The sequence below is a fragment of the Myotis yumanensis genome, unplaced genomic scaffold (assembly GCF_028538775.1).
Source record: "Myotis yumanensis isolate MYYU_CA2020_CCGP unplaced genomic scaffold, mMyoYum1.0.hap1 SCAF_5, whole genome shotgun sequence".
NCBI lineage: Eukaryota > Metazoa > Chordata > Mammalia > Chiroptera > Vespertilionidae > Myotis > Myotis yumanensis.
In genome coordinates, this window is record NW_027223756.1 from 58,279,956 (window position 1) to 58,352,044 (window position 72,089).

At 37.9% G+C, this 72,089-nt stretch overlaps 1 protein-coding gene, 2 non-coding genes and 1 pseudogene across 3 annotated transcripts; 3 read left to right on the plus strand and 1 right to left on the minus strand.

The window, feature by feature from the left end:
- The first annotated feature begins 2,217 nt into the window (after positions 1-2,217).
- RBM46 (RNA binding motif protein 46) lies at positions 2,218-26,792 on the plus strand. The gene is made up of 4 exons (XM_070417232.1): positions 2,218-2,380; positions 4,100-4,567; positions 5,044-5,826; positions 26,589-26,792. The coding sequence occupies exons 1-4, from the start codon at positions 2,230-2,232 to the stop codon at positions 26,786-26,788; spliced, it is 1,602 nt and encodes a 533-aa protein (XP_070273333.1). The 5' UTR covers positions 2,218-2,229; the 3' UTR covers positions 26,789-26,792.
- LOC139011960 (small nucleolar RNA U13) lies at positions 6,598-6,701 on the plus strand. Its single transcript, XR_011471759.1, has one exon. It is a non-coding gene; the product is annotated as a small nucleolar RNA U13 (small nucleolar RNA).
- Positions 26,793-60,337: 33,545 nt separating the features above from the next.
- LOC139011743 (nucleophosmin pseudogene) lies at positions 60,338-61,040 on the minus strand (annotated as a pseudogene).
- Positions 61,041-61,950: 910 nt separating this feature from the next.
- Positions 61,951-62,077, plus strand: LOC139011946 (small nucleolar RNA SNORA11). The gene has a single exon (XR_011471749.1). It is a non-coding gene; the product is annotated as a small nucleolar RNA SNORA11 (small nucleolar RNA).
- The last annotated feature ends 10,012 nt before the right edge of the window (positions 62,078-72,089 follow it).

Consider the following 72,089-nt stretch of genomic DNA (forward strand, 5'->3'; position numbering starts at 1 on the left):
TGGATACTCAAACTTAATGTGTCCAAAACTGAGTTCTGATCTTACCTCTAAAATCTGCCCCATTTCAACCTTCCTCACTTCTCTGCTTTTCATTGCTCAGGCCAGAACTTTGGTGTTATCCTTGACTTAATTATTTATCTCAAAATCCGTATCCATTCTATTAGGAAATTCTATTGGGTATACCTTCAAAATACCTCTCATATCAGAAACTACTTTTTCCCTCCACCACAATATCCCTGGTCCATGCCACCATCATCTCTCACCTGAATTTTAGTCATAGTCTTCTAATTGATCTCTGCGTCCACCTTTACTTTACTACTGATTTCTCAGTACAATAGCCAGATGATTTCTTTTAAAATGAAAGATCATATTATTCCTGTGCTCAAAATCCATAGTGGCTCCTCATTTAACTTAGAATAAAAGCTGAAGTTTGTGTCATGTGGTAGCTTGTTACCTCACTGAATTCGTCTTTTACTATTCTCCCCCTGGCTGTACCATACTGTTCCCCTTGCTATACTTTATATGTGCAATGCACACTTCCATTTTTGGGTCTTTTATTCTCATTTTTCCATTTGTGTGGAATTCTTTCCCCAAATAATGGTATGGCTAGGTTCCCTAATTTTTTACTCAAATGTTACTTTTTTAGTGAAGCCTGTATTGGTTATATTTTTTTTAAATTGCACCCTTTTCCTACCAACCTCCCTCTCTCACCCTATGTGTGCTATCCCTGTTCTTCCCCCAACCTCCCTACTATTTAACTAATTTTAACATATATTATTTATTGCTTTTATTATCATTTGCTTTTTCCACTGGAGTAGAAGTTATATAAGGGAAGAATTTTGGTCTTTTATTTACTGATGTATCCTAGATAAAAGAATAGTTCCTGGCATACAGTAGATGCTTAATAAACATTTGTTGAACAAGTGAATGAATTTGAGTTCCCTCAGGCCCTGGCTTTGTCAGGAAGGACAGCTTCAGCTTCGTCAGGAAGGAAGTCTGAAATGACATCCAGAAGACGTCCGGTCTAATTAGCATATTACTCTTTTATTATGGATTGGACAATATTATTTTATCAGAAGTTAATATTATATATTGTTTTATTATATATTAGTACATTTATAATGCTTATATGCAAAATACTATTATTTAAAAATATGTCTTTATTGATTTTTGAGAGAGAGAGGAAGGGGAGGGATAGAGAGATAGAAACATCTATGTGAGAGAAACATCAATCAGTTGTCTCCTGCATGCTCCCTACTGGGGATTGAGCCTGCAACCCAGGCATGTGCCCTGACTGGGAATCGCACTGGTGTCCTCTTGGTTCATGGGTTGATGCTCAGCCGCTGAGCAATATTGGCCAGGTGCAAAATACTATTTTAAGCCCTTTATGCACAATCCTGACAACAATCCCGTGAGATAGAAACCATTATTATCCACTTGTTAGAGGCAAGTATACTAAGGCAGACTTGCCCAGAGTCACAGCTAGTAAGGGGAAGAACCAGGATTCACATTTAAGCAATCATTTAGTAACCTGAGTTTGCTCTTAATTATACCATATCCTCCTTTTTTTTAATTTTTGGAAATAAGCCTTCTATTACACGTATTGCAGATCATTTTGCTCTGTTTGTAATTTTCTTAGATTTGTGGGAGGGTTTTTGTGTGTGTGTGCGCGCGCGTGTTTTCTTTTGTTTGTTTGTTTTTGCCTTCCAGGTCTTTTCCTTTGAAGTTTTTCTGTTTATTTTTTAGAAGAGTCTTCTTGATTCTAAGATTTAAAAACTAAATTTACTGATTTCCCCCATTAGTTTTGATTTGTAGTAGAAGCTTAAGATAATGGGACAAGACGTAAACCTTGCGCTGTATAGGTAGATCATATATTCATTGACAGCAGTATTTTTATTTTGTTACTCCTACTGCTTTCTTTTTCCTTTTCCAAATCTCACTTATTTGTTCCCCCATTCTTGTTTTTGTTGCTCCTTTTATTGTTCTCTTTTTCACTTTCACCTACCTTTCTTGTAGCAAAGACCTTGTAAAGGTACTGCTTAATTGACATTAAAAGAAGTTTCCAGTATCCATTGTAGAGAACTTTGGGGGGTAGGACTACAGTGGTCACTAAATGTAGCAGCCATAACTATCCTTGACTTCTTGCATCCCAAAGTAATGCTTCATAGATTCCTGATGCTCCATGTCATAATCACTGTTTTTTAATACTTTGTTTTAGGAACTGCAGCCATGAATGAAGAAAATATAGATGGAACAAATGGATGCAGTAAAGTCCGAACTGGTACGCAGAATGAAGCAGCATTACTTGCTCTGATGGAAAAGACTGGTTACAACATGGTTCAAGAAAATGGGCAAAGGAAATTTGGTGGTCCTCCTCCAGGTGTGGTTTTGTTTATGTTAAAAAAAGTCGAAGTTTTAGTGTAGTCATTTTCATTATGTATCTATCTTTACAAGTATCCCAAACAGTAGCTCTATTTTTTGTAACTGCTTTTAGACTTTAGCAATAATTTTTTGTTAATCCTCACCCGAGGATATTTTTCCAATGATTTTTTAGAGAGAGTGGAAGGGAGGGGAAGAGACACACAGAGAGAAATGACGATTGGTTAACTCCTGCATGTGCCCTGACCAGGGCTGGGGATGGAGCCTGCAATCAAGTTATGCACCCTTCACCCTTCAGTCCATGGGCTGTTGCTCTATCCATTGAGCCAAACTGGCTAGGGCAGCAATAATTTTTAATGTTAGGGAAAAGGTATATTTTATAATGTTAGGCATGTTTTACCATTACAGTTTTCAATTCTTTTGGATTAAGAAGCAGTTGAGCCCTAACTGGTTTGACTCAGTGGATAGAGTGTCAGCCTGTGGACCCAGGTTCGATTCCAGTCAAGGGCATGTACCTTGGTTTCAGGCACATCCCCAGTGGGGAGTGTGCAGGAGGCAGCTGATCGATGTTTCTCTCTCATTGATGTTTCTAACTCTCTATCCCTGTCCCTTCCTCTCTGTAAAAATTCAATAATATATACATAAAAAGAAGCAGTTGAGAAAGAATAGGTTGGTTTAGAAAGAAGTCAGGATTGAGTCAGTGCAGAAAAGGATACTCTAGAAATTAAAGGGGAGGTCTTTGAGAGGAATTTAGAAAGACCAGTGAATAGAGGGAGGAGTGGTGTCTACACTAGATGCAAATCAGATGCAAACATAATCCTCCTATATAATAAAAAGCTAATATGCAAATCGACTGAACAGTGGAATGACCGGTTGCTATGATGCACACTGACCACCAGGGGGCAGATGCTCAACGCATGAGCTGCCCCCCTGGTGGTCAGTGCACTCCCACAGGGCGAGTGCCGCTCAGCCAGAGCTGGGTTTATGGCTGGTGAGTGCAGTGGCGGTGGTGGGAACCTCTCCCGCCCTCCCCAGCAGCGCTAAGGATATCTGACTGTAGGGAGCGGGCCTAAGCTGTCAGTCAAACATCCCCCGAGGGCTCCCGGACTTCAAGAGGATGCAGGCTGGGCTGATAGACCCCTCCTCCCCCCAGTGAACGAATTTTGTGCACTGAGCCTCTAGTTAGATATAATGTTTTGTTTTTCTACTAATAGCCAATGCATTTTCTTTGCTCAAAACCCTCCAATTAACTTCCTATCAGACGTAATATGAAATCTTGGCCTCTAGTTACATTGATGACCACATTACTTACCACTTTACTCCTCCCTCAAGTACATGTTAGCCATATAGCTTGTGTGTTCTGAGTTCTAATATACAAAGCACTTGCTTTTTCTTCTTCCTGATATATCCTCAGAGCTCATCCCCTCATTTCATTGAGGTGTCTGCTCAGACTTCATATTATCAGACAAGATTTACCTGACTACAAAAACTAACCCTTCTGTGGCTGTATTTTTATAGCACTTACTTCTCAGTCTTCTTTCTGTATTGAATATATGCTTCGCGAGGGAAGGTGTTTCGGTTTTTTTCAGTCTTGGATCCCCCAGTGCCTAGAATAGTGCATGATACAAAGAAGGCTCTCTGTGCATTCGTGCAATGAATGAATGAATAGTGAATATAAATATCTTATTAAAATTTATCTGTATTGATTTTTGTCTTTCAGGTTGGGAAGGTCCACCTCCACCTAGAGGCTGTGAAGTTTTTGTAGGAAAAATACCTCGTGATATGTATGAAGATGAGTTAGTCCCTGTATTTGAAAGAGCTGGGAAGATATATGAATTTCGACTTATGATGGAATTTAGTGGTGAAAATCGAGGTTACGCTTTTGTGATGTACACTACAAAAGAAGAAGCCCAGTTAGCCATCAGAATTCTTAATAATTATGAGATTCGACCAGGGAAGTTTATTGGTGTATGTGTAAGCTTGGATAATTGCAGATTATTTATTGGAGCTATTCCCAAGGAAAAGAAGAAAGAAGAAATTTTGGATGAAATGAAGAAAGTTACAGAAGGAGTTGTAGATGTCATTGTTTATCCAAGTGCGACTGATAAGACTAAAAATCGTGGTTTTGCATTTGTTGAATATGAATCTCACAGAGCTGCTGCTATGGCCCGGAGAAAACTAATTCCAGGTAAGCCTATCCTTTTAAAGGTTATTTTTCCATATTCCCTCTATTGTAAATATTAAAAATGACAGTACCTTATAGATCAATATTACGAAAATACATAATGCCTTTAGAGGAATAAGGATTAAGTTAGTAAGTAAATGAAGAAGTTGTTTATATGAAATAATTATTTATAATTTACTGATTCATGGATGATATATTTATAAGTTAATTGTTGCTTATTAAAAATTCAAAAGACAATGACTAATTCTTCTAATGATCTTTCTTTGAAGTATATTTGTTTGTTTAGTCTTAAAATTAATTTCACCGTAAGTTCTGATTAGGTTTGCCCTAGTAAATTTTCATGTGAGTGGGAAACTATAATACTTAACCAAATATATTGATATGTATTTGAGTTTGCGCTTCTTTGGAGTAACAGATTTACTTAACAGTATTTGACTTGCGTTTTAATTGTCTTCAGATTAACTTATTCTTTTTTGTAGGAACATTCCAACTATGGGGCCATACCATTCAAGTAGATTGGGCTGACCCAGAGAAAGAGGTTGATGAGGAAACCATGCAGAGAGTTAAAGTTCTCTATGTTAGAAATTTAATGATCTCAACTGCAGAGGAAACAATTAAAGCAGAATTCAATAAATTCAAACCTGGTGCAGTTGAAAGAGTAAAGAAACTTAGAGATTACGCTTTTGTTCATTTTTTCAACCGAGAAGATGCAGTGGCTGCTATGTCTGTTATGAATGGAAAGTGCATTGATGGAGCAAGTATTGAGGTAACACTGGCAAAACCAGTAAATAAAGAAAATACTTGGAGACAGCATCTTAATGGTCAGATTAGCCCCAATTCTGAAAACTTGATTGTGTTTGCCAACAAAGAAGAGAACCATCCAAAAACTCTAGGCAAGCCACCAGCTCTTCCAGCTCGTCTCAATGGTCAGCATAGCCCAGGCCCCTCTGAAATTGATAGATGCACTTACCCATTTTTTCCTGGAACAAAGCTTACTCCAATTAGCATGTATTCTTTAAAATCAAATCATTTCAATTCTGCAGTAATGCATTTGGATTATTACTGCAACAAAAATAATTGGGCACCACCAGAATATTATTTATATTCAACAACAAGTCAAGATGGCAAAGTACTCTTGGTATATAAAATCGTTATTCCTGCTATTGCAAATGGATCCCAGAGCTACTTCATGCCAGACAAACTCTGTACTACGTTAGAAGATGCAAAGGAACTGGCAGCCCAGTTTACATTACTTCATTTGGGTAAGTTTAAAAATACTTTAAATAATATTGTAGAATATGGAATATTATAGATTATTTATAAATTCATTTATTTAGAATTCAACATTAGGGGTGAGTATTTAACATAAATTTTACCTCAGTTTTATGAATTTGTGGTAAATTTCATTGAGACTTTCCTCCTATAGAGACTTCTATGTTTAGCTTATTTATTTTTTAAAATATGTTTTTATTGATTTTAGAGAGAGAGGAAGTGAGAGGGAGAGAGAGAAACATTGGTGTGAGAGAGAAACATCCATTGGTTGTCTTCTGCACACCCTTTACCGAGAATCAAGCCAGCAACCCTGGCATGTGCCCTGACCGGGAATGGAAATGGAGACCTGTTGGTGCATGGGAGGATGCTCAACCAACTGAGTGAGCCACACCGGCCAGGGCTATTTAGTTTTTTAAAACATTACGTATTTACTTTAGAGTTTATGATTCTGTTTCATTAGTTTGTTTTGCAATGACTGATCCTAATTTGAAATAATTTCTATATAAGTTACAGGGTTTGTTACTTAAACCACTTTCTTTGGTAAAGCCTACCCAGTAATCTTTTTTGAGGGTAGGGGTAGGAAGTTGGTAAAATCAGGCATTTCAGATGGGTCATTTGTAGACACAGCCTTACGCTCACCAATCTGGAAATTACTCATGAAAGACAAAAAGCATTAAAAGATGTTTATGACCATTCATTTCAGGCTTTGAAAAAAGTAACTTTCTCTAAAACATTTGAGGCATAGTTAAGAAAGGCTTTGGATCCTTTTGTAGTTCATAAGTGTGATGATTGGGTGTTCACACTCTTATGTGGGATGTGCCTCCCACAAGCCGTGTTACATCTTCAGCACACTTTCCCTTTGACATAAAAAAAAAAGAAAGACTTTGGGCCATATGCTAACTAAATATTTGGCATTGTGAAGGAAAAGATGTAATACTGCTCTGGTATTTTCCTACTTTCTGTTTTTTGGTGTTTTGTTAGCTACCCCCTTCCCATCAGTTTGTCTCATTTTTTAAATTGCAGCTATATATTTCAGTTGGTGATGACTTTGTGCCCCAAATAATATTTATTAGAAGAATAGTAGTTTCTTGAAAATCAACTATAAAAAGGAAAGATTACAAACTAAGGATTATAATTGTGTTTTTTTATTGCAGTAGTCAAACTCGCTAAGCTTAAAATTGATTTGTTAATATGATTGCAGAATTATACTACTGACGCTTATATCCATTTAAAATTGATATTCTTAAAATTGTTAAGATAATAAAAGAAAAACATTACCAAAAGAGAAAGTAATTTTTACATGTTATTTAGATTTGCTTATCCATTATAGCCACTCCCATGGTATTATGAATATTTTTAGGAGATTCTGATTTGGAGATCTGGTCATAACTTTAGGACTGAAGGTTGAGTTCCCTTCAAAGAAACTTTTCAGTACTGTCCTTATTTTGGAAATATTTGGTAATTTTAGTCATTTAAGTTAATAAATTATTAGGTATGGTTTCCATCAAAGTACATAATAGAAACCTTCCATTTTTCTTTTAATAAAGACAAAGTTAAATATAAAATTAGGTGGGTAGCAAATAATTCAAATTAGGGTTTTTAGAGAAAAATGGATCAAATTATTCTTTTGGAGTAAATATAGATAATTAGTTGCTGGGCAAGATTTTCCCAGGATACTTGTATCTGATCCAACATGGTAATGCTGAAATATAATTTATTTCTATCTTTACTTATTTCCCTTACAAATTTAACTTAAATATGATTCTTAAAACGTAGTCTTCTTAGTTTATTTTATGTTAGATTTTTCTGTTTAAACATGGTTTCTCCATCTGGTTCTCCCATAAAGAAGATCAGATGTTAAATGAAACCGGAGGTTTTTCATCAGCTTTTAATTTAATATTAAAATGATTTTTTTTTTTTTTACTTGAGTACTAGGGCCATAGTTAACTTGTTATAGCTTTTAGTTCCCAAAGAAAACCCCTGTTCAGGTACAGTATTCCCTGCTTGATTATGTTAATCAGGAATAAAATAAACTTCAATAAATGAAATCCTTAAGAGGGCACAGGCAGTTTGCTTTATAGCCATCTATTTCAGATTTTATTACCTTCATATTAAAGCTTCTTTCAATAAAAACTGGAAAAATTTGTGTTTTATATATTTTTTCAGTTTCTATTCACCATCAGAAAAAAGAGCTAAGCCAAATATAAGCCAAAACTTTCAATTAAACTCTACGGGCTTGCTTGGATGCAGTATACAAGGCCTGAGGCCTTGTCTACAGACAGTAACAGAAAAATCCTTATTGTAATTGTCTAGAAATATGAGTGAAGGTTGAGTTAGAGGCAACTTAGGAGAAGGAGAGAGGGAATTCAGGATGTGGAAGAGTCAGAAATCAGGGGTCTAGGAATTTATGATCGAAAAACAAATGTCAGCCTTTCAGTTGTCATTTAAGTCATGTCAGGTGCTGTAGACAGCCAGGAGATTATGTGATGCCACATGGCAGGTTAAGGATAGAGTTAATGTCATTGTGGTGATGATCTGATGTGATTTTACCTTCTATTAATTGAGTGTCTGGACTTTTAAAAAATTGATGTGTTTTTACATGAAGTTTCCTTTAGATAAAGTTTGCAGGGTTTAATTGGATGGTTCAGGGTTGAGATCATGGTGGTAGTGTTGTGTTCTTAGAGGGGAAGGGGTGTTGTGTTTGTTACTGTTATCCTGCTAAATATTTACATGTTTCAAGCCTTAGATTTTTCTAAGATCTTGAGAGGTTATTGATTTGCTGTGGAGACCCTCAAATAGAGTTCGTCAAGTATTAAATAACCTTTGGCTCTATTTTATTAAATAATTTGAATATAATTTTCTAATTAGTGAATTTAACTATTATTTTAAGACTAGAGGCCTGGTGCACAAATTTGTGCATGGGTGGGGTCCAGCCGGCCACCCCAGTGGGGGGGGAGGGTGGCCAGGGGGAGGAGCCATGGGCGGTTGGTGGGCCAGCCCCACCCCCTGGTTGAACTCCGGTCAAACTCCTGGTCAAGGGGACAATTTGCATATTAGCCTTTTATTATATAGGATGATCTCTTTGAGTGTAGTAATTACTTTAATATACTTCTATTAATTCAACTTGATATTTTTTCTAGTTTGATGCTATTTTGAACATTATTATTTAATCTTACCTTGATCTTTGTTAATTTAGTTTTTTATTTCAGAGCTCTTTAAGACTATACTTCTAATTTCCACTTTGTTTTGGCATTACCATGTTCACTTTTCAAGTTTGAAAAAAAAGTAGACTTTATTTAGTTAAATTAAGACTCTCATTAGTGTTATGAGGAAAATAGAAGTTTTTTAAAGGGGCACTAGGCATCTAAATGAGTACTAGAAATCTGAGAGTTTACTTTTAGTGACCATTTAGTGCTTTTACCAGAATCCCAGAAACACTTGTTATATAGTCCCTTAACATTAATTTTTAAAATATTTTGGGGTTTTTTTTTGTTCCCATTTAAAGTGAGCTCTATTTTAAGCAAAATGCTCTTAAATAGGAGGAAAGCTGGAATTAATGCCAAAATTGAACCCTCATTTTTCTTTTACTTCAAAGTTAGAGACTGTCTTCATCCTCATAATGTCAGAGAATAACCTCCCTAACCTCAATCCATGGGATAAGAAGTTGTGTTACCTGGTTATATTTAGGAACTTGTAATAAGTGTGAGGGATACTCATTGAATTTAATGGGTGGAATACAGAGTTGGGGCATAGGAGATAGATAGCTCTATACCAAATATTTGATGTATGGAGACTTCTTAGGTCATTTAATATCATCTTTTTAAATAAGACTTCTGTTTCAAAATACTGTATCTTTAATAATAGATCAGACTATGAGTGTGAATAATTCTGCTATTCTTAAAATTTTGCCTCTGTTTTGAATTGGGGCCTTCCATTATTGCCACTACTTTCTCCTGGAGGATTATTCATCATCTAGGACTGGAATAAGCAAAATCAAGGAGGTAAAGAAAAGCTCTGGAGAGTTATAATTTTGAAGAAGAAAGTCTTGGAGAATACTGGAAGGAGGGAGGTCACCTCAGTGTGTATTGATAATTCACCTTGAGAGATATTTATTAACAACTCATTCAGGCAAGGCATTTATTTTCTTGTTTCTATGTTTGTAATGCTGATGAAGAGGTTTCTTTTGTTGTTGTTGTTTTGTTTTTTTACTTGGATGACCACCTAAAGTTTTAAGACAGGAATGAAGAGCCTCTTGTTACAAACCAGCTTATGCCATTGATTTAATTTAATCTGAGTATTCTATTGCTTTGGCCATGACTGATGAAGTTCAATTAAAGAACAAATCTTTTTTGAATGCCTTTCCTGTGCTAAGTGTACTTCTTAAGCAATCTGTAGCTAAAGATAAATAAAACATTGTTTTTGCTCTTACGGAGTCACAGTCTACTGAAGAAGGCAAGCATAGGGTATCTTGGGAGTACAAAGAAAGGGCACACCTCACACCTGATCTGTGTTGTAAATGGTAAGAAGAGTTTATGGTCAGAGGGGGACACCACATAAGCGAACATTTAGAAAAACAGCATGGTGGTGGGTTAATGGCAGAGTTCTATATAATGTTTGTTTTGGTAATTTTAGTTAGATTTTAATAATTGGAAATTGAAAGTAAGTAGACTTTAGTTAATTAAAATTTCAGCAGTTCTGCTTTTTAAAACTTTGCAAGTACTGTATTTTTTTTATTACGACTATGTTGATATTACTTGCTTTTCCTCTGAGCAAGTACTTTTTTTTCTAGATTAATCTATTCTGGTTTGTGTGGACCATTTTATGTGTGAATATTCATCTTTTAAATATTTTCCTGTATTTTTTCAATATTCATTTTATGGCTGACGTGCATATTGCTTCTCATATTTGACTTTGTAATTACATACATTATTAGAATCTTTACTTTTTTCTGGACAGTGAGTGGTAAAGTATTTACCAAGTATGATAATCACTATTTGTTCTATTTTTTAATATTTAAATTCGATTTTGATTTCTGTTATCACTTATAACTTCGTTGAAAGTTACAAAATAGAAGACAGCAGAATGAAGGAATCGTATTCTGAGAAGTTTTAATGTGAAAAATAAGGTGCTTTTTTCTTATGAGCTGTCATTATTTCCAGATTGATGGGCAGAAATACAAAAAATCAAATTTTGATTTTAGAAATTTGCCAATAAATTGCTTTGAAACAAAGAGAAACTTTCAGTGTTTGGTTTTTTTTTAAATTTAAGAAATAAATTTAGGAGACTCTTAAGCTAGGTACCATATATGGTACTGTATTATAATGAAAAAATTAATTACAAATTATTAGAAGAAAAATGATAGTTTTAGAAAGTTATTCTTTCCTTTCCAGTTTTAATTACAGATTTGACTATCATGATAGTATTTCAGACTGATATATTAAAGAACAAAATTTGCTAAGTCTGCTTTAAAATTCACTTAGATAAATAAAAAGTAGCATCAGCATCAACATTTTATACTTTAGTTTGTTTTCATATGATCAAGTGGTGAGACGAAATTTCCATTAACTCAACTATGTGTCTTTGACCCTCCATGAGGGCCCAATATTTGTGAAAATATACTTCTATTCCTCTTGAAATTTAAATATTTTTTCTAACAGGCCATCATGTGGTATTCCTTATAATTTTTATCCTACTAACACTTGTATTAACAGACCATAGTTACTATGGAACTAGAGGCCCGATGCACAAAATTTGTGCAAGAGTAGGCCTTCCTTCCCTGGGCTTCCCTCTGGCCTCGACTTTATCCAGCAGGATGTCTGGAATGACGTCCGGTCTAATTAGCATATTACCCTTTTATTATTACAGATTAGTACTGTGAGAGAAGCAGCTTATTTAATACTAGAAACCTGGTGCACGAAATTTGTGTGCTTCGGGGAGGGGGACCCTCAGCCTGGCCTGCACACTCTTGCAGTCTGGGAACCCTTGGGCGATGTCCGACTGATGGCTTAGGCCCACTCCCGACAGCAGTTAGACATCCTTAGCGCTGCCGTGGAGGTGGGAGAGGCTCCCGCCACTGAGCCTGGCTTCTGGCTGAGCGGTGCTCCCGCTGTGGGAGCTCACTGACCACCAGGGGGCATCTCCTGCTTTGAGCAACTGCCCCCTGATGATCATTGCACATCATAGCAACTGGTTGTTCCACCGTTCGGTTGATTTGCATACTAGCCTTTTATTATATAGGATATTAATGAGTAATCAAGTAGAAGTACAATAACTTGTAGTCTCAGCCACCAACAAACTGTGACCTTGGAATGGCAAATGAATCATTTACTCTTTGTGGACCTTAGTGCCTTCAAATATGAGGGTTTTATTTGGTGAACTTAAGTACTCTCTTATCCTCCCAATTAATGGTTTTGTTTAAAATATGTTTAAAAATCTTATGAAGGACCAAAAATAATACTTGAATTTTTTTTGTCTACCAAGATACATACTTACGTTCAAATAGTTGAAAATTAAGAGCTACTTCTGCATGAATTAACTCTCAATTTACTATTCCTTACTTTATACAATTCAAAGCTCATATTTGTCTACTTTACAGCAGAACAACTGGATTAAAAATAAAAGGTTCAGTCAGTCACCTGTTTTATTTGTATGAACATGTAATTGCTTTTTGGTTATTTTCTTACCTGAATTTGTTAATTGTAATCAAAACCAAGATTTTATAAAACTTAATTACTTAAAAGTCTTGAAATTAATTTTCTTTTTATAACAGAGAATCTAGGAAAATGATGTATATTAAAACATATCATCTGACCAGTATTTTTCCATAGCTGTTATTAACTGGCTCAAGTGATCATGTGATTTCATTTACTTATATGCATTTGTTTAATCATGCTTGATTCTCTATTATCTTATAATTTTTTCAACATCTTTAGCTAATACTTTCCTAAAATACTTTTCTAAAATACTTGTTCTTATTAATACAACAGTTTTAACAATTGCTACTGCTTTATTAATTTATAAATATAACATCTGATTTTGTCATTTAATATTTTAGAAAATAATACTTTGTAAAATTTCCCCTTTTGAGTTAATGTCACAATAAAATTTGCCTTGTATGTTCCATTCTTATACATCAGTAGCAATTCATAATTTTGCCACATGGTGTCACCTAAATATATTTTTTAGCCTGGCTATGAATAGAATTTCAGTGTTGTATTGATTTTTCTCTCCTTTGGTTTGCTTATTTTAGGGGGTTTAGAATCAGTAAAGTCTCTGTGAGAAGCTGCACGTAACCTTCAGCCTATTACGCCTTTATCTCTGCTTCCTACTTTAGTAGACAGTGATTGCTTATACTACAGCAGTATAATTTAGTGAATGAACTAGTAAATGGAGACAAGTCGTTTTGAAAAATTGGTTTTACTGTGATGAAATTTATTCAAGTGATTGTCTATACTTTTAACCACTTTAAAATTACTCCATGTCAGTTGCTTCTATGCCTTTCGGTTAAGATTAAATATAGAATCTACTCTTTATTAGCTAATTTCAGTTACATTATATATCCTGGAGTAATACATCCTTTATCTAAGACCTGGTAGTGCAGTCCCTCCAAGAATGATGAACTTCCCTTGGTGATTTAAAACAAACAAAATGATAAACTTTAGTTTCCTCAACTAATTAGAAGCTTTAAATAACCAGAATATTAATAACTACTTGGTTTTTCTTGTTCCTTAAATTTGTAGTATTTGGCTAAACATATATTAGTTATTTGTGTGCCATTATCTCATGGCAAGTGATACTTGAGCTATTAAAAATGGCCTGTATGTAGACTTTTATATGCACAATACATATTTTATGAAAATGGTTTATTTGACTAGCTATATACCTTCTCGCAATGCTGTGATTCAGTAAATATAATCTGTATACAACACTGACAATGATCCTATATAATAAAAGCTCAGTGACCAAATGGTGGAATGACCAGAACAACTGGTCGACCAGTGGGCAGACACTCAGTGCAGTAGTGGGAGTGCCGCTCAGCTAACCGGGATGAGCAGCGCTCCCACAGCAGGCTGATCCCTGCAGGCCACACCCTCCACCAGTGCATGAATCCCGTGCACTGGGCCTCTAGTTTATACTATAATTGTATCTATGACTTTGGTTAAAAAGTATATAGGAATGCAATCATTAGAAACATCAATCTGTAATGCCTGATATTTTGGTGAATTTACTCTGAAATCCCTCTTTTGTTGTGTGTTTAAACAGTATAGCTTGATTTTTATACAAAAAAATGAATTCTATTGACACTGACTCTTGAATAAATAAAAAATGTAAACTGTTATGTACAACTCCAGCTTCTTTAATAGATATCTATGTTGACCTTCACTTTTTCTTCTCTTTTTTTTTAATTCTCTCTTGAGGATATATTTTTATTAACTTTAGAGAGAGGGGGAAAGAGAGGGTGAAAAACATCAATCAGTTGCCTCCCTATATGCCCTGACTGGGATTAAACCCGCAACCTAGGTATTTGCCCTGACTGGAATTGAACCCACAACTTTTTGATGTACAGGATAATTCCCCAATCGTTTGAGCCACCCAGCCATGGTGACCTTCACTTTTTCTTTAGCTTTTGATTTTCTTTTACTGTTTTTCTAAGGATATTATTACTAGAGATACTTCACTTTTTTAAAACCTTCATAATTCTATTTTCTAGATAGATTGTTATAATTATGACTGCAAGGTCATTAACTTTTTTCTTGTTACCTTTGTTTCAGCAATATACAGTAGGTCCTCGGGTTACGTCGGAGATCCATTTGTACGGCGCGACATAATGCAATTTTCGCTATAAGTCGGAACCCACCTACATAAGCACCTATGTCACTCACATGGAGCACATACACAGCAATAATGAAGTGAAACAGTAAAAAAAAAAAATTAAAAGAAAGATAACAATTCCTGATCTTTACTTGTGGCAAATAAATAACAAAAAACATAAAGCACATATGTATATACGGCGAAATGACGAACTTTCTTTTTTTTATAAATAAATGGGAGATGGCGATAACCACGAAACGACGTTGAGTCCGATGTAACCCGAGGACTGTCTGTACTAATCTGCTTGTTTGCTGGTTATATTATGGGGTAAACAAATCAATTTGCAGTATATGTGTCATATATGTGTTTGGATTTTTTTTTTTTTTGCCTCTGCTATATTAATTTTCGGTCCAGTGATGATCAAATCTGTAGTTGATTTATGAAAGTATTGGATTATTTTGGGCACAGAATTATAAGGCTCCAAGTGAGTCATTATGAATCTTTGGGAAAAAGGTTTAAAATTGTATTCTGAACTATATAGTTATAATTTTTACCAAAAGCAAGAGTTAAATAATTCAAGCAGGGAAATGTTAATTAATTTAAATCAGACTCACCTGTGTATATTATGTTTCTACATTTGTTTCCTTGAAAGATCACAAATTGTTTCCTTGAATGATCAAGAGTCCCTTGAGGGATTCCTTGGTATGAACTATAGGTATGTCATACATAGAAATAGTAATGACAGAGCATTGGAAAGTTATTTCTTTTGTCTTATGAACTAGAGGGAAAGAGGAGATACTAAACAAGAGTAGAATTACCCTGTGAAAGCATTCTCTTAGCTTCTGAGGGGTATTTACAAACACATGGGGTAGCCATGATTTTTTTTTCATTTCTTATGATTTATTTAATAGCAGACTCAAGATTTTTAAGTTTTTGCATTGAAATGAATCTAGGATATCAAAGCCAGATTGAGTCATTCTACTCTAGAGATTCTCATATTTTAATAATTAAATGCAAAAAAAGTTATGTTTTTGTTCTGCATAGAGTATATATCTGTGGAATTTTTTTTTTACTTTATTTTTAGAGAGAGAAGGGAGAGAGGGACAGACACAGATATTGATGTGAGAGAGAAACATTGATCGGTTGCCTCTGTATGAGCTTTGACCAGGGTATCAGGTATGTGCCCTGACTGGGAATTAAATGTGCAACCTTTTTTGGTGTAAGGGATGATGCTCCAAGCAGATGAGCTACCTGGCCAAGGTTGTCTAAGATTATGTTTGCTTTGGGCATCAGAGTTTAATTAAACCTTGACAACTATGGAGGACTTGGAAACTGTAATATGAAGTAGGACAGTGAACAACTGAAGTATTTGGGGATGTTTAACCTGTACATACTAATATTTACAGGGGGAATATGATTGCTATCTTCAGATGTTTGAAGAGTTGGCACATGGAAAAAAGACTAATATGAAGCTCCAGGTTTTGGAATTTAGTCTAATTGAGGAAAGTTTCAGGGAGGTAGATTATGCTTTTATATAACCCAGACCATGTAAGCTTTTAAACTACCACTAAACAAAACTTTAACTTTTTATGATTTATTTTAAATATGTTTATGTTAAATAAATGCATGGGAGAAGAAAAGGTTTTATATTAGACTCTTAAAATTCAGAATTATCTTCCTTACACCTTTTGGAGTATATTGTATTAGTCTTGCTATTCTGAAGTCCTCTGAAAAATTGCTTTTTGAAAATGTTATTTAAGGAAATTTGTTTTTGGCATTATTCTCATGACTCTTTTGTTTATTATTTACTCCTTTAGTCTTTCTGTTCTCATTGTTAGTTATTAACTGGCAACTGGTGATTGTTAATCCTTGTTAATGCAGAGTGGAACGAAAGTAGGTTTCCAGTACATAAAACACAGAGCTTATTCTTGTATAATTTATTAATTTTTGTAGTATTTTCCATATGAACAATGATAAATGTACTTTTGCCCCATGTTCTATATAAGTTAATTAACAAATACTGAATATTGCTTTGTATACAGTCCAGAGGATCGCTGTAGTGAATCAGACACAGTTGCTACTTTCATAGAGTATACATTCTATTGAGGAAGACTATTATTCAGTTACAGTTCAGATAAACACTGAAGTGTACAGGGTGTTATGAAAATGTATAATTAGATGATCTGACCTAATTTGAGATGAGAAGGTCAGGAACTAGAATATTGCATTTTAGAAATAATTTCAGCAAAAGGAGATTTAGTACTTTAAATTTAGTACAGCACATAGACTCAGAATTCCTGGATTCACATCCCAGCTTTATTACTTACTTGGAAAAGTTACTTTAACCTTCCTGTACTTCAGTTTCTTCATCTGTAAAATGGGAATATTAACTATTTCATAGGGTAATTACATGTACTTAGTTAAAATTGTGTAAAAGGCCCACAACACTGCCTTTTTTATTTTAAAATGTGCCATATAAGTACTGAAGAATAGTATTCAGAAAACAAAGCCAAAACATTGGAGTTTCTAATAACAATAAATATTATTACTACTATAATAATTAAGATTCTTTGAGCACTAATATGTTAGGCATTGTGCTAAATGCCTTTATCTAATACTTTATCCTGATGATATCAGAGATGAATATTATTTTAATGTCTATACTTTTTTTTAACAAATAAAGAAACTGAGACTTCACTAGATTAATTCGCCCAGGAACCCCAGTTAGCTAAGAGGTGTGCTCTTAACTACTATTCTCTCTACCTTCACATAATTCCAATGAAAAACTGACCTTTGTCTTATGTTAAACATTTGATAACACATGGTGAACATGTGGGACATTATTGGCAAGTTATTTTTCTAACAATTAAAATACACTGAGATGGGATTCTCTCCCTCCCCCCCATGTTTTACCTCCTTTTCAGAAACAGTTTTGTCCCCATCAAACTTGTAAACCAGACCATTCTAGTATAATGTGAACATAGGACGTCTGATTGAATCCTAAATGAATCATTATAAGTTACAAAGATCTTATGAACATAATCTTGTTAACAAGGTAGCTTTGGGATTTTAGGTTTGCGCTTGGATAAGCATTGCCACTGGAAGGCATATGTGTCAACATGGCAGGTGATACGTGTTTTTCTCCATCAGATACTATATAGAATGACAATAGTTTTTAGTTAATACACATTTATACTCATTTACCATTTACATATTTATAATTTCATTTGCTCTCTATTCCTCCTACACTTCCAAGCTTCCATTATGATTGTTTCTTTATTCTGGCCAAAGGACATTAATTTTTATTTTCCTTTGGATATGTTTATGACAAATAACCTCAGTATAATTTGCCTGAGTGTTTCTTTAATTTACCTGCTTTTTGAAATGGTATTTTTACTTGATAAGCAGTTATTTTCCTTTAGCCCTTTGAGGTTACACTTCCACTAATTTTCTTCTGGCTTCCTTTATTTCTGTTGAGTAGTCAGCTGATATTTACTTATTATTCCTTTTGAACATAAACTATTTTTTTTTTTGCTCTCTGTTACTTAATATTTTTTTTATCTGTGATTTTCAGAAATGTTACTATGATGGATTTACGTGTACTTTCTTAGTTTTTATCTTAATTGGGACTTTTCACTACTTCTAAAATCTATAGATCAATGTTTTTCACCTGTTTTAGAAAGTTCTAAGTTATTCTGTTTTCAGGTATTACTTTTGTCCCATTCTCCTTTATATGGTACTCCAATTACACATATGTTAAATCTTTTTACTGTCATCTTTTCTTGCTTCTAAGATCCCTCTTCAGAATTTGCCAGTCCTTCTAGGGGAAATAAATACTCCTTCAAAAGATGTGCATACTTCTCTGAGTTTTCTTCTTTGTTTAGGACCTCAGTCCCATAATTCTTTATTGCCTAGGTCATTCTCAATGCTTTCATGTAGATATTTTTGCTTTTATAATAGTCTACATTTTCAAGTTCTCACTGGGAGGATTGATTAGTTAGTTGCCTATTTGATCATGTAAAAATAAAAAAGAATATTGTGACTTTTTTCTACTGAGTTATAATTTTAAGATGACTGTCTAAAAAATCTACACTTTTCTGTGGATTATAAAATATTTTTCATTTGTTCATACTTTTAGGCACAGTTTCTCAGTATAGACTTGGATATACATTTCTACTAGAAAGCTTTAAGGCACATAAAGAGATGAATGCCTAAAATGGATGACTGTCCAGAGTTGTACTATATATTGTTAAATTAGGCTTCAAGTAAATAAAGTTTAGCTGTTAAAAAGAAGAATGCTTTTTAAGTTTAGTGTTACTTTTGCCATCCATCCATTTCTTTTTTTTTTTAATATTTTATTGATTTTTTACAGAGGAAGGGAAAGGGATAGAGAGTTGAAAACATCGATGAGAGAGAAACATCGATCAGCTGCCTCCTGCACACTCCCTACTGGGTATGTGCCTGCAACCAAGGTACATGCTCTTGACTGGAATCGAACCCGGGACCCTTGAGGCCGCAGACCGACGCTCTATCCACTGAGCCAAACCGGTCAGCGCCATCCATCTCTTTAAGGCTGAAGGAAAAGGCACTGATATTTATCAAATTCATTTAGATTCTTTGGCTATCTGCTTACAGAAACTAGGTAATTTTCATTTGTTTTTAAAATCCTTTATTTTATTAGTATAGTAGTCCTTAGAAAAACAAAGAAGGACTTGACTTATAAAGAAAGATATGGTTTTTTTCTGGGAATGTATTAACTCATAATTTTCATTCAAATAGCAGTATACTGTTGTCTTTTTCCATCTTCACAGAACTTCAGAAATGATAACTATTTGTCACCTGTTGCCTTTTCTCTAAATTTATTTTCCTATTTACTGATTAAAAGGTTTTAACTAAAATTCTCAAGGATTCCATGCACTCCCAAGATAGGGATAACATCAATCTAAAGACTCAATTCTCTTCTGTCTTCACTGCTTACAGACAGGGAACACAATCTCTTCAGCCTGGACCTATGTAGAAGAATTTGGAGAAAATAAACAGGTAAGAGAAAGTCTCTTAGGAATATTAAATGATATATTTAGTTTTCAGAAAGCCAATTATAAGTTATTCTTATAAGGAGAAATAAAATTCTCCAATAAACCTTGTGAAATATTTTTATTATTATAGTTTTATTAATTATAAACCCATTAAGCAAAGTTTTAAAAAGTTAAACTGGTTTCCGTATTTCAGGTCTTCTCAAAACTTTTAACATGCCTAGTGTACATTTTAAATCACCAAGATGGTAAATTGTACGTTAAAGTCGTAGTTGCAAATGGGTATGTTGTGTATATAGATTATCTAGCATTTCTCAAACTTACCCAAAAATAGAACTTTAATTATTTTCAAATTTAGTAATCTAAAATTATTGTTGATAGGATTTAGAATAAAAGTTATATTTTTGAGGATTCACTGTATAGTTTTTTCAACATGGAACTGAGAAGGATAAGCTTTAATAGGAAATTACAAGTAGTTTATAATTTGAGTAAAGATTATTACTATCCAAACTCCTTTTTACATGTAGAGGCAAAAAGAATGTTGTGACCCTAGTGGTTTGGCTCAGTGGATAGACCGTCATCCTTTGGACTGAAGGGTCCTGGGTTTGATTCCGGGCAAGTGCACATACCTTGGTTGCAGGCTTGATTCCCAGCCCTGGTTGGAGCCCATACGTGAGCAACCATTTGATGTGCCTCTCTCACACTGATGTTTCTCTCTCTTGTCTCTTTCCCTCCCTTCCATTATTTCTAAAAATCACTGGGAATATTTCCTCGGGGGAGGATTAACAACAACAAAAACTGTTGTGGTTGTGTGGGTAGCAAACCATAGTTCTGTGTTCTTGAATAAGTTACTTTACCCTTCTGTGCCTCAATTAACCCTGTTAAAGAGTAAAATAATAGTAGTTACCTTGTGAGGATTAGTGTTGATAATGTATAGTTATTTTTAGCACATAGTAAGTGCTCAGCATATAATAGCTTTTATTAATATCATGCTGCAGATTCAAAGAAATAGATTTGTTACGCTTTAGACATAACTGTTTTTATAGATATTAGCATAAAAATTCCAATATATGCTATTCCCAGAACTAAAGGGCGTCCCAAAATTCACGCAAGAAGTAATTTTGATAGAAAATACAGGTTTATAATTTTAAAAATTGTAAATTTTTTATTGATTCATAAAGTATACAGTATAGGGTTATGCATGGAATAGCATATTGGGTAAATGGCCTCCACGGCTTTGCTGGCACATACGCACTCTTTTTTTGAAATTTTCCATGACTGAAATGCGGCTGCTCAGGCAATAACAGTTAATGGTGCTCGCTATCGTGACATGATAATCCAGTTTTTTGTGCCTAAATTGCAAGATATGGATGTGGACGACATGTGGTTTCAACAAGACGGTGCCACATGCCATACAGCCCGAGAAACAATTCATTTACTGCATGAGTCATTTCTTGGTCCTGTAATTTCCCGTTTTGGTGATCAGAATTGGCCACCCAGATCATGCGATTTAACACCATTGGACTTTTTTTGGGGTGGGGGGTTGAAGTCTAGGTTTATGCCAACAAGCCCACGACCACCCACGCCTTGAAGGAGGAAATTGAGCACTGTATCAACGAAATTCAGCCACATTTATGCAAAACAGTCATGGAAAATTTCAACAAAAGAGTGCATATGTGCCAGCAAGGCCGTGGAGGCCATATACCCGATATGCTATTCCATATATAACCCTATACTGTATACTTTATTAATCACTAAAAAATTTACAATCTTTAATTATAAACCTGTTTTTTCTATCAAAATTACTTCTTGCGTGAATTTTGGGACACGCTTTACCTTTTCCTATAGGTTTTTATATTTGAAATTTTGAATTATGAGGACTAATTTTACTCATAGAAATGAAACTTGAAAAGAGTTATCTTTTTTTAAGGGCTTTATCTTCTTTTCACTTTTGCTCAGATATTATTTCTAGTGAGCTACAGTTTTCGAGCTATTACTGAAGCCTAGATTGTTGCAGTTCAGATCATAATTTTTTCTCTGCCATTCTATTACTGTCTTTCCAAGTGGTTTAGAAACTAGCATTAAAAGAAATTTGACATAATTAATCTCTTAATACAAAGTAGCAAACTAGAAGCTCTAGATATGATTTGTTTGGCCTCGTCAGCTTTTTGAAAGGAAAGCAACTAGGCTTATTTTCAGTACAAATAGCTAGATGCCTATTGTTTTCCATTTGGTTCTTTTTGAGTTTTGTTTGTTTGTTACATCTTGGCCTCTGAAGGTATTTCAGTTTGTAATCACTCTATTTTTATTATATTTCAAGAATTTTTGTTTTGCTTTTAAAGTACTATATATTATTCCTATTAAAAGTTCTTGCCAAACTGATTTATAAAGTTCTTCCATGAAATAACTGTTTCTAAGGCCAAACAAATTTGGGAAAAACTGTACTGTGTACTCCCCTGGGGAAATCATAATGCATATTAGCATATTGAATAATTGTGGTAGTAATCTGTTTAACTGTCAAACTTATCTTTCCTAAATTTTTCCAAGTTTTTTTTTTTTTTTTGCTAAGGGATTCTTCTTTTGAGGTACTTCAACTGTATGGAATGTAGTTTGGGAAACGCTGGAATTAACTCAAGAGAAACACTTGGGTTTGTTTATAACTTTATTGAGGTATAATTGAAATACAAAAAATGCACATATTTAATATCCACACTTTCCCTGGCTGGTGTTGCTCAGTTGGTTGGGTGTTATCCTATGCACTGAAGCAGGGGTCCTCAAACTTTTTAAACAGGGGCCAGTTCACTGTCCCTCAGACCGTTGGAGGGCCGGACTATAGTTAAAAAAAACAACAACTATGAACAAATTCCTATGCAGACTGCACATATCTTATTTTGAAGTAAAAAAACAAACAGGAACAAATACAATATTTGTATTTGCATATGGCCCGCGGGCCGTAGTTTGAGGACCCCTGCACTGAAGGGTGGCCAGTTCAATTCCCAGTGAGAGTGGGCCTGACCCCTGGTAGGGAGCCTGCAGGAGGCAGCCCATCAGTGTTTTGCTCTCACACAGATGTTTCTCACTCTCCCTCTCCCTTTTCTTTCTAAAAATCAATAAAAAAATCATTAAAAAAAAGTACACTTTGGTCAGTTTTGACATATATTCATCTGTTAAATGACACCACAATCAGTAAAACGCATTTCCATCACCCCTAATGTAATTCATTCCTCCTCTCTTTCCCAGGCAACCACTGATCTGCTTGCTGTCACTATAGATTGGTTTGCATTTTTTAGAATTTCAAACCCTTGTTTTTGAAGATTTAAATTATAATCTTCAGATAATTTAAAATCAGTTTCTTAAAAATAAACCTATAGATATCACTGTTTCAAACTTACATGGGATGGTATATTGTAAACTTAAAAAACCATTTAGTTAAAATCAAAAGCAGATGAAATTTTTTCTGAATTTGAATCTGAAAAATATCATTACTCTAGTAAAAATAGAGAATTACCCAACTAGAACGTTATAAGGACCCAGAGACAGTAACTTCCTTTCTTAACCAGCCATCCATTACTAAGATTAGCATAACTCAAAGCCTCCTCTAAATCATCTTAGAACAGACTGACCTAAACTACTCTGGGCTTAGTCTTAGAAGAAAAACAAACAAAAAAACATCGGCCATTTCTTATCTACTTCTTGTCCTTTGCTGTCAGTTGTCTGATAGGAAAACTTAAGTAGAGGATAAAAATTATCTTTTTAAATTTTGTCAAAATATAATTGTAATAGGGAAAGTAAATGAGATTAAAAAAATCAGTGAATTTGTCATACTAATGTATTTCAGCCAAAAGTATCACTTAAAATTTTCTAGTTAATGCTTTTTAAATATTTCATAGGTTTAAGTTGCCTAATAACTAGCAATTCTAAAAAATCTCGCTTCTATTTTACACTTAGCTTTTGATTTTCTGTACTAGGATGGAAAGTACAAAGTAATAAATGATAAATGTTATTTATATTTTATAATATAGATGAATTTTTTTAACTCAGTGTTTGAATCCAGCTGTACTTCACCTTCTAGGTATGTACAGTGTTATTTAAAAAACACTTCGTTTTTCAGATGAAATTCAGTGGCCCAGTGAAGAAAAACTATTGAATTATTTCAATCATGGTTATTTGAATATTAGCAATTGAAATAATAAAATGGTGGAATAACATTAAAATAATTTTAATGTCCCATCAAAATGGAAATAAATATTAAAATATGAGGTATGGGAAATATATTGCATAGAGCAAAATATCGGGTGCTTTACTCTTACAGATTGGTGTTGGGAGTGTAAATGGTATAAGCTGTGTTTGATGGTACCTCAAAAAGTTAAATATAGTGTTACCATATGTATCAGCAATTCCATTCCTAGGTATTCACTCAAGCAAATTGAAAACATATGTCCATGCAAAATCTTACACAAATTATTTCTTAGCAGCATTATTTATAGTAGCCAAAAGGTAGAAACAAACTTAATGACCATTGACTAGTTAATGGATAAATAAGATGTTGTATAGTATACATACAATGAATATAAAAAGGAAAGAAGTTCTGGTACATAATACAACATGGATGAACCTTGAAAACATTTTATACTAAGAAGCCAGTTAAAAAGGATGACATAAATTGTGTGGTTCAATTTATATGAAAAATCCAGAATAGGCAAATCTATAGAAACAGAAAAATTAGTGGTTGCTGGGGCTGGGAGAGAAGGAATGGGGAGTGACTGCTAATAGGTACTGGGTTTCTGTTTAGAGTGATAAAAATATTCTCTATATTGGTGTGGGTTGCACAACTTTATGAAATACTTATAAATCTTATAAACATCCGAAGCTTTTTGTTTTCTAATCTTTGTAGTATTTGGGGGAGATTTTCCTCTCTCGATTTATCCTGTATGAATAAAGTCATCAGTGTCAATTTCTAATTTTTTATTTTGATTTAGTCTCCTTAAAAATGTGAGAATAAAACAGTTGAGTAGAATATTTTTAAAATTAAAGGCTTACAGTATGGTACTATCAGAAATGCACATTTTCAGACCTAAGCACTATGCCATTAGCCAGTTTTCTGGCTATGTTTGTGAAGTCTTCCTCTGAAGATACTCTTCTGTCCACATTTCATGAATAATAGGCTGCATTAGCTCTTGAATGGATATAAACCCAAAATGAAAGTGATTTCTCTGGGAAACATTTCCCTTCCTACTAAAGACCTGCTCTTCTTTAGTCTTGTCTATTGAAATTGAAAGAGCTTTTAGTTGTATCATAGCCACATGGCTTAAAAGAATTTGATTGTATTGGCGTAATTATCTTTAGGAGGAGAGAACCAGAACTTTTTCTAAAGCAATTTATTTGAATTATAAGAGCACTAACTTTCTGTTTATACTTAATATCATGACCCTTCAGGCAAAGTGGATCCTTTAAGACAGGGGTCCTCAAACTGCAGCCCGCCGAAAACATTTATCCGGCCCGCCGGGTGTTTTTGCCGCCGCTGTGTGCATAGGAATTTGTTCAGTTTTTTTTTAAACTGTAGTCTGGCCCTCCAACGGTCTGAGGACAGTGAACTGGCCCCCTGTTTAAAAAGTTTGAGGACCCCTGCTTTAAGAGAAGAATTCTGTGATACCTGCAGTTACCCTACTTTGATATCCAAGTAATTCTTTATCCAATTTTAAAATACTAGGAATATTTTGAACTGGATGCTTTTAATGTCTTTATGTCTTCTTGGAACACACTGCTTTTATTAATCTTGTACCATTAATAAAAATATGAAGGTTATAAAATTATTCTAATTAGTGTTTTATAATGCTGGAAATCAAACCAATGTTTAATTGATTTTTATTTTTCCATTTTTTTTTCTTAACTAGGTCCTTTCTGATGTTGCTTGAGCTTATTCTTCTGCAGTTGATCTCATTCCTGTTGGCTAAATATTAAGTCCCATGACAACATTAAGTTAATGCTCATTTGTTTTAGGCCTCATATATAGTTCCAGGAAATATAGAAACAAACTTTTATCTGTATATTAAATGACCTAATTCCTTTTTGTTCATTCTTAAAAACACCATAACTTCTATAAATAATCATTTTACAATATTGTCACACCTATGGCTCATTCTGTACTAAAGAACATAGTTGAGTTTTTGGAAAATACGGGATTTACAAATTTGGTCTTTAATATTTACACACATCTACAAACATTACAATTAATGAAGCAGGAAATTATTGCTGCATGAGATGAATGTTTATTGTGAAGCAGTAATATTTCAAATGTAATTGTTTTTTTAAAAATTTGGTTAAATTTTTGGATTTTTCTATACTATAAGTTGATAATGGTTTTTTGAAGTTTATTTTATAAAGATGATTCATTTTACTGTTTTATGGTACCAGTAGGATGCTAATATTAAATTGATGTGTTGAGTTATATAAATGTTTATATTAGTATTTAAATAATGAAATATTGGACAGTTAGTTTTATAGTCCAGGGGTGAATGTTTTTGCTGGTTTGATGCCTAATACAGTTTCCAAAAGAGAAGCAAATATGAATTTGCTATTTTTATCTTAAGAAATCAGAGCTTTTTTTGTGATAAAAAAAGAGACAAAACAATTAATAGATATCCAAGAAATAGATATCCGAGAATGTATTTTAGTAAGATCTCTGAAGCACTGTCAGTGAAAGAAACATAATACTGACTGATAAAACAGTCAGGATTTGCCATGCAGTGGATACTGACACAGTCTTTACCAGCAATATAGTATTGCCAGGATTTTGAATGTTTGAACATTATGTTAAATGGTGATTATAGTTTTAATGCTTTATCTCTTTGAATTAAATTTGTATCCATAAAGATGTGCAGCATAATTGTTCATGTATTTATTTACAGACTACAATTTCCGTCGCAGCTCAATAAATAGTCTTTCCCCTGTTAGTGCTACCCTCTCTTCTGGGACTCCCAGCGTGCTTCCTTATACTTCAAGGCCTTATTCTTATCCAAGCTATCCCTTATCACCAACAATATCACTTGCTAATGGCAGCCATGTTGGACAGCGACTGTATATCTCCAATCAGGCCTCATTCTTCTGAAGAAATACTGTAAACATGAGTATGAAAGTTTCTTTGTAAAGCATGCTAATTAAAATACTGTTTTATTTTAGAATTGGGTTTGCACTTTTGGTTTTAAAATGATAGATATATATTTCAACAAACATGAGCCATAATTCAGAATAATCCACCGTTGTGTAGAACTTATAAAAATGTAAACTTTTGCCACTTTAAATACTTCTAATTCATGAGTAAGCAATAGGACCCATTAGTTTATGCTAAATTTTTGCATAATAACTTTGCTACATAGCATTTCGCAATATTAAAGCACTTGCAGACAATGGTTACATTGGATTTTATTACCAAGGATCACTATATGTCTTAGAGATGAGAACAGTTATATAACTAGAAGCATCTAACTATTATGTAGAAAGAAATGAAGGCGATAAAGAGATACAAATTTTACTCAGTACTAAAGAAAAAAGCAATTTACCATTGTGGTCCTTGAACTATTAATATTTTTGTTAATTATTTGTTTAGAAATAAATTATAATTTTGCTGTTAATATAGTTAAGGTTTTTATAGTTACACTTCACTTGTGTTTTTGATATTCACTGTATAGTTGTTTGAGTAATAAGTGTTATGGTTATTTAATGTTGAAATCATGTGTTGTTTAATTTTTGTACTTGAATTGAAATTCTTTGACATTAAATACGTGATGTTTGAGTATGCATGTGTTTTATTTTTTCATTAGTATGTCCAAAAAATTAGCTCTCACAATCAACTTGACTTTTTCTCGAGAAGAGTTTTTACTGGGTATACAGTCATAGGCTCTGTGTCTTCCTGGAAACAAAACAGGATATTGCAGAAAATTGTTGGTCTTATGAAATACAGTGATAAAATTCCTCTTCAAAGGCCAATGGAAATATTTTGTTGATGAACCCAGTGAAGTTTCCCCCTTTTACTTATAAATAATGAATCAGGTCATTTTATTGTTTAATATTTTAGTAATGTACATTTATAATGAATTTCTAATGGTTTGCATCATCAATAGAGACAAAAATACACTCTTTGATAACTGACATTAACTTCATTGATCAGCTCATTGTGTAGCTGTATGACACAGGGTTTGCATACATAGAATAGTGAATGGTTACAAATATTTCTCCTTAGGAGAAATTTAATAGTTTCTAGCAGAAGTTTTATGCAGAATAATTAGTCTCATTTTTTTATCCTCTAAAGAATGTCCATTTCATATAACCAAATGCAGTACTTAACTTTCCAGATTACTACCTTAGGTTTTCTAATTTAAATAAGCATATATGCTGGACTTAATCAACATTAATTTTTTCCTGTGTGAATTGCATGAATTTTACAGTTATCATGGCTCAGGTTCATATCACCCTTCAACAAACATATAATGAGTGTCAGTTACTATAATAATATCCTTAGGATACAGAGGTGACTCAGATTCCAAATCAAAAGAAAAAGACATTAATTTTTCATAGGAATGTTTGGAATGGCCCAAATCATAATAATTACAAGTTCCCACATTGCTTTTTTACCTTGAAAAATAAACAATTGAGAGACCATACCAACCACTTTGTGTATTTAGAGATCCTTGGTAATGTGATAGAAAACTTTAATATCAGATTTGATCACCACTTCTGCCAAGTAACAGCTCTTTGAACTTGGACATACTTTTACATCTGTAAATGGTTATAAACACTTTATATTATAACATAAATTATATATGTTTTATATAATTTATATGTTATAATATGTATATATATTATATAAGTAATATTTTCTTTCTTCATTCATCCATTGGTAGATACTTAAGTTGCTTCCATGTATTAGTTGTTGTAAATATTGCTGCAATGAAATAGGGGTACGTATATCTTTTCAAGTTAATGTTTTCATTTCCTTCATATAAATACTCAGAAGTGGAATTTCTGGATGATATGGTAGTTCTGTTTTTAATTTTTTGGTAATCTCCATACTGTTTTTGTAGTGGGTGCACCAATTTACATCTCCACCAATAGTGTATATCGTTTCCTTTTCTCTACATCCTCACCAACACTTATCAGCTGTTGTCTTTTTCATGATAGCCATTGTAAAAAGTGTGATAATGATATCTTATGGTTTTGATTTGCATTTCTCTGACCAATAGTGCTGTTAAGCAACTTTTCAGGTATCTGTTGGTCATTTGTATATCTTTGTAAAAAATTTATTCAGATCCTGTGCTCATTTTAAAAATCATCTTCGTTTTTTTTCTATTGAGTTGTATAAGTCTATATAAAAATATATGAGTATGTATTTGGGGTATTAACTCCTTATCAAGATACATGATTTGCAAATATTTTCTCCTTTTCCATAGGTTGTCTTTTTATTTTGTTGATTGTTTTCTTTGCTGTACAGAACTTTATAGTTTGAAATAGTCCCACTTGTGTATTTGTGCTTTTGCTGCCATTGCATCCAGCTTTCTATCCAAAATATTGCCAAGATTGAAGTCTAGAAGCTTAACGGTTTTCTTTTCTTTAAGAGCTTTATGGTTTCAGTTCTTACATTCAAGTCTTTATTTTCGTTGATTTTTGTGTATGTTGTAAGATAATGATCCAATGTCACTCTTATTCATGTGGCTGTCCAGTTTTTCAAACCCATTCATTAGAGACATTATCGTTTACTCATTGTATAATTTTGGCTTCTTTGCCATAAATTAATAGGCCATACATGTATGGGTGTATTTCTGGGCTCTCTATTCTGTTCCATTGATCTATGGGTCTGTTTGTATGCCAATACCGTACTGTTTTGATTAGGGATTGCATTGAATCTGTGTATGGCTTTGGGGGAGTATGGACATTTTAACAACATTAATTCTTCCATGACAAAGAATATCTTTTCATTTATTTGTGTCTTCTTTAGATTCTTTAATAAATGTCTTTGTATAGTTTTCAGTGTATAGGTGCTGGGGTCCAACCCCAGCGGGTCCAGGGGTCCCCAAAGGTGTGGACGGAGTCGGCGAAGAAGGAATGACATGGAGACAGCTTCAGTTGATCAGCAGCCTAGTCAGGACCTCTAGCCAGGATCTCCAGCCAAAGTTCTGGTCGGAGTTCTGGTTAGGAGCTGATGAGGATCTGATGTTTATTGTCTTGTTACATGCGTATTTATACCAGCCAATTTTAATCCTGTCAATTTCTATTACAAAGGTTAGGGCGTTTCTTATCTCCATTCCAGGGAGTAAAGATTATGTAGCTTAACTACCCGCCTGGCACTTAATTAAGGGGTTGTATCCCTTCCCTAACCTCAGGGAAAAATCCCTACCTGGGGAAACAACCTTTCTCAGAGAGGTGACCTTGGTTAAAACACATGGCACTAAGGAGAGCAAACATATTAAGAACAATATGCTATATATGCCAGGTCCCTTGAAACATATGCTGTGCAGATGTTTCTTTCCTGCAGTGACTGTGTCAAGTAGCAAGGATGGACCGGCTTCCGGCATATAGGTCTTTCACTTTCTTGGTTAAATTTATTCCTCAGTATTTTACTCTTTTTGATGCAATTGTAACTGGTGTTATTAATTATTCTTTCTAATAGTTCATTTTTAGTGTATTTAAATGCAATGATTTTTGTATATTGATTTTATATCTTGCAGCTTTTCTGAATTCATTTATTTTGACAGTTCTGGGTGGAGTCTTTAGAATTATCCTATCCTATATAATAAAAGCCCAGTGACCGAATGGCGGAATGACCAGAACTGCTCTACCAGTCGCTGTGACATGCACTGACCACCATAGGACAGATACTCAATGCAGGAACTGCCCCCAGGTGGTCAGTGTGCTCCCACAGTGTGAACGCTGCTCTGCTGCCCTGGATGAGCGGCACTCCCACAGCAGGCCATCCCCACAGGCCACGCCCCACACCAGTGCATGAATCCCATGCACCGGGCCTCTATTATATAGATACTAGAGGCCCAGTGCACGAAATTCGTGCACAGGAGTGGGGGTGTGTGTGTCCCTCATCCTGACCTACACCCTCTCCAATCCGGGAGCCGTCAGGTGATGTCCTACTGATGGCGTAGGCCCACTCCTAGTGGTTCTCTGCTCTCTGCAGGGCCTGCCTGCTCCACATTGCAGCTGACTGCCAAGCAAGCCATGCTGGGTGCTGCCTACGGGCCGCACTTGCCTGCTCCTGGGTCACCACAGCTACAGCCAAGCAGGCTGTGCTGGGACTGCCTGTGGGCCGCACTTGCCTGCTCACTGGTCACTGCAGCAATGGCCAAGCAAGCTGCGCTGGGAGCTGCCGGTGGGCCGTGCTTCCCTGCTCCCGGGTCGCCATGGCAACGGCCAAGCAGGCCATGCTGGGAGCTGCCTCCTCCCTCCTGTCAGTCTCCATGGAGGTGATGAGGTTAATTTGCATACCCACTCCTGATTGGTGGGCATCGCCAAGTGATGTTCAATTTGCATATTTCTCTATTAGTGTAGATATAAAATACCATGTAATATGCAAATAGAAACAGTCTTTGATTTTTCCAATTTGAATGACTTATTTTTCTTATCTAATTTCTCTGGCTAGGACTTTCAGTACTATCTACACTAATAAGAGAGAAAAATGCAAATTGACCATACCTTTGCGCCGCCCACCAGCCAATCAGGAGTGAGCATACAAATTAACCCAACAAAGATGGCAGTTTAATTTGCATTCGCAGGCACCAAGCAGCCAGGGGCGGGACCCTTGCATTGTCGCTATGGCGACAACTAGGCTTCCACACCGCCCCAGCCGCTCTGGGCCTCTGGGCAGCGTGGGAAGGCGGAAAGGCGGCTCCAGCCTGAACGAAGGCAGTGCTGGCAGCCAGGGGAAGGAAGGCCCATTCTTGCATGAATCTTCATGCATCGGGCCTCTAGTTTTTAATAAGAGTGTAAGAGTGGGCATCCTTGTTTTGTTGCTGATAATAGTTTCTTATATTAGGTTACTGGTTCAGTTTCATTTTTTGCATGTGGCTGTCTGGTTTTCTCAAAACCATTTATGAAGAAACTGCCCTTTCCCCATTGCTTATTCTTAGCTCCTTTGTTGTAAATTAATTCACCATATATTCATGGATTTACTTCTGGGCTCTCTATTCTGTTTTCATTGATCTATGTATCTGTTTTTATGACAATTCCATATTTTTTATTACTATAACTTTGTAATATATTTTGAAGTCAGAAAGCATGATGCCTGCAATTTTGTTCTTCCAGAAGAGCTATTTTTTGAGCTCTTGATGCATACCTTGGTGAAGAGGAAGAGATGTGTTGAGGCGTCAGGAAAACTGCATAGAAAATAATAGGAGTAGGAGGCTTAAGGGTGAGCTAATGGTCCCTCTCAACTGTGAAATAGTGGGGAGGGGGGGCGCTAATACTTGGTATATACAGGCAGTCTCTTCTGGGATAGGAGGGCCAAAAGGATTCTGTGTGGTAGAGAGAAAAAAACAGCAAAAGGGGAATTTCAGAATCCTGTGAGGTAAATGAGAACCACAAAATGAAAAGGCATCTGACCTTGAGCACTGACAAAAGCAATCCATTAGCACATTGTATGCGGGAAACGTATTTATATGTTTTACGTTGACTGTAAGTAGTGGAGTCACCTGTTAGCTCGCGATAAAAACTACCCACAAAAAATGTGTTAAGAGAAATTGTGCTTGATTACACTGAGATCAGAGGGCTTTCTTAAACTTGGAATCTTATGAACCTCTCAAAAGTGCCAACTCTATCTATGAAGTGAATAGACACAAGCAATCTACTTCTTTGCAAAGCCACTATAAGAAAATGAAAAAATATCTCAGCTGATGAAAATTTTCTTAAAAAGCCAAACACTAAATAGCAGAAAACAGTTACACAATATTCTAAACCAGGGGTCCTCAAACTTTTTAAACGGGAGGCCAGTTCACTGTCCCTCAGACTGTTGGAGGGCCGGACTATGGTTTAAAAAAAACTATGAACAAATTCCTATGCACACTGCACATACCTTATTTTGAAGTAAAGAAACAGGAACAAATAACAATATTTGTATTTGCATGTGGCCCGCGGGCCATAGTTTGAGGACCCCTGCTCTAAACTGAAATATCCTCAAGCATTTGGCATTTTCGAGGAAAATCAAAAGCCACTTTATAACAACTCAGGGAATGCCCTCCTGAAGCTTCTTGAGGCATTTTCTGCATGATGAGTTTTTACCCATTATATGACCAAGGAAACTTTAGCAAAAGCAATGATGGTGAGTGTTTCATCTATTTAATTGTAGATCTGAGGCTAAAAAGTAAGGCTAAGAGTGCGAATCCTATCTAATAATAGACAAACATGGTAATTAACCGTACCTCTGACATGCATCCCATTGGCTAATCAGGGCGATATGCAAATTAACTGCCAACCAAGATGGCGGCCAGTAGTCGGGCAGCTGAAGCGAACAGGAGGCTTGCTTGCTCCAGTGATGGAGGAAGCCAAGGTTCCCCGCCTGCTGCTGCCCAGCTCTGAGCTGCACTCTAAGCAACTATGTTACAATTATAGAAGCTAAACAATCCCCAGAAACCTGCTTTCAGCCAGCCGGGCCTCAGAGCTGGAGTTGCAACAGTGTTTCAATTATAGGAGCTAAACAAAGCCCAGATACCTGCTTTCAGCAGGTGAGGCCTCAGAGCTGGAGCCAAGCCTCAGAGCTAAAGCCGGCTCTCAGCTCCAGTGAGAGCCATAGAAGGTAAATAAATCCCAGAATAAAAAAAAAAAAAAAAGGGAGAGGTTGGGAGCTTCAGTCACCCACCAGCCTGAAAACAGTCCTCAGTCTGTCACCCAGACTGGCCAGGCACCCCAGTGGGGACCCCATCCTGAAGGGAGTGTGACCAGCTGCAAACAGCCCTCATCCAGGCTGGCCAGGCACCCAAGCAGGACCCCCACCCTGATCCGGAACACCCTTCATGGCAAACCACCCATGCACCAGGCCTCTATCCTATATAGTAACAGGGTAATATGCAAACTGACCCTAATAGCAGAAGGACTGGGAATGACTGGTCACTATGACACACACTGACCACCAGGGGGCAGACGTTCAATGCAGGAGCTTCCCTCTGGTGGTCAGGGCGCTCTCACATGGGAGAAGCTCTGCTCAGCCACAAGCCAGGCTGATGGCTGCCTGTACAGCGGTGGTGGTGGGAGCCTCTCCTGCCTCCTCAGCAATGCTAAGGATGACCGACTGCAGTTTAGGCCTGCTCCCCGCTGGCAAGTGGACATCCCCCGAGGGCTGTAGGGCTGCCAGAGGGATGTCTGATTGCCATCTTAGGCCCAATCCCTTGGGGAGCAGGCCTAAGCCAGCAGGTGGTCATCCCCTGAGGGGTCCCAGACTGCGAGAGGGCACAGGCTGGGCTGAGGGATCCCCCCGAGTGCACAAATTTTTGTGCACTGGGCCTCTAGTCTACACTAATAAAAGACAAAGATGCTAATTGAATTGACCGTACCTTCGCTATGCTCATTAGCCAATGAGAAGAGTATGCAAATTAACTCAACAAAGATGGCTGTTAAATTTGCATACTGCAGGCAGATCCCGCTGTGCCACCCTGCCCGGGGCTGGCTGCAATGCAATCCCCAGCCAACGGCTGCCCCAGTGCAGGATCCGGGCCTGCCATGGGCGGGGTGGGCGGCAGTGTGATCCCCAGCTGCCACCCGCCCCAGTGCAGGATTCTGGCCTGCGATGTGCGGCCCGGGGTGAGGGGGTGAGGGGGGCGGCGGCAGCACAATCCGAGCCACCAACTGACCCAGCGCAGGATCCAGGCCTGCCATTTGCGACCTTGGGAGATGGGGCAGGCACCACGGGATCGGATGTGCCATCTGCCACCAGGCGAGTGGGCCTAAGCCAGCAGGTGGTTATCTCCCGAGGGGTCCCAGACTGTGAGAGGGCACAGGTTGGGCTGAGGGACCCTCCTGCCCCCATGCCAGTGCACAAATTTTTGTGCACTGGGCTTTTAGTATAATATAATATATAATATAATATAATATAATATAATATAATATAATATAATATAATGTAATGTAATGTAATTAATGTAATATAATATAATATGATATAATATAATAAATATAATAATATAATATAGTATAATATAATATAATATAATATAATATATATTACTAGAGGCCCATTGTATGAATTCATGCACCAGTGGAGTCTGGCTGGCCCACCCCGATCATGGCCGATGGGGGCCAGCCAGCTGGGGAGAGGGGCTGGGACAATTTGGCCGGCTGGCCCCACCCTAGATCAGGGGGGGGGGGTGCCAATTGGGGGCCAGGCTGGATGCAGGGAGGGGCTGCAGGAGGTTGGCCATCCAGCCCCGCCCCCATCGGGCCAGTTGGCCAGCTGCAGTGGGCATCATAGTGACTGGTCGTTCCGGTTGCTTGGCTTTTATATATATAGATATTATATATTGTAACAAAGTAGAAAAAATGATACTAAAATTTGGAGAAGGGAAAGGGGAAGGTAAAATAAGCTCTTAGTGTAAATTATAGGTAGCACTCAGAGGACGCCATTAATAACTGACGCTAAACCAGATTGTAAAGTGTCAAGAAAACAGGGACTAAAAGCTTATAAAAGATATAAGTAAAAAGATAACCATCAGAGAAGACTTACAAACCTTCTAAAATATAAAAAGAAAAAGAACAAAGAAAACACACTTTGTGGAGAAAAGCAAAACCATAAATATAACAATGCACATAGGAATTATAGTATATCCTAAAATAGTAAGATTCTTGTGAATGGCCTTATCTCACATTGGCTCACAAAACCACTTCCAACTGTATTACGGTATTTTCCATGTATAAGATGTCCCCATGTATAAGACAGCCCCCCCCCCCCCATTTTTCCAACCCCAAATTAAGAAATCAATATTTCAAACATAAAACAATACATTTTTATTTAATAATTACCGCAGGTAATGTTTACATACCAGTACTATGATATTATGCAGGATATCACTTTATTTAGCCTCTGCTGCATCACTGCTCTCTTCTTCATCACTATTATATAGATACATCACAGATATATCAATTTCTTCAACTTCTGTTGTAATACTGCTGTCTTCTTAGTCACTGTCTATATATGTGAGATCATCCTCATAAACTGGTGGCATTTTCTGAGCTAACTTTGTTTGTGTTCTCATGGCCAACCCTTCTCTCCTCATGAAATTAAAGCACCATTTTGCCTTGCCTATAAAATCAACAATGTTCATTTCGTTGCAAACATTCTTGCCTGACATTGAATAAGCTTGGTTGACACACATAAGCCACTCTGGCGCTGCTCCATAATCCAAGTCTTAAACCTCTGCTCCAAGTTTGCCCATTTTGCTGGTTTTCCTCTTAAGGCCTTCTTCTTTTTTGGCATCTTAAGATGTTGTTCTTTCTGTTTCTCTACTGTCTGATCATACACTCAGTGGGAAGAGGTCCAAATTGTCTCTCTGCAACTCTATTTCTATGCTCTTTTGCATAGCTGCTTACATTCAGTTTGAGTTTTTCAGAGTAAGACAATCACTTACCAGTATTTATCTTTTTTATTTTTTGACATCTGTATGGGCTCAAACACTCCAGTCCCTCTTGCATCTGTGCACTCTCCACCTCCACCTCCAATTAAGGCATCAGCTGATGTCTGTAACAATAAGGCTCGTGATTGGAGGAAGCCTGTTTGACAAGATATGGGCAGCTATGCACCTCCAGGGCTCCATCCTCAGCTGACCAGTATATAAGACCCCTTGATTTTCAGTCTAACAATTTTAGAAAAAAATAGCATCTTATACACAGAAAAATACAGTATCTACATAAGAGACAGACCCAAAATAAAGCAATTCATAAAGGCAAAATATAAGGGGCTGGCAAATGTATAACAGGCAAATGGAAATAAAAGCACCTATGTGCAACTCTGTTGTAGCATAATTTGTAATTGTAAAATATGGAAAACAACCTAAATGTTCATACATAGAAAACCAGTTGAATAAATTGCCACATCCACATCATGGAGTATTATGCAACTGTAAAGAATTAGAAAAAACTCTAATAACTGATATAGAGTAATGTCTGGGATATGTTTAAATGAAAAACCAAATTATAAGAGTACAATATATGCTACATGTTATAGATGAAGAAAGAAATAGCCCCTCTTTGAACCAGTGATTTATACACCTGAATTCACTTTTTGTAAGCATCTCAGCACCAGATCCTGCTTAGATAAGACTTGGTATTACATAAAGTTGGAAAGAATTATACCAAGAAACAAGCTTACAAAGTAATCTCCTGGCTGTGTCAAGTTCTCAGACAAAAAAAAAAAAGCTCTTACAAAGAAAACATCAGTGAAAGTCTCAGTTGCTTCATTATTTCAGGGATGTAGAGGACCCATGACTAGCTGGAAAGTGGATCACCAGGGATAATAACCCAAAGAGAGAATTACTTACAGTTAAATCAATAAGTTATTTGTTGAACACAGCCTTTGTGCTGGGTTCTTGAAAGATGCCTCTGAATATGGTTCTGAAGGAAATCACAATACTATAGAGGAAATTAACATAAAAAATAAAATATGACATGGTGTAGCCAGAAAATTTTAGAAAACATAGATGTTACTGAAACTAGAATTCCAGGGTCATCTAGTAAAAAACAGGTTAGTCTGGTGTCTCTCTGCATGTTTAAACCTTTACAATCACCTTTTATGCCACAAGACAACATTAAAATAAGCAATAGAAGCTATTCTCAGGAAAAATAGGAACAATAGGCTACAAGTCACCTTTTACTCATAATTTGAGAATCTTATGTAGTCAATGGGTAGACCCCTTATATTCATTCATTCATTCTGAAGATGTTTATTTTATTCCTGCTCGTTCCTGTTTTTACAATTAATGTTGGGTTTACAGTGATGAGTATACATTGTTTTTCTTTTCTTGGAGCTGATGTAAGTAAGTAGACTGTACTGACAGACCACTATATAAAAGCTTCCTCTAGGTCAGTGATTTTCAACTGGTGTGCTGCAAGAATTTTAAAAACATACACTACCTGATTACTTAGAGTCACTGACCTCTTTTCCTTTACATTGTAAAATTTTTTAAAAAGTGACAACAGCCAATACAATAATAGCTGTCTGTTGTGAATGAATCAAAATTATGCTTATTTTGGGTCAGATTGGCAAAAAATACATTATTTGGTGTGATGCAGAATTTTAGTATTTAGTTTATGTGTGCCATGAGATGAAAAGGGTTGAAAATCACTGCTCTAGGTCAAAGCTTCTAGATTGCTTAATAACAGATCTTACTAAGAACCCTAAATGTCCACACCAGTATCCAGAATTCACTATATAAGATGAACTTCAAGATTGTACAAATCCTACATAGCATAAATGTTAAGGTAAGGCACCGCAACTCTGATTATGTAACTATGTACTCTATTATAAAAGGGCTCTTTAGAATGTTCTACAATAGCTATTGTTTAAGAGGCAACATTCAGAGAACACTAGAGAGAGGAATGCAAAACAAATTGTTATTCATCGAAGGAGCTTTGACTCAAACTGGGTGCTAGTTGTCCTATGCCAATTCCACTTGAGTAGCTGTTCTCTGTCCTTTTTAAATTTCCCTTTACAATCACTGAAGTCCTACACAGTGATTAATGATATTGGGTGTCACATGAGTAATTCTGAATAATAAACTGTATGAACTAGGAAAAAATGTTCTTTAAGCAGAGAAGGGGGGACATATTATTCCAGCTAGAAAAATAATATATGCAAATAATATATGTTGTGAAGCAACACAGCGTGTAGAGATTTTCCTGTATTAAATCTCTTTCTGCTTGAAATATCCAGAATGATTTCTGTTTTCTGTACCAAGTGTAGGAGAGCATTTCTTTGGTATGGGGCAGCTACCTCTACTAAGCTGTTACATTCATTACTCACTGAATATTTGACAGTTTAATCTTTGAAGAAATTAGCTGTCAGATTGAAACCTGTGTAGGCCAGTGTAGATGAAATGTCAAAATATATCTAGGAAATATGCTTAAACTTTGGAAAAGAAATATCATTAGACCTTTACTTTATATGACTCATCAAAACAAAATACCCAGTACATGACAAATAAAATGTTAAAGTTGAATGCATAAACATGTACACTCAGAGATGGGAGAATCGATCTATCCATATAAAAGGCTAAGTGACCGACCGACAAACCGATCAACCGGCTGGTACATATGACACCCACTGGCAATTTAAAAATAAACGTTGACTTGCACATGTGGGATACATATAAAGCTCTTGCTGGTGCCAACACCAGTCGCACGCATGTGTTTTGCTCTGTCATTGTCGATTGTGAATTTGGTTGTTTTTGAAGTTGAAAGAAAGTGGCAGCATCGACAGAATATGTCTGAAGACCAGCTATTGGCACAACATACCTCAAACGTCTGGACTATCCTTTATTAACAAATACAAAACGTGATGAATCATATGAGTGACAACAGGCAGAGGTTTTGATCAATTCTCTGAACTATAAACAGTTGGCAGCCTTTCAGACTATAACTTCAGCCATCAAAGATAAAACTGTACACCCCAAATGCTTTTTCTTGGATTGTCCACGTGGTAGTGGAAAAACATCTTTATAAAAGTTTAATACATTACAGTAGAGGTCGTGGTGGTACTGTTTTACCCACAGTGTCTACAGGAGTTGCTGCAAATTTACTTCTCAGTGGAAGAAGCTTTCATTCCCAATATAAATGACCAACTCCATTAAATGAAATTTCAATTTCTAGACTTGATATAGAGAGTGAAGTTGCTAAAACCATTAAAAAAGCCTAATTTCTCATTATTGATGAATGCACCATGGCATCCAGTCATGCTCTAAATGCCATAGATAGATTACTAGAGAAATTATGAATTTGAATGTTGCATTTGGTGGGAAAGTTCTTCTTAGAGGGGATTTCTAACAATGTCAGTGTTGTGCCTCATGCTATGGGATCGGCCATAGTACAAATGAGTTTAAAGTATTGTCGTGTTTGGGGATGTTTTAGACAGTTGTCTCTTAAAACAAATATGAGATCAGAGGACTCTGCTTATAGTGAGTAGTTAGTAAAACTTGGAGATGGCAAACTTGATAGCACTTTTCATTTAGGAATGGATATTATTGAAATGCCCTGTGAAATGATTTGTAACAGATCTATTATTGAAGCTACCTTTAGAAATAGTATATCTATAGATAATATAAAAATATATCTAAATGTGTGATTCTTTGCCCCCAAAATGAGCATGTTCATAAATTAAATGAAGGAATTTTTGATATATTTGATGGAGATTTTCACACCTATTTGAGTGATGATTCCATTGATTCAATGGATGATGTAGAAAAGGAAAATTTTACCATCAAATTTCTTAATAGTATTACTCCTTCGGGAATGCCACATTATAAAATTGAATGTAGGTGCAATCATCATGCTATGGAGAAATCTTAATAGTAAATGAGGTCTTTGTAATGGTACTAGATTTATTATCAAAAGATTGTGACCTAACATAATTGAAGCTGAAGTATTAACAGGTTCTGCAAAAGAAGAGGTTTTGATTCCAAGAATTGATTTGTCCCCATCTGACATTGGCCTCCCATTTAAATTAATTCAACGACAGTTTCCTGTGATGCAAGCATTTGTGATGACTATTAATAAATCACAAGGACAAACTCTAGACAGAGTAGGCATATTCCTACCTGAACCTGTTTTTGGATATGGTCAGTTATATGTTGCTTTCTCTTGAGTTTGAAGAGCATTTGACGTTAAAGTTGTAAATACTTCATCACAAGGGAAATTATTCAAGCACTCTGAAAGTGTTTTTACTCTTAATGTGGTATACAGGGAGATATTAGAATAAGTTTAATTTATCAGTCATTGTTTTTATCAATGTTTTTATATCATGCTTTTGTTTTTATATTATGTTTTTTATATCATGTCTTTGTTGTTATGTTATTGTTTATTTATTAGTCAATTTATATATTATTTTCATATACATTTTACTAATTTTCTTTCACCTCTGACATTTCTATTATAGAGAAAGAGCAAATAGTGATATTAAAATATTTCTTCTAATTAGTTTCCTTTTAATGTGCATGAATCCATGTACCTGGCCGCTAGTAATGATAATAAAATGAATCTCAAATCATCCCAGTGCTATAGGAATCAGCCACAAGTAACTTCATCTTCTCAGCCATCTCCTTAAATCTTCCTGTGCTGCAATGAGCAGAGACCCCATGGGTTGTCTAAGGTCAGGTCAGGAGGAAATGTTATGCATTGTGCTTCTTTTGATTTGAGGTATATGGGAAGGAGAAAACGAGAAGCACAGCCTCTTCACCTAGATTTGTCAGAATTTGTGCAGGGGAATGTGCACAGTGGCCACTTGCTCCAAGCTGCTGTTTGTCAGAATCCCTTTTCAGGTGCAGTCAGTGTTCTCTCTCCAACAGAAATAATGCCTGTTCCAGCTGTATCTTTCTATAAAAGTTTCTGTAGTAACCTGAGTTATTCTGCAGGGGGAAACAACCTCTAGTTTATGAGGGAAAAAATTAAAGCCTGCAATAATCAGCAATTTGGCTTAGTAAAGATTATGTTATTTTAAAAATAAAAGTTTCAAATGTATCTGCTTGATTCCTTTATTTTTTGAGGAGTGAAAGGTAATGTCTTCATTGTTTTAAAATAATAAAAAGGACCTTAAGCTATTATGTATTATCTAAAGTAAAAGGGATAAGGGAAAGAAACTGAAAGGTCACTTTATACAGGGAGGAGGGGGACGTTTGGGAAGATAATTGAATAAGGTTGTACTGAGATCCAGTGCCTGATCTAGCAAAAACATAAAGGCACAACCATTTCAACTCAATGAAGGATAATACGGAGGACCCATTTTAGCATCCGAGTTTGCCATGGGGTTGGCTGAGGCTAGCAGGCTTGCATCACAGATCAGCTTCTCCCTGCTACCTTTTCCTCCCTTGCAGAGGTATCCATGCCAAGGGCACTCAGGCCCAGCAGAGGGAGCTGCAAGCTGTGGATTGCTGACAGCTCCAAACAGGTTGCCAAGGTACAGTCACAAACAGCATCTGACAGTGGCCAGTATTAGAGTCTCTCCAAAAAGACACATATACCCAGTGGCCAGACTCTAGCAACAACAGAGCAGTATCTAATAAGCTTCACCAACAGTGTATCCACAGGGAGATCTCGGCAAGCACCAAACCCTGCTGAGGCGAATTCCACTTCATGTGATCAGTACCTGCCAAGCACCTTGCATCTGTGTTGGGGGTTGAGCCTCACTGTTCACCTGTTCCTCACATGGGATGTCTTTTCATTTTGTTGAAATTTAAACAATTTGAACAACTATAATTCAACCAAGGATTCCCTGCTTAATACACAAACCCATCTGAGAAATCTGTGCATTGAAACATAGGAAGATGGGCAGGTGGGAGCAAACGGGGAGGTGGACAGAAGAGCTGAGATGGTGCTGGAGACACACAACCCAGAGTTCACAGACCTCATTGTAGGTGTCAGCCTGGAAAGAGGGGGATCAGGTGCACAGGCACTCCTTTCAGCTGGGAGAAGCAGAGAGAGACAGCATTCCTGAAGGAGTGGCCAGTAGGCACTGCAGCCGAGCCCAGTGTCCTGGCAATCAGCATTCTAAATAGAGAAACAAAGCCATGGAGCCTGGCTGCCTTCCTCCCTCTCCCAAAGTTTGCTTCCCCTCACCCTTTCCAGCTAGCAGCAGGCCCCAGAAGAAGCTGTAGCAGGGAGTGTCGGGTTGCTGAGTACATTATCTGCAACCCAAGAACTGGTACCACAGAAACAGTGTTTTTCACTGAGCTACAGGCCCACTCCATAACTAATCCCAGGGTCACGTGGAGACGCAGAGGGGAGGCTGCAAAGATCTGCCAGTCACCATTTCTGAGAGAGCAAAGCAATAAAGGCAGCAGCCAGCTTCCCCCAGCTCACCCCACTCCCAAACATTGCAGCCACGCCACCAGCAGTATCTACATGCAGGGGACAGCACTGGGATTCCAAGGATTTGGAACCCCATCACCCACCACATTTCCCTCAGGGTTGGTCCCCTGGGACTAAGGTGACCTGAACACCGGAGACACCTACCAAGGAGATGCCCACCTTCCCAAGGAACACAGGTCGTTTCCCCCACCTGGCAGAGATCTGAAAAACAGAGTAGTGTTTCATGTTGAGAAACCAGAGGACCTCTTACATGGCCATTCCTCTGATGTCACTTCCATTGTTCTTAAAGTTATTATTTCCTCCCTACTTTTCCAGTATCTAAGACACTGCCACCAATGAGTATTTTCCTTTTCACCAGCATACGATTCCACTTCACCACCAGTGTAAGTTTTAACAACCAGAGTACCAACAGGAGCTATCTGTACCCCCACCTACCAGAAATGAGTTATTAGATACTGCTCTGTTGTTGTTAGAGGCTGGCCACTGGGTGTATTCGTCTCTTTGGAGAGAGACTGATACAGGCCAATGTCAGAAGCTGTTTGTGACTGTACCTTGGCAACCTGTTTGGAGCTGTCAGCACTCCACAGCTTGCAGCTCCCTCTGCTGGGCCTGGGTGCATGTGGAAAGGACCAAACTGCCAGTGAAGGTCTGCTGTTATAAAAATATATATATTTTTTATTGACTTCAGAGAGAAAGGGAGAGGGAGAGAGAGATTGAATCATCAATGATGAGAGAGGATCATTGATTGGCTGTCTCCTGCATGTCCCACACTGGGAATCAAGCCTGCAACCCAGGCATGTGCCCTTGATCGGAATCGATCCTGGAACCCTTCAGTCTGCAGGCCAATGCTCTATTCACTGAGCCAAACTAGCTAGGGCTGAAGGTCTGCTTTTACTAGCATTGGTCCTAGGGGTGGGTCATCAAAAGTCTTAAAGAACCCAAAGATACGCTTCTACCTTCAGGCTGTCCGTTAGGCTCAGTCACTAAAAGAGTTCCAGCTGTACTCCTCAACAATGGGTGAGGATATTGCCCACCCCCCTCCCAAGTTGCTGCTACATTGAGGGGAATGCTCTCCCTGAGACTGAGGAGCAAACACAGAAAACTGAGAGAATGAGAGAGAATGGAGAGAACACAGAAAATGGAGAGAACGAGGAACGGATGGAGAGAATGTAGAAAATAGAGAGTGAGAAGAGGACAGAGAGATTGCAGAAAACAGAGAATGAAGAAAGAACAGAGAAATTGGAGAGAATGAGAAGAAAGATGGCTTCTTCAGTATGCGGGAATGACTTGCATAGGGTTCCTGGTGGTTGACTTCTCAGCTCTCTTCTCAGAGCCACCAACCCCAGAAACTCCTTGTGAGACTACATTAAACTCTGCCCTCTCTCTGCTGGAGCCCAGGGTCCATGGCTGCAAAGGGAATTTTGTGCATTGGCCTTTTAAGAGGGTGCCTGTGAGCATTTCTAGCCATCTCTCCCTGAACGACAGAAACCCACTGCTTTTCACATCCAGATGTTATATTAGCACCTTTCCTGGTTCTGGTGCTCTGGGCAGGGGAGCCCTGCTTGGGGCTTAGACCCCACACTTCTCATGTGGAACCCCCTGCAGCTGGTATGTCCTTTTGAAACCTCAGCTGCTGCCTGTGAGTGCTGGGCCAGCCCTCTCGCACTCCACGCCTACCAGTCTTGATGTGGCCTCCTCTGTAAGTCCTTGGTTATAAGGCTTCTTTCCAGCTAGTCTTAGGATGGTTTTTCTATAATTTAGTTGTAATTCCAGTTTGGTCCTGGGAGAAAGTGAGTATAGCTTCTACCTAATCTGCCACATCTTGGATCTCCTATATTTTAAATAATTAAATACTTAAGTGATCACTCTGGATTACTCATGCATAAATTAGGTGGTTAATATGAAAAATATCAGACATTTTTGGGCAAAGCAGTAGTTGGCAGATCCATTATTATTTACCTTTCCTTTTTCTTCAGAGGGCTATAAATCATCATGTCAAAACTCGCTCACCAATCTAATGGTGTTGGAAGCACAGGATTCAAACATTCTTTTAAGAGTATTCTAGGTAATGGAACAGAAGATAAATAATATATAAATATTTATTTCTTTGATCAAAGTTGTATTGTAGGTTCTTTTAAAAAATATATATTTTTATTGATTTCAGAGAGAGGAAGGGAAAGAGAGAGAGAGAAACATGGATGAGAGAATCATTGGTCAGCTGCCTCCTGCATGCCCCCTACTGAGGACCTAGCCTCCAACCCAGGCATATGCCCTGACCAACAATCGAACTAGGGACCTCCTGGTGCATGGGACTACACTCAACCAACTGAGCCGCACCGTCCAGGCTGTGTTGCAGGTTCCATAGACCAATGTTGCATTTACCAATACTAGGTCAACTTAACATCAATCAAAGAAAATAATATTCAGTAGTTAGATATCCATCAGCAATTTAAAAAGTTGGAAAGTTCTCCCTAATTCTAATAAGTAACGATAATCAAAGGGATCAAATGGCATGCCCCAAAAGACGAGCATGGAAAAGGTCCATGGGCTTTCAGAGAAGAAAGATTTTGGTTTTAGCTGTGAAAGGGGTAAGAATCCAAGAGACTAATAAGATAGGTAATTCCTTCCTAGAGACAGAGGGGAGGGAGATTCCAGGTGAGAAGACCTATAGCCCTAAGTGCTTGCAGTGGAAGTGGGCTGTTTGGAGAAGTGGAGGGAGGCCAGGCAAAGGAGGGACTCGACCATCTCAGAGAGGCGGTGTGCATTTTGGTAGTTTGTGAGGGATGGCTGAAGGTCAGTGGCATGATCGAAGTTAGGCTTTGGGAAGATGGTGACAGCAGCAGGATGAGAGAAGAAAACCTTGGAGCTGAGCCTGTTAGAAACTGTGCTGTAGAGTCGGTGATGGGCAGTGCAGGCAGAAATAGCAGAGCAGTGAAGGGCTGGAGAGGGAAGGAAAGACCTGTGATGTGATATGTGCAAAGGTTGGCATCAAGGATTGGAAAACTAATTTGTGGTGGAGAAGGGAAAGAGGTTCAGTTTTAGGAATGTTGAATTTGAGGCCTCCAAAGGATCCCTAAGCAAAGCCATTTCATGGACAAATAGAACTATAGAATTCAAAATTTCTTGGAAATTCAGAGATAGAAAGAGACTCTTAGGAGGGTGATTTCAAGAGTAATTGTGATGCATGTTTCTATTAAGTAGTTTATCTTTCTGTCAATCAACTTTGAGGGGCTCCATATTTACATTTTGTGAATATTACCTTTTTTTTCTATCATATGTATGGCAAATCCTTTACCTACTTTATTATTTGTCTTTCAACCTCAACCACAGTTCATCTGTGTATAAAATATTTAAATTTTCATGTTTTAAAATTTGTGAATTTTTGTGTGTGTCTTACAAAGGACAGCTTTCTTCAGTCCAAAATCACAAAACGTTCTCCCATATTTTCTTCTAACACTTTTATAGCTTTCTCTGCTTAGTTATTTAATATAGTCAGAATTTAATTTTGCATAAAATGTGAAGTAGCAGGCCTAAATAAATGATCTCCCCCCGGACCCCCGCCAAAAAAAGGTAATTAGGATGTCAGATCTGGGTTCTTGTGGCTTCAGATTCATTCATAACAATTCTTCCAGTAGCTCCATCACAATTTCACCCATTTCCATAGAAAGGACTCCATCCCCTTACCAGAATGATAGGATTTATACTCTCTCCTTGCAAAGGCCAACTCTGAGGTCTTCATGATGGAGAACACATAAGGCTCTAAGCTGCTAAGCAATCAATGGAATAGAAAGCCCTTCGCATGAAAAGGCATGCAAAACGTGCACATTTTGAGCTGCTCCTTCTTGTGATGGTCTCATTGCCGTGACAGACTCTGAAGGAAGCACAACAAAGCAAAACCACCAGTGCCTAAAAGCAGCACCGAAGCACATCTCTCCTGTCCTCCTGCAGGCCACCGGCCACATGGCTTGAATCAGTGTGTGCATCCCCTGAGACAAAATGCAAAATTAAAACCACACTACTTGCAGAACATGGAGCGCATCTAGCTAATGTCCATTATTTTATGTTAAAAGAAACCGAGACCTAGAGAGGGTAGGTGACTTGCTCGAGATCACGGAGATAGTTCATGAAACACGTGGGACTGCAATACCAGAACAGTGGTCCATTTTATATGGGGCTTTTTGTTATTTTGTAATTTAAAAAAATAGAATATGTGTCCACAAAGCAAGAAATCACGTGTAATATGCTTACCTTTATTTTTGAGGCATTAATTATATCATTAGAATGAAGAGTAATGTACAAATATGGTAGAGGCAGGCAGTAGAACAAGCCTTTCACATAATCTTCCTGATCAGAGAAAGAAATAAAGGCTATATGTTTTTAGTGAAAACCTATATAGATTTGGTTATTTCATAGGAAAATGCGATTTTTTTCAAAGCACTATCAGTGAAAAGAACCTTAAAAGTATAATTCCTTTTGCTTCTGTGGATGGATTGGTACCACATGTCCTTGATCAGATATGAGTGCTGTTTCTGCAGGCTCCTCCATTGTTCTGCCCAGGCTGAGGATAATGGGCAATTCTCCAAAGATTAGGCATTTCGGTTCAAATGGAAAGCTGTTCAGCAATTCAATAGTTTCACCTCCGTAAGTGGACTGAAGTGTTGGAAAGGACAACTTTTCTAACGAAGTGTCTAGCGCTGTTTCCTTCTGCCAAGTAGCACAGTCATCGCTCCTGGGGTGGTAGGTAAGTTTTCCTCTCACTTCTGCTTTGCAGAAGTGGCTCAAAAGCCATGGGGCTCTGTACCACTAGGTGCCACATTTTCTGTGACAAACAGGCTATTTTTCTTCCAGTGACCAAAGATCGAATTTTAAAAAATTGAATTCATGTCATTCTGACCCTAAAATCTTTGAATTTTATTAAACTTTGAGTCTCCTTTAAAAGAATGAGAGCACTAAACAAAAGAGGAATTTTAACACTTACACACTGTACCTTAGATGTATTTATTAATATCTTTAGAAATATTTTATTGGAATTTAGGTGGGAGTTTCATGTTCTGAATCCTTTTTTCTACCCCAAATCATTTCTATATTTAAAAGATTTTAAATGCATACTGTCTCTAAAGAAGGGCAAACACATAGATTATATATTTTTAAGATAACAGGTTTGTTGAAATAAAAGTCATTTTTTGAGTGTGCAATTCAGGGGTTTTAGAATATTCGCAAAGTTGCACATCCATCACCACCTTCTAATTCAAGAACATTCTCATCACACTGAAAAGAAATCCTGTACCTATTACCAGTCACTCCCCATGCCTTCCTCTCTCCAGTCCCTGGAAACTGCTAGTCTACTTTCTGTCTTTATATTTTTGCTTGTTCTGGACATTTTATATAAATGGAATCATAGCATATGTGACCATCTGTGTGTGGCTTCTTTCACTTAACATATGTTTTCAAAGTTTATCTATGTAGCATGTGTAAGAACTTCTTTTTATAACAGATTAATATTCCATTGTATAAATATGATACATAGATATGATCGTTTGGTTTATTCATTTGTCAGTTGAGTGTTTTCTACTTTTTGGCTGTTAAAAATAATAGTGCTATAAACATCACATACAAGGTTTTGTGGACATAGGTTATCAATTCTCCACCTAGGATTGAATTGCTTTTTAATGGTATTAGGTTGTCTTTAGTGTAATTGGGTTTGTAACTAACTAAAAGTTGGTTGCAGATACATTATTTCTAAAAGGGACATATGCGCTTTTATTTCTTACTAGAAGCCCAGCGTGGGAAATCATGTGGCCCTGCCCACCCGCACACAGCCCCTCCCACCCGCATACAGCCCCGCCCACCCATGTGGCCTCGGTGCTCACAGCCCCGCCCACGCTCACCAGTCTTTGGTCATTAGGGCATTAGGGCCACGGGCCTTTTATAATATAAATAAGAGACATTCATTTCTTTGAAATTCATTTCAATGGCATTCAGTTCTTCTGTATTAAAACAAGTTAAGTGTTTTCTGATGGACATGAATATAAGTCTTTATATGTGAAAGTGACTCAAGCATGTTGTTCACCATAAGATAAGGAATTGAGAAAAAAAAAAAGAATTACTTCATTAAACCAGGAATGACTTAAATGTTGATTGCCAGCTACAATTTCTTCCATAGACCACATTTCCCGCCTTGGTCAGAAGGACTTGGGCCCCTCACGAGCAGTGCCGGGGAGTGGGTCTTCCATACGCCACATTTCACCAGCTACAATGTCTTTATCATGCCCTCTCCTGATTGAATACTGTGATGGTTAATTTTATGTGTCAACTTGACCAGGCCACAGGTTGTCCACATATCTGGTCAAATATTATTCTGGGTGTGTCGGTGAGGGTATTTTTGCGTGGGATTAACATTGAAATCAGTAGACTTTGTAAAGCAGATTGCCCTCCCTGGTGTGGGTGGGCACTGAATACAATGCCTTGTACATGGACGAAGAATAAATGATAAAATGCCCTTTCTTCTGATTTTTGACTAGTGTCTCTTCAAGTGTCAACAGAGAAGGACTCAATGGTGTGCTGGAGTCAACTGTAAGAAATTATCATGGGCTCTTTTTCCATCTTCACAATTAGAGACAGTACATGGATTGTTGGAGTTAGCCAGGGTGGGGGTATTACACCATGGTAACTGGCTAGTCCCCTCCCCCCTCTTCCTGGATAGCTGGTTATTTAAAACATTTACAAGCACACTACTAGGAGGACTAGGTGTTTTTGTCTCCACCGTTGAACATTTCCCAAATAGGAAAGTTCTTGGCCACATAATAGCCATTAATATCTGTTGAATGAGTGAATAATTCAGTGCCTGGGCTCTCCAATCCTCTTGGTATGGCTTTTTGTTCCTTATCATTGAACTCTCATTGGTATTTCACAAGGGGGGCATTGGCCCATTTACTATTTTTTGAGTGCAATAAAAATATTAATGTTTATATTTATAATTGTTACTTTTATGGATAGTCTATGGAACAATATTCTTCTCTTTTATCTCCCAACCTTTCTGGTTCTTCAGAGGGCAAATCAAATGACCCAGAATGAGACAAACGGGGCCTGCCAGGAGGTAGAGAGAATATATACAAATTTATGTGGCTTATACTTATGAATAGAAATCACTTCAAGTTCCATTTGTGCCAAAAATCTGATTCAAGCTTTTCTGGAATTATTTCCTTTAGCATGTGTAGAATATATTGTGGAGAACAGTTCGGAGCTCAGTTTAAGCTGTTGACAAAGTTGTTAATTACTGCCTGTGGGGAGGCAGCATGATGTAGCTCTACCAGTAGGTTTTTCACATTTTAGACATCCCATGCTACCACTATGATTTTTGCTGTCACCATATGGTAACACGTCTGCAAACCAATTGTATGATTATTTGTAATATTTAATATTTTTCTTTAAATTAAGCAACTTTTAATAACACAAATTTACTTATTTTTCTTTATTGATTAAGGTATTACATATGTGTCCTTATCGCCCCATTGCCCCCCAAACCCCCCACTCATGCTCTCATCCCCTAGTGTCTGTGTCCATTGGTTAGGCTTATGTGCATGCATACAAATCCTTTGGTTGATCTCTCCCCCATACCCCCACCCTCCCCTACCTTCCCTCTGAGGTTTGACGGTCTGATCAGTGCTTTTCTGTCTCTGGATCTGTTTTCACAAATTTACTTTTAAAGACATTTTGAATAATGCCCTTAAATATAAAGCTGTTTTATCCTCTCGAGGTCACATTAAATGAACACATAGAAAATGTCCATCCATGTACACCTACACCAAACATCACCTTATGCCTGCTAGTGGCATCCCAGGCACACTTTGGGAAAAACTAATAATATAAAAAGAACATGGATTTGGAGTTACCTACATTTGATTTGGCATCTTTAGATTTTCCAGAAGGGCACATTACCTCTCTGAGACTTAGTTCTTTATAAAAGGCAGATCCCTGATTTCCAACTGATGCTCAGAACCCAATGACCAAAGAGTAGATCTCAGAGGAGATGCTCTATAGATTAATTTCTTTCTGCATTTACTATTTGCCTTCATTTCAGGCTCAGTCACCTCTTTCTGCTCTCATATTTTTATATTTTTATTGAGTTGCAATTTTTACTCCATAAAATGCATAAGCCTTAAGTGAACAGTTCTGCCTTTTTTCATTGTTAGTTCTAGATTTATTGTTTGAATTGGATCTTTGAATATCTGACTTTGGCATCAGATCTGATATTTGCTAAATGTTTGATTTTAGAAGCATTACAATGTCTGTGATTCTCTCTATTTATACAGGATGCCGTGTGAATCTGAGTTAAAAGTACCGAGTGTTTACAAAAACACTGCCCAAGCATTCTTGTTAGTAATATTTTTTTCATTATTCTTATTATCAGTATGAAGACTGGGGTTTTCTAACATGGACAAATCTGTAATTTGTTACCCACACCTTGCTTGGGAATGTATAACAGCCTGGCTTCATGTGAACCACTTAACAATCAGCAACTTGCGATTCCAAATCAGCAGCTGGCTGGGAACAAACTCAGAGGCATGAAACAATCACCCAGGCTTGCTGATTTCTGTTAGTCATTAGCCACCTTTGGGGCATGTCACAGTTGGGTCTTGAGTTAAGATCAGTCAAAAGCAGAGTCAGGAATAATGATAAAGGAATCCTGCTCAGATACCCGGTTGCCTAATATCAGCTCAGTTCATCCATCAATGAAATTCACCATTTGCTTACTATGAATGTGGACATTCTGGTAGCACCTCTGCCAGAATCCTCCCTGACTACACCAGTCCTCACTGATATGTCTTCTCCGAGTTTGCATTTGTGGGCTTGCTGAGCTGTTACCCCCATCACAATGAACTCTTCTCCAGTGACCCCCTGTCTCTCATGAGGGCACTGTGCAACTCTGGGAAACATTATATTTTTGTTATATATTGTGGGGGCATGTCTTGTTTCTCGGAGTTCTACCTCTTAATGACCACATAGAATGATGAACAATTCAGTGGAAGTTTCAGGCAGAACAGTTCCTGCTAAACATAAAGAAGACCCTACAGGTAAAAACTAGATGGCTGCCCCAAGAGAGTGAGTTTCCTCCAAGTGGCTTTTGCTCAACCAAAAGCTACGCAATTATCGGACAGTGATGATGTAGACAAAGAATCGAGAAGTTCAGAAGGGCAGTTAGACTAGTTGAGCTCCACGTCCCTTTATGTCTAGGTCCTGTAATTCTACGCATGCCTAAGAAGTACTCCAAAATGGCTACCAGCCCAAGGGATACACTGTGGAGTTGGAGAAACACTACCTAAAAGCCTAAATAATCAATGAATAATCTCTTGTAAAAACCAGCAATCTCCACTGTTATACTAATAAAGCATAAAGATAACTAATGTTATGTTGGTCATTTACTTAAAAATATTTCATGTACAGAGTTGGACATTATGATTGTCATTATTAGTTAAGCTATCATCCAAGTAGTCCTAAATGATTAAGTATTCTAATTGATTCAGCTAGTACTCTAATCAGGAAGCCTGTACTCGAGAGGTAACTTCTATAAACACGTCTGTTACCCCAAAAGGCAGAGGACTTGTGAAAATCATGAACTATGGAAAGACTGTTTCAGTTTGAATCCTGGCTCTGTTATGTACTAATTATAGCAGTCCAGGAATTTAACCTAGCTGCACTTAAGTTTCTGAAACTGTAAAATGGGGATAATATTAGTGACCTCCTCATAGGCTGCTAAGAGGGTTATATGAGTTAAGGTGTGAAATAATGTTTAGAGTAGTATCTGCCACATAATAAGTGCTAATTGTGTTAAATAAATAAAATCAATTGAAATAAGTTGCTTTGCTGAATGAAATATTAATGTCAGAAATGCATTCCCACTGGTGAAATTAAAAAGCTATTCAAATGTGCAGATTGGTTAACATAACCTAGAGACACTCTCTCCTTTGACCCTTGTATTAACAGGATGTGATTCTCACAAGGCCAGTCCGGTTGACAGCCAAGATCTGAAACTTTTTATTATCTTGGGTCCAGCAAATGAGTCAGAAGTTTCTGGTTTCCTGAAGCAAACTGTAAGGAAAACAGAAGCCTGCCTCGGGAATATTATAATTTTGTCTTCGTTAAACATTTAAAATATGGTGGTAATTTAAACACTGAAGAACAGGAATTCATTGGACTTGCAGACAGAATGTATGAACATCTGTGCACCTACTTGCTAATGAGTATTAGAGTAATAAATATATTTATGTGACAGAATTTGGTCTGAGACTAAGTGAAATAAATCAGATGGAAAAAGTTAAGAACCACATGATTTCACTCATGTGTTGGATATAAAACTGAAAGCAATAAATGAGCAAACAAGAACTCATAGACACAGACAACAGTATGGTGGTTACCTGAGGGAAGGGGGCGGGTGGGGAAATAGCAAAGGGTAAAGAAGGTTCAATATATGGTGATGGAAGGAGATGACCTTGGGTGGTGAACACACAGCACAATATACTGATGATATAGAATTGTACACTTGAAACCTACATAATCTTATTAACCAACTAGAGGCCTGGTGCACAAATTCATGCACCAGTGGGGTCTCTTATCCTGGCTTTCAGGATTGGGCTGAAACCAGCTCTCCAAGCGGTCCCAGATTGTGAGAGGGTGCAGGCCAGGAATGTGGGAAGTTGGCCAGCTGGGGAGGGACCACAGGAGGGCTCCAGGGCATGTCTATCCCATCTTGCTCAGTCCTGATCAGCCGGACCCCAGCAGCAAGCTAACCTACCAGTTGTAGCATCTGTCCCCTAATGGTCAGTGCAACATCATAGCGACTGGTTGACCAGTTGACTGTCTGCTCCCTGATGGTTAGTGCATGTCATAGTGAGCAGTTGAGCAGCCTTAGCATATCACTAGCATATTACGCTTTGATTGGTTGAACAGCCAACCAGATGACTGGACACTTAGCATATTAGACTTTTATTATATAGGATGTCATCCCAATAAATTTAATAAAATTGAAAAAAAAAGAAGTTAGACAAATTGTTTCTTTTTGGTTGGGTGGACAGTGCATACCTTCCTAATATGGCTTCTCTTACCACGTTACAAAAATGCTTTCTACACATCAGTGACCTCCTAGATCCCCAAACCAGTGGCATTGCCTGAGTTCTTCCTTCGTCCACTTTTCTGCAGCGTTTGGCCTGTGATTTACCTTCCCTCTTGGAAGATGCCAAGCACAAAGGTGAAAATGCAGGCCTTGGGCCCTTAAGAGAGGTGGGGCTGGAGATCCAGATTTGGAAAAGAAGTGTTGCTGCTATGGCAAGGGGTAAGACCCCCGGGCAGGGTGCCAGGGTGCAGATGCATAGAGGTATGATGGCCTCTTGGAGGATGATGGCATTTAGATGACAGGGAGACAGATGGGCAGGGGATCAATGATCACAAGATAGGAAAGGGCCATGGCCAGTGTGGTTCGGTTGGTTGGAGCATCATCCTGTGCACCCAAAGGTTCCTGGTTCAATTCTTAGTCAGGGTACATGCCCAGGTTGTAGGCTCCATCCCCGGTGGGGGTCCTGCAGGAGGCAGCCTATAAATAGTGCGCTCTCACATTCATATTTCTATCTCTCTCTCTTTCTATCTCTCTCTCCTTTCCCCTCTTTCTAAAAATCAATAATAAATTATTTAAAAAAAAAAAAAAAACACAAGAAAAACCAAGAAGGAAACTGGGAAGCTTAGAGAGAAGGCAAAGAACACTGTGATTGCTCAGTGAGGCGTTGTTGTTGTGGGCAGCACTGGGAGTTGCAAGGGTTGGGGGGAGTGACTCAGTGCTTCTACAGAGAGAAAAGGGAGGACAGTGATTGAACTGTGGGAGGCATTGGGAGAGAAGGTGATACATCAGACCTGCCTACCGATTTATTGACTCTATGAATGCATCCACCTGGAAGACATCGGTAATTCACAGGGATAATGAGTTTCCTTGTCTTCTTCTGTTTTCTTTTTTACCTTTTCCTGTAGTTTCTTTTCTCTGCTTCACCGGCAAATTGAATCACCAAATGATGGAACCTGTATCTCTTCTTGACAAAGCTTTCGTCCTGTTGCCATGAGACTCCTGCAGTTTTCCATTATGAGACTTATTACAAAGATACGTGCACAAGGAGGTCAAATAAAAGGTGTCATCAAAATGAATGAGTAATTACAATTTTTCTTTTTACAATTCTGTCTTTTAATCAGTGGGAAATGTTTGCATTTGAAGCATTTTGAATTAAACATTTAATCCAAAAGATAAAAAAGAAGACAGAAGAAGACAAGGAAACTCATTATCTCTGTGAATTACCGATGTTTTCCAGGTGGATGCATTCATAGAGTTAATATATCTGTAGGCAGGTCTGAACTGAACCAGAGGTCACAGTTCAATTCCTGGTCAGGGCACATGTCTGGATTTTGGGCTCAATCCCCAGTGAAGGCTGTGCAGGAGGCAGCTGATCGATGATTCTCTCTTATCATTGATGTTTCTGTCTATCTCCCTTCCTCTCTGAAATCAATAAAAACATATTTTGAAAAATACCCGATTTAATCTATTCTTTGTTTCTTCCTGCAGGCTCTGGACAGCCGTATTGATAGTCTATCTTCAATTTTTGAATAGAATATAAAGAACAATACTGAGGATCCGTCGTTCAGTGGTGAGCCATTCATCTGCCCAACAGATATGCACTGAAAGCCCCAGGTGCTGGTGAGTGTTGAAGCAATGAGCCCAATAAAAAGTGCCCCTGCCCTCAGGGTGCCTGCATTCGGGATATTTGGCCAAGGACACACAGACAACAAATGTTGATGCACCATATTAGCTGCTTTACTTACATACGTTTTTAATTATTTTTTAAATATATTTTATTGATTTTTTACAGAGAGGAAGGAAGAGGGATAGAGAGTTAGAAACATCGATGAGAGAGAAGCATCAATCAGCTGCCTCCTGCACACCCCCCACGGGGGATGTGTCTGCAACCAAGGTACATGCCCTTGACCGGAATCGAACCTGGGACCCTTCAGTCTGCAGGCCGACACTCTAACCAGTGAGCCAAACCGGCTAAGGCTACTTACATACGTTTTTAAATCCATCTGCCTCAATTTCCTCATCTATAAAGTAGGGCTGCTGTGAAGATCAGATACTTAGAACACAGTGAAATACTCAACACATGTGTGGAAGTCAGGGGCTGATGTATGCAAAAATGCTATGAAAACTAAAAAGCAAGATAGATAATTTGTAAATTTTCATGGGTTGGACCACCTTGGAGACCATTTGGCCTGCGCTTTTATGCTGTTTTTGAAGAGGGACATTCATGTCTGACTGCTAAATGTCTTCCTATTTCTGGTGCACTGCTGGGTATCCATGGGCATCACAAACCCTAGAAACCCCCTCCTGGGGCCTTACTCAGTGGGAATTTATTTGGATCACCTTACCCAGTGGGAATTTATAAGTCTGAGTAAACTTTTAAACTCTTCACTCTGCCCAATATCATATTTATAATCAGCTAAAATTCCCTTTTAATTTTACAAAAAGCTTTTGTTATCATTAGGTTAAAATCTTTCTGTTAGAACAAAATAAATGAAACTTTCTACCAGTTTGCTGTGCCAAGCTAATCAGGTCCTGGTTACTCTATGACCATTGGAATGCGCATGCTTAGCTGAGGTCCTTGAGATCAACAAGACAATAACAGGGAGATCATCATCACATTGTCCTATGAGGTTCTGGGTAGGGGTTGAGGAAGATAGATATTGGGCCTATTTTGTTGTTGTTGTTGTTTTTAATCCTCACCTGAGTATATTTTTTCCATTGCTTTTTTTAAGAAAGAGTGGGGGGGGGGGGAAGAGAGAAGAAGAGAGACTGAGAGAGATTGATGTGAGAGAGAAACATTGATTGGTTGCCTCCCGCATCCACCCCCACCAACCCAGGTATGTGCCTTTTACTGGAATTGAACCTGAGACCCTTTAGTGAGCTGGCCGGCTCTCTAACCATTTAGCAACACCAGGCAGAGAAATATTGGCCCGTTTTTGGCAGAATGATCACTTAGGCGCTGCAAGGTCAGGGGAAAAAAATTGCAAGATGCCTCCCAGGCTTTGTGATTAACATTCACATAAGATCTAATTAAGACATTGGTTTCCATAGTGAAATTAAGTCCAAACAAGGAATAAAATGAAGCTTGGATAGTGTAATATTGCAGTCACATGTCCAGTATCAAAATCTGCATCAACATCGGTGGCATCAGCCCACATCTTCCTGTGGGAGGGATATATGGGAAGCACTCCGTGTTCAGGACTTTTTTAAGAACTCTAGAATGAGGACTCTGTGACCTTGTGACTTATTGTAAAAATGTTTTAAAATTTATAATATTAAAAGTTTTAAAAAGACTGGAAAGTTTTAAAAATACTTAAAAGTATAAGGAAGAAAATGACAGCCATCTAAAGCTCCACCACCTGTGATAACTACTGTTAACAGTTTATGCCTACACACCACATACCTTAAATTTTACTTAAATGGTATATGACATACACTGTTTTTTTAAAATATGACATCTTAAACCTTGTTTTTATGTCCACCTTCCCCTTGTCATTTTTAAATGCCAGGTATACATCCCCTCATATCTTTCTCAATAAACACATATTACAGGGCCCCCTTTTAAGTCAGTGTTTTACAAAAGTGGAATGCATTATGTATGCACCTCTCCACATTGCTCTCGTCAGTCAACAGTAAGTTGTAGAAATGCCTTTAAGTTAACTGGTATTGAACTTGCTCTTTTAAAAGGTTGCATACTATTTTATGTCATGGATAAACCACAATCTATTTATCCTCTCACTGATGAATATTCTGTTTCCAGGTTTTTCCCTATGAACAAGGCTGCCACTCATTTTTCTTGTACCTGTATCTTTACCTTTGGTCCTTTTCTGTCTAGGGAAAGATTCCCAGAGGTGATGGACCGTACCACTGAGACTATGGACTGCAGAGGCAATTCATCAAATTGGACTGCTTTCTGGAAAGGAGGTATGAGTAGTAAAACCAACGACAAAAAAGGTCAAGTGAACATTAGATGTGTCTGTCATGCTCTGAATACAGCACATGCTCTAAACATGTATGTGGATTAAAGGAATGAGTGAGTGAAGAAGTCATTGCAGAGCCCGTCTTCCCTTCGTCATGTTAAATGCATTTCAGAGAAGTGATAAGAATAGACTGCTCTGGTTCTTCTGTGCATAAATCCGGTTTCAATCCCTTGTCAGGCTTAGTGACCTGGGGATGACCAGCCCATTCATTTGTTGCCATTTCTTGTTGCCTTTTACATACTTTAATGCTTATTGATAACCTGCCTGAATTCCTCTGGAGGCCAGGATTCCAGGTCTTCTGAGACAGTAGCTATTACTGTTCTTTCCATGAATTCTACTCGGGACACCTGTGACACCATTTAGTGCTGTTGTTAGTAATACCATTTTCCGAACGTTTTTTCCCCTTTACTTCTGATATGTTCTGTTCCAGGCAGCTACCAGAAGTCAGCGGGGTTGAAGGTTCTCGAGATCTGATGGTTACTTTCCATATTTTCGCTTCAAATATTTGCATATTTATATCAATACATTATCTCCCTTCCTGGGGGAAATTTATATACCAAATTCAGATTTGGGTTAAAGTCTAGGGATGCATGACTCATTAAATGAAAGAACATTCTAGCTTGATAGAATTAATCTATTAACTTTACATTCTTTTGAGAGAGTCAAGACTCATTATTTCACGTACTTGCTAATTTCTAATGGCCTCATGGTGTGCTACCTGGAAAACTTAAACAACTTAATCATCCATGAGTTCTTTGACACAAAAAATAGCAGAATTTTATTTCAAAAAATGCACTGAGATTAGCATATGTGTCCATAATATTTTAAAGTTTTAATGAATTACACTTTTTTTTGCCTGTGATCAAATTTGTCAATGCCTTCTGTGAATTTATGAACAATATACCAAGATTACAGTGAAAAAAAAGTTTTTAATTTTCCTGAGGGTTTTTTTGTGTACATGGTTCAGGAAAAGATGAGACTGTTATCGCAAAAAAAAAAAAAAAAAAACCACAAACAACTTAATCTGTCTTCAGTTAACCCTCAAGCACTCTTCAGAGAGTCCATAAGTCACAGATCTGTCCAGACCTGGGATTGAGAGTTCTTGGGCCCATGAAGGAGCACAAGGATTGTGAATAAAGCCTTTTCACTGGAGAAATATAACACATGTAGTTGGATAGAAAGACTATACAGTCACTCTTGGCCTTGCTGCAGCAAAGTATAAGAATACAGTAAACCCTGTAATTTAATACCCATAGAAGAGTGCTCCACCCACTCACCTGGAAACCTACACAAGGTTTTCCACTTCTTTGTCAGCGGTCAGGAAACTCCTAAAATTATTCATAATTCTTTCTGCAATTTTATGAAACATGTAGTTACTCTTTTGGGCTCAACTGTACCGTATACTCATAGATACCAGTTTATTTTATGGAATGGCAGGCAGAATTACCAGGCAATTCGAGTTGTTCTCACTCACTTTTCTGCTCAATGTGCATAATTGAAAATGCTTATATTAAAAGCACAGTGACTTGATTGTGTATGAAAGTATGTTAAAAGTTCTAACATCCTGTATGCATGTGAATATTGTTATTGCTGATGCTACTATTAAATCTGAATCTGGAGAAAGAAAGAGAGAATAGAAATTCTAGACAGGTATCATTGGAGTCCAGAGGTTTAGGATGGGAAAATGCTCCTACTTGATGGATGGCCGAAGTGAAAATAGAAAACGCTGTAGCAAGGTTGAGTTTCCCATCTTGAACCGGTGGGAGGCAGTCACTAGGGCTGCCAGCTGGAGGACACACAGGGCAAGTGGGCGGGTCCTTTGGAAAGCAGGTATTGAGATGAAACCAGCCAAGACCAGACTCTGCTGAGGAGCTGCCACACTAACTGAGCATTTTGTGGGAGTAGTGGCCTGGCCCCTTTGCTCAACATGAGACTCCTCTAATGAGTAATCTGCTCCAAAGTTCCCTGTTGTGCTATCTGAACCTCATCAGATCTTCGCTGTGGTCCGAGGCTTCCTAGTTTAGGTAGTTCCTGCAGGCGCTGCAGCTGAAGGCTGTCAGAAAATGGCACTCTGCCCTTCCTGCTAGTGAGCAGGGAGACCAGATCAGATTGCATTGCTATCTCTACAGCATTATAATTTCCTCCAAGACGGGCTACAGGGCTTGTTTGGGAGGCGCCAAACTTAAGATCAAACAATACATTTTTTAAAAAATAGAAACAGTGCTACTTTGTTAAAATACTGAGTTTCATTTCATATGTATATTTTTGTCTCCCCACCATTCCATTTGTCTGACCACCACTACTACTATGTCCTATCATAACATTCCATACATAAAACCAAGCAAAAAGTGGCGTTCCATCTTTAACAACTAAACAGGCATTTTGGACAACACATTCTTGGCAACGGAACCTGGACAACATTTATCAGACACGGGAGGGAAAGTTCTCACTCTGCATTATAAAAAGGACAGCCAGATATCAACTGTTAAAGAAATGAAATAAGACAGAAAATGTTAACAAACTGTTTAAACTCTTTTCTTAAAGAGACTTCCTCCACTGCCATAGATCTTGAATAGCCTCCACGTCAGTCATCCGGAAGCAATTCTTCACATAATTAATGAACTTTGGGAAGAGAACCACCCTTTTCTATACTTGCTTGCATTTTTGCTTTGATATCTTCTACAGAACTAGGTCCTTTTGGTGTTTTATAAGTTTTTTCCTGTTTGTTTGTTTGTTTAAGGATTCTTGACTTTTGATCTTGGTGTTGATGGTTTTGAGTCTTTTCCATTCTGGTTTGATTTTTGTGCATTTGTTGGCTGTAGTATCTCATGTGGATTTCTTTACTGGAGCTTTTTCTTAGGCTTCCTCCTCATCAAAATCCTCCTCCTCCTCCTCCCCCTCATCATCATCATTGTCCTCATCATCTTCATCAGCAGCAAGTTTTACTTTTTTCTGTGGAAACTTTGAACTCCCACCTCCGGGGCAGAAAACGCTTTTCAGACACACGCAGGAGTCTCACATCCTCCCCTTGCCATCTTCTGACTGCATGTTCCTCCACAGCTACTAAGTGCTGCCCACAGTTATCAGGCCCTCAACCACACCTCAACACAAGACCGCAGGTGGTGTTATTTCAAAGCCACTAAGGGACACCTTGGCTGTACAGACATTTTCAAAGTTGCCAGTGTTCCTTTAATTGGACTGCCTTTGTCATTCATTGCTTCTGCTTCAGCAATGTGCAGTTCGTCCTTTGCACCAGCCCCTAAACTGAATGTTCGTAAAGATAATTAGTGCTCATTTTCATCATTATCCACCTGACAGTGATCATCTCTGTCGGCCTTTAGTTCACAACCGAAAAGGTAGTTCTGGGGCCTCAGAGGTCTCAGGTCCATGTCCATAGACTCTTCCACGGGGTGGTAGTATGCACGTAGGTGCATAGGTGCGAGAGAAGGCCCATGGAGATAAACGGCTTCTATGCTTCAGAACAGACGCGCAGGACTGAATCACACCAAGGAAAAGCAAAAAAACCTTTTTTTTTTTTTTTTTGGAAGAAAATGCTCCATAGTACCTATTCCCTTTAAAGTTACAGTTTTTTAAAAAATTATTATTATTGATTTCAGAGAGGAAGAGAGAGGGAGAGTGATAGAAACATCAATGATGAGAGTGACTCATTGATCGGCTGCCTCCTGCATGCCCCACACTGGGGATGGAGCTGAAACCGGGGTATATGCCCTGACTGGGAATCAAACCGTGACCTCCTTGTTAATAGGTCAACACTCAACCACTGAGCCACCCCAGCTGGGCTAAAATTACAGTTTTCATGTGAAGTTGGGTTCATTGAGTGGTTTTCCTGTTAGTGATGTTTGCCATGACTGTGCACTTGGGCATCTGCTTCATGCCCTGTGGCTCCAGCAGGTGGCAAACAGAAGGGAGGGTGCTTCAAGGACTTCCTTTATCAGATGTTGAAAATTACAGCCTTGATTGACTTTCTAAACCATTTGGAAAAAACATATTGTGTGTCTGAAAACAATAAATTTATTTTTAAAATGGAAAAACATAGGTAGGAGATTATAAAATGTTTATTCCAGTATCTGCTGCTTGATAAATCTTATCTTAAAAAGTTTTGTCTGGGTGTGGAGAGAGCAGAGCGCCTGAAGAATGGCTGTCTGTGTACAACACATCCAACAGCAACTTGGGCTTACTCCTCACGGTGGCAGAATACTATGGCCTTCCTGTGACATTACGCCCTATACATGGGGGGGGGGGGGGGGAAAAGTTTTGTCTAAAAACAAGAAAATGTACCCACTATAATTTCAAAATTGTAACTAATCTTAAAAGCCAATGGCCATTCAACATCCACATCCTTTTATTTTTCAATATTTTTAAAAATACAGGGCCCCATTAGTTCTAGTGGCCACAGTGCCTGTCAGCTAACCTGGTTCTTAATGGCACAGGGAACAAAACACTTCAGTGATGTTTAACTCAAAGGACATAAAGTAGAGTTCGTTCAAAATATCTCTTCATTGTTCCAGCTCTACTCCAAACTCGGAGGGTGAGTCCGGGTTAGCGGAGGACAAATTTCCTCATGGACCAAATGTTTTTGATTCTTGCTTAGGAAGGTCATGAAAACACTAGGGAAAATGGAGGTTTTACTGTAAAATGGCTTACACCTGCTTTCATTTTGATAATTTTTTACGTGTCTCTTCTTAGTAAAAGGCTTTCAGAGTTGTTTGCTTTAGAACATCACATAAAAACAAAGTGTTTTCTCTGTTCCTGTTTTTATTGAATTCGAAATATCTTCTTTCTCGTCAACCATTAGGTTGTCAAATTTCTGTCAATTTCTGTAGATCTGTTTTTAAAAATCACCTACAGAGGTCAGTGGGAAGGGAATGCCCTTCAGGAGGATTGGTACCAACTAGTTCCCTCAGGCCGGCTTCCCTTCTATCAGGGGCCCCATTTGATGGATTTTAATATTTGCCTCTTTCCTCTTCCCTAAATCAGTCCTCAGCCTATCTGGTCCCTGAGGCAGATTGATCCTTGTTGGGGAGATAATGCATCAATTTCTCACAGACAGACATGCTGAAACTTATATATATATACACTGAGTGGCCAGATTTTTATGACCACCTGACTTTTGTAGGCAAATTAGCTATAATTTCCCACTGAAGTTGCTAGAGGGCCAGATCATTATAAACGTCTGAATAGCACAACATACCTAAGTATCATTGCTGATCAAGTTCATCCTCTCATGTTGATGGCGTATCCCAATGGAGATGGCTTCTTTCAAAAAGACAATGCGCCATGCCACGGTGCTCGTATTGTGCAGGAGTGTTTTCAAGAACATGAGGGAGACTTTACCTTGCTTAGGTGGCCCCCACAATCACCAGATCTCAATCCAATTGAGCATTTGTGAGACGAAGTTAAAAGAGCCATCAGGCAGCTGGTTCCACAACCATCAAATCTCACAGAACTGGACAGTGCTATTCATCAGGCATGGTGTCAGATTTCTTGCATCACCTTTCAACATCTCGTGGAGTCAATGCCAAGAAGAATTGCCGCAGTATTGAAGGCAAAAGGTGGCCCAAGTACTGATGGGGTGGTCATAATAATCAGGCCACTCAGTGTGTGTGTGTGTGTGTGTGTGTGTGTGTGTGTGTGTGTGTGTGTGTATATATCCCAGTGCATGAAAATTCATGCACTGGAGGGGGGGGGGGGTCCCTCAGCTCGGCCTGCCCCCTCTCACAGTCCAGGAGCCCTCAGGGGTGGGAGTCGACCCGGCTATCAGGGGAAGGCGATCCCCCATCACACCTCTGCTGCAACCACTGCTGGCAGAGCAAGCCTCGGCCAGCCCTGGTTGCCTGCACCTCAGGCCAGCCCTGGTTGGCTGGGGGGCTGAGGGGACTGGGTACCACCATCTTGTGGCTGTGGGTGCTGCCATCTTTGAGGGCGGGGCAGTCAATTAGCATATTCCCTCCTTATTGGCTATGGGTGCCACCATCTTTGAGGGCGAGGCAGTCAATTAGCATATTTCCTCCTTTTTGGCTATGGGCACTGCCATCTTTGAGGGTGGGACAGTCAATTAGCATATTCCCTCCTTATTGGTTGTGGGCACCACCATCTTTGCAACAGCGTGAGGGTCAATTAGCATATTCCCTCTTTATTAGATAGGATATATACAAGCCTAAGCGACCGTTATAACCAAACGACCAGAACCATCAGAATGACCGGTCAACCAATCGTTATGATGTGCACTGACCACCAGGGGACAGACACTCAATGCAGGAGCTGCCCCCTGGTGGGCAGTGCGCTCCCACAGCCAACCTCCTGTGGCCTCTTCCCTTGGCTGGCCAGCCCCCATAAGCTCCTGGTGCTAAACCATTCCTAGATACTTGCTTCTGGGTCAGGGTTTCATAAGTAGCAGAGCAGCTACCTTGCTGCAATCTATTGAAAATCAGCCCTCAACACAAGGGTTTGTCTCACTCCCATCCTCTCCCTTCCCGAGGGGCCAACCACCCACCTGCCTCCGTGGCAGTGCAGCAGTGAGGGAAGGAGGAGGGGGATAGGCAGGGAACCATGTGGTGGTGGACTGGTGTCAGAGAGGAAGGGAAAGGGAGAGAGAGAGAAACATTAATTATGAGAGAGAATAATTGATTGGCTGCCTCCAGCAGGCCCCACACTGTGGATAGAGCCCACACCCCAGGCATGTGCCCTGACCTGGAATGAAACCGTGACCTCCTGGTTCACATGTGGACACTCAATCACTGAGCCTCCCCAGCCGGGCATGAGGTATATTCTTTATCAAGCCCCTACCCCCAATTCCTTGACTCGTTGGCTCTTCCTATATAGATACACAGAGACCCCTTTAGTTTAGACAAATCCTCTTTGCTTGTGTAGGCCAACTAAGTCAAAGAAGGTTTGTCCTGACTAGTGATGCTCACAACTCAAAGTACCAAATTATTTTCAGGTTGTACACATCATTCAATCCTTAATTTCAGTCTAAATTGAAGCATGATTACTCTCAATTTTTCTTAAAACAGAGACAATTGTTTTAAAAAATAGAAAATATCACATAATAGAAGAGAATTAGAACAGTTATGCAGGCAGCATTTCAATGAACACATTCTATATGAAAAAAAAATACTTCATAGCTGATATACAAAATAGGTTATTTTCCCATTTCCTTTTTTATAAACAAATTTATTTTCTGTTTTTGGTAATCGAAGCTATACAGGGACATTGAAGGTAACTTGAAAAACAGAATAAAGAAAATGTATGAATTACCCACAAGCTCACCATACATAGCAAGATACTTTTAATATTTTGCAAATCTTCTTAAATGAAAAAATGCTATTATTGCATTTCATTTTTGAATGTGTTGTGTATATTTTAATTTCCAATATTTTTATTACTATAAAATATATCTCCTCCACTTAAATCCAAAATGTGCAAAGAACTTAAGATTTAAATTGTTTGCATAGATGGGGGTAATTGTTAAATCAAACTAAGATGCATTTAAGAACTTTAAAAAAATCACTGTTGTGGAAGGAATGAAAAAGAAAGAGACAGTGGATAATTTTTCTTGGAGTAAAAGAGTCTCACTTCCATCTTATTTTAACAATGAGGAAACCGACCCCAGGGAATTCATATTCTTATCTAAGGTCATACTCTTAGATTTTTATTTTGCTAAATATTCCTGTCTTCACATCGGCTCCTCCTTTTTTCTGAGTAAAGGTACAGAAGTTCTGATCTTTCCAACAGTGCAAGGGAGCTGAAGGTTTTCCTGGAACTGTGACGTGAGCCTTCTACCTTCTGTCTTTGTAAAATACATATTTTAGATGAACTCTCTCAGTATCCATTCTATCTTAATGATTTTGTTTTCTGAGAATTTGGCATTGTCTAGTATGATCCAAAGCTGAGAGATGCATTTAGAACCGTAATTTTGAGAACTGTCCTGGGGACATTCACATCCAAACAGTTTTCTTTGTGAAATGCTTTTCTCGCACTGCTGGCCCCCTGCCAGGATCAGATGGCTCACTGTGCATCAGAATTGAACAAAATCCCAATTGAAGAGTCAGTTGGCATTTAATTAAAGTAAGAAAACTATCTAGATAGATGAGAAATGTATTGGCTACTCCAGAAATGGCAGCAAAATCTCTGAACAGAATTCAGGAACACTCAATACACTCCATGATTTCCAGAGTCATTCAGAGAAAGCCCCTTAGTCTCAGATTCAATACTGTACTACAAAACCCAAGCATTATCATTGTTAACTAGAGGCCCAGTGCACAAATTCGTGCAGGAGAGGGGGGAGAGGGACCGCGGGAAGTTGGCCATCGGCCCCAAGGAGGGAGCCAACCCTCGGCCCCTCTGGGGAAGGGGACACATCTGTCACCACCTACCCCTGGTTCTGCATCCTAGCCTGGGGACCGAAGGCCCTGGTGGGGTCAGGAGAGGAGGCGACGGTCACCGGGCTGGTCAGCGCCCCGCCACTGTGTAGTTCCCTGCTTCCCCCCCTCCTCCTTCCCTTGCCACAGCACCACCACCACAGTGGGAAGGCAGCCCCTGGGGAAGGGAGAAGATGGGAGTAAGACAAACCCTTGTGTTGAGGGCTGATTTTCAATAGATTACAGTGAGGGAGCTGCTCTGCTACTTATGAAACCCTGACCCAGAAGCAGGTCTCTATGAATTGTTTAGTACCAGGGGCTGGTGGAGGCCGGCTGGCAGGGGGGAGGGGCAACAGGAGGTTGGCTGTGGGAGCGCACTGACCACCAGGGGGCAGCTCCTGCATTAAGTGTCTGCTCCCTGGTGGTCAGTGCACATCATAGCGATTGGTCAACCAGTCATTCTGGTGATTCTGGTCGTTCAGTCGTAATAGTCACTTAGGCTTTTATATATACAGATAATATTTTTATCTCTGAAAATATTGACTCAGTTCCTGCATTTCAGCTCTCATTTTACTATTACCACCTTATTTTCTGCTGCTTTCTCTCCTTCTGTCTTTTCAAACTTAAAAGGGAAGTAGTTGAGTTACCTATGATAGCTGAGTCTTTTGAGCCTGATTTCTTTCCATTGTCACTTTGCTGCCTTCACACATCTGAACAGAATGAGTAATTGTTAGGAGGAAATTGTTTTTGAATTAAAGTGAGATGTCTAGATTTCTGGACTAACAGATTGTCCCTGAAAATTCAAATCAAAGGAAGGCCAATGTGCCTTAGATGCAAGTCAAAGTAATTTGAAAGACTGTCAAAGAAGATAGCTGATTGAAAGTTGTTGGTGAGTTCTAGGAGATACCCAGGCATAAGTTGGACCCTAAGATCAGAAGAAATAAGCTTTATTGGACATCTGGGAAATTCACTTGAGGGAACTCAGGCTGGGATGAGAGCAGGGAGCATTAAAATGGGCCTGGCCTCAAGGAAGGAGAGAAAAGAAGAGAGGGAAAAAAGGGGAAATCTCTGCTCACTCACGAGCATGCAGATGTCCTCTTTTTTCTGGTTCTCTGGCTAGGGAGAGGGTGTTCCTTCTGGGGTTTTCACTGTCCATGCCTGTTACATAGTTCTGGGACTGGCCCACTTTTGGGTGAAAGCCTAGAGATAAATGAGGGGAAACACCCCAGTAAACTCACTGCTGCTTGGTCATTTTCCAAGCTTTTTCCTAATTGTCCTTCTATTGTTTAATTTTTCAGAATTTTCAAATCGCTGCTTTTTATATTTTCTTCAGCATTTATGGTCGTAACCAGTACTGGGCTTATTCCATCTTGGTTGGTACTAGAAATCTGCAATTTCTTTAAAAATGTTCATTGTTACCTGAAAACCATTCTATATTTTTCTCTCAATAAGCATGCATCAAGATTATATCTTAATCCAGAAATCAAGTTTCACCTCTGATGTTGCAATTCATATCCAATCAGTCACTAAATCCTGCTGACTTCCACAAAGAGCCAGTAGAGTGGTGGTTAAGAATATTGGCTATTATGATCAACTATCTTTATTTGAATCCTGGTTCTCCCACTTACTAGTTCTTTATGCTGGGATATTTATATAACTTATCTGTACCTCAGTTTCCACAATCACAAAATGAGGATGATATTACCAGTGATAATAAATCTTATAGCATTTATTTTGGAAATTGAGTTAATGCCTATAAAACAGTTAGAATAATGCCTAGTACATTGTAAGCTCCAGCTCTTACTCCCCTGGTCCTAGCTGTTTGTGTTTAATTTTTAGCATTATCATCCCAGTTCAAGCAAAAATTTAAAACACTTAAAACAGTAGCTTCCTAGGCGCTGAGAACTAGAAATCAAGCTTTAAAAACTGTTCAGGATAAAACATAGGAAGACATAAGTGATTTTTGCAGCATTTTAAACTTTTGTTTACTGACTCAAAGAAATTCATAGCAAGTGAGGCAGAATTTAAAGGTAGGCAAAAGGTAAGAGGTTCCCTTCAGGGCTTCTCAGATTTTGAGCTACTGCACCAAATCAAGTAATTTAGAAATCCTAGTCCAGTAGGCCTGGAAACCTACCTTTTTTTTTTTTTCTTTAATGATCTCCTAATTCTTTTATTTTTTAAATTGATTTTGGAGAGAGAAGTAGAGATTGAGAGAGAGAGAGAGAGAGAGAGAGAGAGAGACATCATCAACATCATTCGATTGCCTCCCACAAACTTTTGGTGAACTGGATGATGCTCCAACCAATTGAGCCACACCAACCAAAGCAGAATCTATCATTTTAACAAACATACCATCATCATTATGATACAGATGATTCTAGAAGCAAACTCTAAAATCAGTACTGCTTCTCTGACAGTGTGATAAAAGTTGGTAATATGCTAAATTCTGTTGGAAGTTAAATTGTTTTGTTGCTTATAAAAGATGACCTACTAAGATTATCTCAAGTCTAAGGCAGTAAGAAATGGCCAAATGAGGCATGCATTAGTGCTGGCCTTTCCCATTAACTCTCTATATTTTGGTTAGTGGGAAATAATGTGTTCATCAGCAAGGGTAACCTTTTAGAGCTCACTCTCTTTGATTTGGGGCAACATACCTTTTACCCCTAATGGTACATCCATTGCAGTACCAGCAGCCTCTCAGCTATCATTGCTTGCCATTGTCACCAGCTTCACTCAGTGTTGAGAATGGTGTTGCAGAGTCTAATGTGAGTTATCATTTCCTTCTAGAATTCACTGTTCAGCTTTTGTTCTGACTTAAAGAACACAGAGTAGGCCAGAAGTCGGGAGACCTGTCTGGCTTTTCAGTCACTGTTAGGGTAACTTTTGTTCTTCAAGTCAACTACCATGTGCTGCTGTTCTACAAAATTTCATGGACGATTTCTAAGATTTTATTCTAATTTTTTATTTTTATTTTAATTTTTAGTGTAGCCTACTCTATTTTTCCTTCCTTAAAAAAAACCTCTATCCGAGCGTCGGCCTGCGGACTGAAAGGTCCCAGGTTCGATTCCGGTCAAGGGCATGTACCTGGGTTGCGGGCACATCCCCAGTGGGAGATGTGCAGGAGGCAGCTGGTCGATGTTTCTCTCTCATCGATGTTTCTAACTCTCTATCTCTCTCCCTTCCTCTCTGTAAAAAATCAATAAAATATATTTAAAAACAAAACAAAACAAAAAAAAAAACCTCTATCCGTAAAATGGTACTAAAAAGATAATAATTATAATAATAAACTGAAAGTGCATCCAAGAAGTTACTGTTTTGAATACACTTGCCATTGGACATTAAATGTGGCTTAGTTTCTAGATTTAGGTATTTGTCATTAGGTTAGGATTATTTTTAGGTCCAGTAGTCAGATAGCAAGACTATTGGGAATTTTTCCAAGTAAAAGTCTATTTTGAGGGCTATTATATTTAGTTTTCATGTTTGTTGTTTTTATTTATAAACTTCCACTGAAGCTCTTTGCCAATATCTCCAGTCTCTGGTACCATAAATACAGCTGCCAAGACAGAGCACTTAAGCATAGCATATTACAAACACCTTGGAAGCAGGAACTGTCACTATACCCTGTCAATGCTAGTAAATCATGTGTTCTCTAGAGTACTCCCCGGGCACTTATACAAAGGGGGACTAAATAAGCAGAATCTTTGTGCCCTGTAAGCTTTAGTAGACAGCATGCCCCCTATGATACTCAGCAAGCACTTGGAAGTTTGAGTCGTGTCTGTTTTGTTGAAGGATCTCATTTTGAGAACAAGAAATAGAAGTGTTCTCATCCCTAGCTTAAGTAAAGATTTAGAATTGGGGAATGGGTGTTCTCATCCCTAGCTTAAGTAAAGATTTAGAATTGGGGAATGGGAACTTCAACATTTGGATAAGGCAGAAAGAAAACAAGTTAAATACCTTTTTTTTCCCTTCTTAAAGCACATAAGTTTGAAGTAGCTAACATTACAAAAGCAGTTAAGAAAATAGCTTTTAGAAAATCAGGGGAATTATAATAATTTGGGGGAAAACATCATGTTCTAGTTCACATGTCTCACAAAATATTATTTATGAGATTTCCTTTCCATTTCACTTATTGGATTTTTAATATCAATTGTGTGTCTTTTTTCTATAAAAATCCTATATTAAGACTGCTATCAGAATTCAGCTAAGAATTCACTGGTACACTGCTTAGGCAGTCTCTTGTTGGGTTAGTAAGTTTAGTTTTGTAATATTAAAATTCTTTTTTATTTAAAATTTAAAAAATTTTAAATTACAATTGACATTCAATATTATATTATTTTTAGGTATACAGCATAATGGTTAGATATTTATATAACTTTTCAAAGTGATCATCTGATAAGTGTAGTACCCACCTGACACCATACATAGTTTTACAATTAAAATTTTGCTCCGGCCAGAGCCGCCTTCAAGCCTTCGCTGCTCCAGCCGGAGCGCCTTCAGTCTTCCCTCCACTGCTTTGTGCCTATGTATGCAAATTAACCACCATCTTTGTTGGTGGTTAATTTGCATATCTTGCTGATTAGCTAATGGGAGGTGTAGTGAAGGTACGGTCAATTACCATGTTTGTCTATTATTAGATAGGATGTTCTCTAGACTGTATTTTACATCTCCATAACTATTTTGTAACTACCAATTTGTACTACTTAATCCCTTCACCTTTTTTCACCCAGTTTTCTAATCATCCTCCCTTCTGTCAAACATCAGTCTGTTCTCTCTATCTGAGTCTATTGCTGTTTTGTTTATTTTGTTCTTTATATTTCCACATACAAGTGAAATCATATAGTATTTATCTTTTTCTGTCTGATTTATTTAACTTAGCATAATACCCTCTAGGTCCATCCATGCTATCATAAAAGATAAGATTTCATTTTTTTTATGGCCAAATAGTATTCCATTGTGCATATGTATAACAGCTTTTTTTATCCACTTGTCTATTAATGGGCACTTGGGTAGCTTCCATTTCTTGGCTATAATAATGAATTTCAGTTCTCTCTCACGTCTGGTGATCCTTTGGTTTTGGGTGGTTATTATTTTTGAATTGCACAATAAGATTAAACATTTAAATCCGAGGAAGATTCAATGAATTTTAAGGTAAATGGATGATTCATTGATCCCAGAAATATTTAATATATTGAAATTTTCAGGTAGTATTGTTTTACTGTATTCAGTTCATTTATTTTGCAAAATGAAGGAAAATCTAATAAATTAGACCTGAACTAATTAATAATTTAGAGACTTCCATAGAGAGCCAAGAAGGTGGTGGCTAAAAATATTGGCTATTATGCTCAACTGTCTTGTTTTAAATCCTGGGCTCCCACTTATAGTTCTTTATGCTGAGATGTTTATTTAAGTTGTTTGTACCTCAGTTCTCACAACTACAAAATGAGAATGAGGTTATCAGCAATAATAAATCTTATAGCATTTATTTTGGAGATTGAGCTAATGCATATAAAGCAGTTAGAATAATGCCTGAAACACTATACACTTTGGCTATTACTCCCCTCATTCTTGAATATGTTTAATTTCCATCATTATCACCCTAGTTCAGTAGAATTTGAAAACATTTAAAGCAATATTGTGCTAGGCTTTAAACCAAGGTTATACTCTTTTTTAGCCAAGCACACTATTTTCACAACCTCCAGAGTTAACAAGGTGCCCATCAGCCTGTAATTACAGTGAAGGCTGTATTTCAAACAGTTGTGACAGGGAGCAGAGAGAAAGTGTCAATAGCTAGAGGAAGATACAGGGTCAAGGCACTTAAATATGTTATTGCATATTTGATGCTGCTGCGAGTAATAGGAAATCTATCTTTTGAGCACCCCAAAC

Excerpts from the sequence above, each read along its gene's own strand:
- RBM46 (XM_070417232.1), top strand. The coding sequence starts at position 2,230 with ATGAATGAAGAAAATATAGATGGAACAAATGGATGCAGTAAAGTCCGA. Across the intron at positions 4,568-5,043 it reads CCGGAGAAAACTAATTCCAG|GAACATTCCAACTATGGGGC; the intron begins GTAAGCCTATCC and ends TCTTTTTTGTAG. Across the intron at positions 5,827-26,588 it reads GTTTACATTACTTCATTTGG|ACTACAATTTCCGTCGCAGC; the intron begins GTAAGTTTAAAA and ends ATTTATTTACAG.